General features: G+C 43.4%; 1 long non-coding RNA gene across 1 annotated transcript; it reads right to left on the minus strand.

The window, feature by feature from the left end:
* Positions 1 to 5594: 5594 nt before the first annotated feature.
* Positions 5595 to 44521, minus strand: LOC149870583 (uncharacterized). Its single transcript, XR_016440463.1, has 3 exons — positions 44420 to 44521; positions 40188 to 40331; positions 5595 to 7528 (listed from the first exon to the last, which is right to left on the minus strand). It is a non-coding gene; the product is annotated as an uncharacterized LOC149870583 (long non-coding RNA).
* Positions 44522 to 72089: the final 27568 nt, after the last annotated feature.

Below are 72089 nucleotides of genomic sequence, written 5' to 3' on the forward strand. Positions count from 1 at the left end.
CATGAAGGACTGGGGATATCATGGCTTGCAGCAGAGGCATAAAAGGAGAGGTCTGTACCATAGCAGCAGTAGCATAGCTAGCACACAACTGTACTACGTGGCAGCAACAGCACAGCTGGTAGGAAGCTATGGCAGTCTGCTATATTTGCCTAACAGTGGCACTTACTTCACATGGTCACCTCCTTTTGGCATTCCCTCCTTGTATTAGTTGGTGTTCAGAAGGAAGAGACTTAACTACTCTTCTTATTCATTTCATGAAGACCTGTCTATAAGCTCTGCATTGCTTCCAGCCAACCTAGTACTTCTCTCTTGTGCTCAAAAACACAAGCAAATGCATTAGCAAATAACATAAGCTGGGTAGTCCTTATGAGAAAGTCCTTAGTCTTCTCTTTCACAACCCCTGAAGACCTGTGCACAAAGAGCTATAATATGCCCCTAATTTAGGAACTTCTCCCATGAACACAGCTTGGTGACACTGGGAGAAAAATAAAATGTAATATCCAGATGTAGTATATAGACAGAAATGTTGGATCTTTGGCAGATTAAATAGATATTGTGGGTAGATTGATGGGAACATAGATTTTTTGAAGAACAACAACAATCATAAAAAATGCCAAAGACATTTCTTCATACAGCATTATATGTGGGATGAATACCTCATAGAAGCTTGAGCAAAATAACTTCAAAAGTTCCCATGTTTGCACATATCAAGACCTGATGTGTTTCCCTAGGAGGGTGTTTTTCAATTTATAGCACTTCTGTGCATGATGGCTCTGCACCTGGAGGATTATTGATTGGAAATGTATGAGTTACAATAATGGCTCTTACAGTGAAACTGCAAGTACCCTTTGGAATATGCAGGAATAAAGGGAGAAAAGAATGTGTGGGATTGGAATGTCCAGAGGTATGGGGCAAATCCTGGCTCGACAGATATTTTGAGCATGTAGGATCGTGAAGCTCTGCAGAGCAGCGTGAACCCATGACTGTGAAGCAGAAAGGAGTCAGAAGACAGGTTCTTCTTCAGGGTTGTAGCATGTCAATTAGGGGTGTGTGAAGCAGGATCTATTCGATTCAGATTCGGATTTAGCCCGAATGAAGGACAGTGATTTAATTAGTTGAATTCAGATTCACTGTCCCCAGTTCAATTTGGCTGCATCTGAAGATTCCATGCAGATTTGGTGAATCAGTGATTTGACATAGACACAGCTTTAAAAGCTTTTTTCTATATAGCTTGAGGTAGCAGATGTGGCTTGTGATCGCTATTGGGGCACATTGAATATCCCACAGGAGTGTGGGGGCAGCTTCCATGTGCTCAGTGACAAACTCAGAAGTGGACTGGAAGTGTTCTGGTCCACTTCCAGGTCTGCCAGGGAGCACACTGGGCTCCCCAGCTTGGCAATTGGCCTCAGACCCAGGAAGCACCAGTTGTTGGGCTCGGGGGTGTGGCCCCCCCCATGTGCTCCCTGGCGGACCCAGAAGTGGACTGGAAGTGCTTCTGATCCACTTCTGGGTCTGCTGCTGAGTGCACTGAGGAGCCCCCTGTGCTTCTGTGGGAGACTCCATGCACCCCAGCATCTCAGCATTCATGAGCTGCCTGCTACCTAAAGGTTGTAGAAAAAACATTTGAAGCTGTCTCTATATCCTAATCTCCGAATCTTTCTGAATCTCTCCGAATTGATTTGGAGGGTTCCGATTCTATTTGGAGAGATTAAAGGGTCCACTGATTAGATTCGGATCTGGAGATTCAGCCACCGAATCAGGCTGAATCTTCACTGAATCGAATTAGGGACTGAAGCTTCGCACAGTCCTAATATTTATGCAAAAACTTGATTCTGTCACTCTGCCTACTTGGCCTTTTGCAGGCAATATGAGGGAGGATGTGAAACAGTCCAGAGCTCTGTTTTCTTCTGAAAGGTGGAGAAAGTGCCTGCAGCTGAAAGTGAGTTAGCTGTGATGAATATTAAAGAACTACTAACTGCCTGAAATTGAATTTTCAACCAGGTTGTAGATCTCTTCTTGGAAAATAGAAAAACAGAGAATCAGACAGGCGCTGCTGGGCATATACAAACATTTTCCTCTCATCTGCAAGGAGTAGGGAGGGTCACATTGATGGAAGAGTGGTTGCAGATGGAAAACACTTCTGTATTTACTTGCACAATTATTGCAGCAGCAAACTGAGCCCTTACCATGAAACCTCTTGTTTCTACATTTGTTTGGCATTGCTCGAAGCAGTCTGGACAATAGTCTGGACCAATGATATACAAGGTCATTATTTTACCCACTATACATAAATCCTTATTTAACTTATGGCACATATATTTGGAGACATGGATCTCCATGTCTCTCCCACTATACAGAAATGCAAAGGTTACACTGACATTATAGAAAGCTGTGTATATTCCACTCTACAACTCAATGTAACCAGATGTGTTTAAGATGTGTTTGTATTGGGGTTGGGGACATGTTCCCAATTTAGTTCAGTTTCTATATTAATGCTCTCTTGACTGAATCTAAAGGTAACATGTGAAAGCATACTGGGGGAGATGATGAAGAGTAGTGGAGGGAGTATGGTATGTTAATCAATCAGCCAGGTTAGCATTACTGGGGGGAAATGCAAGAGATTGCATTGGATCTGTGGTGTCTTGAATCCAGTTTTTCTGGTCTATACTCTGCAGGTTTCCTTGCTCTTTTGCATTTTTTCTATCCTCGTGTTCAAGAAGTTAAGATGTTACATGAATATAATCACCTAACAAGATTTTCAGTAAGTATACACTGCTTGAGAACTGAACATGTAGTAGGCTATTAACTTTTATTCTGCAAGGCCCTTACTGTAGGACACAAAGAGATAATTGGATGTCATTGTCTTTTTTATTTTCAACTGAGAGGAACAGAACAGACATGAAGACAAATGAGGTAAAACTAGACTGTCAGTCTCTATTTCAAAAACTATAGCAATTAGTATACTAAAGATACAGGGCCAAATATCTACTGGTATAACTCCATATACTTCAATGGATTTTAACCACATAAAAATTGGTCCATAATGTTCTATCCTAATGTAGCAAACCCCCCAGTTTTTCTTTTTTTAACTTTAGAAATACATTCACTCCCCTTCCCCTAACCATTTCTGACTTTCTCTTTGCCCTCTCTATCCTTTATAAGTGATTGCAAGTAGTACTAGGTAAGCTATGTTCTTGTATGCTATTATTGTAATAAGCCCCTTTTATATTGTAAAGAGCGTTCTGTTATGTTTGTATAGTTTTTTACTGTTTTATATTGTATTATATTGTATTCCTATCATTTGTGCATGGATTTTTATAGTTTCACATTAACATTGTATGATTTAGGCCTGCAATGTGGGTTGGCATGAGTGATGTCAAGTATTTATTTTGTGTGTCAGGTTCTCATCTTGTTCCCATCTTGCCCCCATGCCCTGTTGTGCAAGTATGTTGTAACCTATGACTCATACCTACTCTTCCTATGTAAACTGGTTCCTGGCAGTAGGTCTAAAAATAGCTCCCTCTGAATGACCGAACCATCAACTCAACAACCCGACCATCAGCCTGCATTGACACTCCCTGGCTTAAGATTTGGAAGACAAACACTGCTGCAGAAATCAGTCAACTCACCATTACAGACACCTGAAACTGCATGTCCTTACCTAGGAGTGCACATGCTCAGTACACTTGGGGTTTCCTCTTGCCTGGGCATGCCCCTGCCACTAGGGTCTTAGGAGGTCTGCCCCTATAAAAGGAGACAGTGAAGACAGACCCAGTGGGACACCCTTTCCATCTGGACCAGCACCATGCCACACCTCCTATCCAACCAGAGGCTCTGCCAGCGACCCCCTCTGGACAACACCTGCTGGACAAAGACCCTGACTGGCCATTGAGGACACCCTTCCAGCCTGGATAGGTAGCTGTCACCCCTACCCTCTCTTCAACCAAGGACTTGGGCTCTGTTTCTCTTCCTTACCTGGACTCCAACCCTTCCACTGAGTCTCTTTCTCCTGCTACCACTGTGAGTGTGAGTGTGTGTGTGTAGGAACCAATAACATCATGGGGCTGTGTACTGCATTGTCTGTTTAATAAACCTGTTATTCTGAAACCCCAGTTTGGGATTTGTCTGTTTCTTCACTGTTTCCTCCTTGCCAACATTTATCTGCCCCCTGATCTCCCAGCTTTCTGCCTCTCTCTTTCCTAGCTGTCTCCTCCTTGCCACTGGGCTTTTTCCCTTGTTTCCACCCCAGCACCAGTGACCTAGACTAACCCTGGGGCCGCTTGACCTTAAGTAACCCCAAGCCTCAGTTCCTCTGCCCAGCGTCTCTCTAGTCTACCATCTCTAATCCCAGTCCCAGCAACTTTCAGTTCCTACACTTTAACTCTCTCACCTTAACCTTCCCCGCAGGTATCCCAAGTACCCCAAGCACAGACATATACACACTGTATCATCCAAGTTAGGAACTCACCTAAGTGTATGTGTAGGTGGGTGGTATGTGTGTGAACTGGTGAATATATATGCCATTATGTGCGTGATATATGAATTAGTGATCCGTGTATGTGTACTGAGTGTTTGGGTATTGACAATTGGTTGTTGGTTGTCTAATTTTTGGTGTGTATAGTGTGTATGAGCTTGAATTGGTAATACGTATGTATGTGCCTAGGCTGGTAATTTTGGATGTGTGTATGTGCCTGAGTCGGTAGCTGGGGGGTGTATGTAGCTAGTGTGTGTATGCATCTAATTGATTTTTGAGTGTGTGCACGTGCAATTGTACACCATGGCCTCCTAACAGAGCAATATTGAGATCCTGAGCATTGGCCTGACCCCACAGGGCAACACTAATATGATTTTCCAGATAAGTGGTGACTTTAGTCTCCATAACTTTGTCTCACAAGTCCCTGAACCCCTTTCTCTGCAAAGAGCTAGGCAGGTATATGATGCGAACATACAAGACTATAGGAGTATAGCAACAGACAGACCCATGTGAGGAGCTGGGAACTTCAAAAAGGATCCTCTGTCTCTTGAGAAGATACCTTCCCCTACACCAGAAAGTTTTCACACATACTTAGTTCAGAATTGCTGCTGCCAGGCACAACTAAACTTTAGAATTGCAGTTGTAACCTAGTTCGCTTCCTTGAATTTTTTTGAGCAGTGTAATGTTCAGGCCCACTCAAAATTTAATTCATGTTTGTAATTTCAGTTCCAAAATTTAATCTAGGACAGATGTTGTCACTATTTCTAGGTTGTTTTTTGGCCTTTTTTTACTGTTCCCGCCCCCCCCCCTCCCCCCCCACAAAAGGCTTTTGGATTTAATCCACTTTAGCTTCAGTGTTATTGTTAACTAGATAATGGAGCCTATGATATGGAAAAGACAATCAGCATTGCTACTACAAATCAGTATTCTTTATTCATTTTCAGACTGAAATAATCCCAATAGATTTATTTTATAAACTAGGCCTAGTCTGTAATAACACAATTCTCTTCTGTATTTAATTATTTTATTCTATGAATTGCAATTACAAGATACTCTATAGAAGTTTGTAAGAACATTTTCTTCAGTTTGTGTTACATCAGTTTACATCCTTTGTATTTTGTAGTTTTAGAATCAAGTTTGACTGAAATAACATTCTGAAAGAAAAAGTAAGTTAAATCCATTTTGCTTTATATAGTTTAGATACAAAACCATCAACTCATTTTACAGCTGGGGAGGACATGTTGTTTAACTGAGTCTTTTAAAATCATTGGTGGCAGTAGTGGCAAACCCTTGATTCAAAGATGGTATCACCACAACTCACTGATAGGTCTCAAGGTGACGTAAGAGTCCAGCCCTTAAGCCAAAGATCCATCCACAGAAGTTACAGGTATTTCCACAGGGAACAATAGGATGTACGCTGCGATTCCTCTCCTTTTCCTTACTCTATTTTAACTTCCCTGTTTAGAAGGAAAGATCCTTTACCTCAAAATGGGATGACACTAGGCTGAAGTTGCAGTGCCATTGGAGTCTGTTAGCAGCCAGCTCCTCTGAGCTCTTGATGTCTGCATCCATGTTCTTGAGCTATGCCTTCAATGTGCTCTTGTACCATTTCCTCTGGATGCAGTAAGATCTCAGACCACAACTAAACTGGGAGCAGAGCACTTGTTTTGGGAGTTAAGAGTTAGAAATCTGTACACAACGTCTAGTCCAGCAAAGTTGGTACATGAGGATCAGTGACTCAATGCTTTTAGCACTGGCTTCAGCAACAATGCTGGCAGGTGTGTAGCAATCTTCCCATTTGATGCAGAGGATTTTCTGCAGACATCACCAGTGATACTTCTCCAGGCTCTTGAATTGATGAAAGTAGGTCAGTCACATTTCACATCTGTAGAGGATAGTGAGGAGGATGACTGCATTATACACCTGGATCTTTGTGTCTACCTCCAGGATCTTTCAGGGCTAATTTGAGAAGTGTGTGTGTGTGGGGGGGGGGGTCACGCTCATGGCCCACAGCAAGCTGATAGGGCACTTAAGTCTTCTTGATGTTGAAACAGAAGCCCATAGTTCAGTAGGGTTCTCAAAGATATCCAGTGTAGCCTGGAAGTTTTCCTCAGTGTGCAAAAGGATGACGCTGTTATTCACGTATTGAAGTTCAAGGATGGTTGTTTTGAATACTTTGGTCTTCAAGCAGAAAAAGGTCCCAGATTGAAAGGCCCTCTGTCCATTCAGTGTTCAGTGTCATTTCTGGAAGGAAGACAGTCAGTCCTTAATGACAACGGCAAATAAATGGAGAACACAGCTGTAGTGAAGATGCTTCCTTGCTTGACCCCAGTTCAGATGACAAATGGATGACAAATGGATCAGTCTCTGATCCACTACATAGAATGGTTGCAGTACATAGAATGGTTGCAGTCATTTGGTCATGGAGAAGCCTCAGGACCTTGATGTACTTTTCAGGACATCCAAATCTGGCTGGTACTTTGCATAGGGCTTCACAATGGATGGAATCAAAGACCTTACGCAAGATCAATGAAGGACATATATAGGTCCTGATATTTTGACAAAGACCATGTCAATTGCCCCACAGAACTTCTGGCAGGACTTCCTTAGCAAGAGATAGAAGATGGTTCATGAGGATGTAAGCAAGGATTTTTCCTGTTCTAGAAAGGAGGGTGATACCTTGATAGTTCCCACACAGACTTATATCCTTCCTTGAAGATAGTCATGATGTTGGTATTCCTCAGGTATGAAGGCATCTCTTCATTGCTCCAAATTTGCTCAAAAAATTCATGGAGACTTAGTTCCAGTTCATCAGCACCAGGCTTGTAATTCCAGCAGGTATGCTATCTGGCTCAGTAGTCTTGTTACACGTGGTTTCCATGATTTCACTCCAGACTCCTTCTAGGATAGGGCTGGCAACGGATTCCTTTTTGGTTTGTTGGGGGCAGACTCAAAGGTGATATCACAGTCAACTCAATGGTTCAGGAGTGCCTCGAAGTGCTCTTTCCATCTAGAATGGGTAGATTCGTTGTCTTTGAGGAGCGTTGAGCCATCCTGCAATTGCAGGAAAGTAGGATTGTGGCAGTACCATGTATGGCAATAGACATATAGCGTATACAGAGATACACAGAATATTGGTTTCAATGGGCTATTAATTTAGGATGATAGCTTTAATTAAAGGACCCCTTTGGAGTTGTATGCCTATAGCTTTTTTATGAAGAGAGGTAGCTTAAACCATAACAGAGAAAGTGTTCCTTGCTATAGTGTGGCATGTAGTAATAGAACATTTTTACTAAACAAAGCAGCTTCTGGCATATTAAAGAAAAGTACTTTAATACAGAGTGACACTGAAAACTCCAACTTAATTTACATGGACAAAAATCAGCAATGATAACTGAACACAACTGATTTGCATCTGACCAATAGTAGTTGAGGATGGCAGTTTTTCAGATGGTGATGACCACTTTTGAACCACTACTGGTACACTACCTCTGCCCCTGTGGGCTAATTTCCATGCAGATCTCCTGAAGTCCTGTAGCCACTGCACTGATCACTCCAAATATGCAGCCCAAACCTCTTCTATAAATCCACATTTTTCTCAGGCCTAGAAAAAATACTGCATCAGGAAGGTATTCCAAGGAAAGTCTTCCTCAACTATCATCTTGATCCTATTTATCCTATTCCACTTTCTTGTTGCTCTCTAGTTCCAGCTGTAGCAGGGAAGGTCAAAAATGTAAACTGCTCATGTTTATACATATGCTTTACTGTGCAGTAGACTAAGTTGCTGTTCAATAAAGCATCACCATCTACATATGCACAGCAATTGGGCCAATGTAGACTATTGTACAGTATCATTGAATAGTCCTGTCAAACACAGGTACTATTCAACGGCACAGTAAATTACTGTGGTTAAATGCATGTGCAGATTATGATGTCAGGATTAGTTTACTCTGGCTTAAATTGCACCAGAGTTTATTCAGTAACATTACTTGCAAATATAGAGGAGCCCCCTGAAGCCATAATTGTTGGCACAGCATAAACTGCAACTGAAACTGCTGGCTAGTACAATTGTTGGTTTCCAAGACTTTAGCCATCTGATAATGGGAGACCAAGTACATCCTCACAAGCTTGGATTCCTGACTTAGTTTTCCATACTGTAAGACATCTCATCTATGAAATTTCTCTAGTTTGAAAATGGCACTGGCTTCCATAAAAAGGCTGATCATTAGATAAAGAAAGAGGAATAATGGATTTTTAGAGATTGATAGCTCTGAGATGTGGAACAGAGCAACTTCTTGAAGCCAACTAGTACATCTTGCACTATACACTACAAGAATAATCCAACATTACATTAGGTACAGAAAGGAACAAATGATGCCCATCCAGAGAGCTGACTGTGTACTTTAGGGGAAGTCCATTACTTCCTGCAGTGGAAGCAAATGGTAAATTGCCCGTACATTTAAGTATATGTCACTGTAGCAGTTGCATCAAAACCTTTGTTGAACTGCCTTTTACTCTGTGGTAAATATATTCAAGTTACCCTTTGTAATGTGTGCTTATGTATGATTTAATATCAACCTTAGAAGTGTAGCAAAGAAGCTGTCTTTGGGATTTTTATTTCTTTTCAAACAACATTTTCCTGGTGCAAATAGCTGTCTTTAGCCTCATTAAGTATTTTTACTCCCCTTATTGTTTCCTTCCTCTCTTTTAAAAGCCCAGTGAGGTTGGTGCAATAAAAATAATTGCAGAGGATGTCAGTACAGGCACATCTTAATTTGCATCTCCTTTTTCTGACTTGCACTGCAGGATTTGGTAACCACGTTCTAGTGGGCCCATTTTCAACCTGATTGAATATAACAGATATGGCCTCAGGAAAGAAACATGTATTGTGACATCAAAATGAAATTGAGATACTGAATTCTTGCCTATAGTAACTCCACTGACTTAAGTGGAACTACAATGGGAATATATTCTACCCATTGATACCGTGTCCTCATATGAAATATTATTTAGAATGAAAGCTAGAAATGTTACTGCAAATGGTAAAACTTTTGAAAAGAAAAATATGCCTGCCAGACTGTTTTATATTAGGGAACTCAGCTGTGTTCCACAGACCTTGGCATGCAAAAAAGAAATTCCATAAAATATAATAGCAATGCAGTGCAGTTTTCCCTCAGAGGGGTTCCTGGCAGTTGGTATCAAACTGCACTATGGGAATGTGTATATGTGTTGGTTCACCACCTTGCACTTAATTTATCTCCCCTTCTGTTGTTATTTATTCTGCCCTACAATGAGATCTGAAGCATTCATTAATTTTTGTATGGGATTTTTCAATTTTACCCATTTAATGACAATAAAACTGCTCATGGAAATACTTCTGTGCAACTGATAATTCAGAATTTGTCTTTAATAATATATGTAGCCAGCTGATGTTTCAGCAACAATGTAGCTATTTACCAGTTAAACTAATTATGAGATTTAAATTTATTCCAGAGTTGAGGAATCTTAGTATAAATTAGGGCCAAAGATAATATCTCAGTACCTTGCATTGTCCCTGAACACTGCACAGGGTCTCCAAATGTTTTGGAAGGATGAAGAAAAAGTTTTGGAGGTTGTGGATTATTCCTGTTCCTGTCAAAATCTCCTCTAGGGTACATTTCCTTTTCCCTAGAGCCCCCCACTCTGACATGGAACCCCTATTCAAAGATGAGAAGGAGATGGTAGGTAGTGATAATCATCCCTCCTGTTACTCTGAGGAGGGTATATATGGCATATATTTCCCAAGACTAACTGCCAAACACACGTAAGAATAGACCCTGCTATTCATCTACTCCTTGTTCCTCCATTTGTCTTCTATACACCTGCATGGGAAAGGGATTTAGGAGCTATTTGGAACCAGCATTCCCTTCTTCTGTAGGCAATCAGTAAAGGAACATTGATCTGGCAAGGACATGCACTTAGTAAGTAGCCAGTGGGAGAAATCCTAAGAATTTGATACAAATGGAATTTTAGTGACAGAAATTTGAAGAGAAAAGGAGTAGGATCTGCTCCCCGAGATTGGTGCAGAACTCATACATTAGAGAGGCTGGATTAGTGGAGTTAGGAGTGGGGAGATATTTCATTCTGCTCACCAGGCTCAGTAGAAGAATCTGGGAACTTCACCATAGGAATCTTAGAGGCTGTCCCTTTCCGGCCCCTTTCCCATGCTGTTTCCCATGGGAAAGGGAATAATCTGGCTAAAAGATTGCCTGACATTTGTTCTATTTTTCATTAGACCCTCACTGATAATAAAATGTGCCTAATAAAAGGTTGCTAACATCCCTTCTCAGAAATTATTTTATTTGTCAAGGGGGAAAAAAAAGAAGAAAGTTGAAGGGGGGATAGGAGGTGGCAGGGGGAGTTCTGTAATGAAAACAGGCTGTCTCCATATAGGGATAAGCAGCTTATATTTAATAGCTTGCAAAGGGCCCACTTGCTTTCAACAAGCAATGGTATGACATTCCTTTACTGCAGAGAGAAAGCAAGCAAGCAAATACATACTACAGCAAATATATAATCCCTTGTTGCATATGAATCACTGCTCAGACTATTGTCCATTATGAATTTTTGGAGTAAACTGTAACTTTAATTAAAAGATTAAAGATGTGAAATTAAAGAATAAGGGAAAAAGAAAGGAGAAAGGATTCTTTTTCTATTCTTCAGTGTAAGGGTGGATGCTATTGAGAGAACAGTGCTGCATGCCAGATGCTGCTCTCTGAAAACAAATGGGAGTAAGTGGAACTGTGATTCTCTGCACCCTTCGTTACTAGCCAATACAACTGGATATATGTTGCATTACCAAAAGAGGGGTTATTAAGTTTCTTTTAAATTGTGTCCTCCAACAAAACTGGGATCCCCCAGGGGCATTGTACTTTATGGCTGTCGCTCTGAGACACAATACTTCCTGTTGTTTTCCACAGATATTTTGCTTATGTTCTGATTCTTGCTAAGGACTCCTTCCCTTGGCATTACAAAATTAATTTAAATTTAAAAAAAAATGTAAATGTCTGACATAAAAGTCCTACACTGAAATTGGACAAACACCTGGCTGGGGTCATCTGACCTCAGCACTCTTTCCTGCACAGGGCAGGGAGTCGGACTTGGTGATCTAATAGGTCCCTTCTGACCCTAAAATCTATGAAATCTATGAATTATTGCACATTCAGTAAAAGGTTAAACTTAAGTAAAACTCCCTTCTATAAAGGGATGGGATCAGAGCATGCCATATTTTCTCACATAAGACATGCTCTGGGATGAGACACTTTCTTTCAGAAACAAAGAAGAAAACAAGATCTTTCCTTCTAGTAAGTACCAGACTAGCAGCAGCTAGGGATCTCAGCCTGCTCATTGCTCTGCTCATGTGGATCACATCTTCCCCTTTTGAGTAAAAACTGTATTTACTATATTTCTTGCATATAATTTGCACTCCAATTTCCAGACGCTGATTTTGGGGGAACAAAATTCATTTTTGTTGAGCAGAAAATTACTTGAAAAACTCATATTGGTTAAAACAAATATTCTAATATGTGTATAATACAATCAAAATAATTCCAAAATGATGATACATGAGAGAAATCTCTTTTGGCATATACATCAAAATGACACAATTAAAATGGTGCTGTTCCTAGATCTGACTTGCTTTCCTTCCAGAGCTACGAATACATTGCACAGGAATAACCTAACAAAAATGGATGCAAGCAAGTATATAAATACCGACTCAAACGATTGCCTAACTTGAACTAAAACTAAAGCCTGATAAAATAACAAGCCCTATTTTTAGACATTCTTAGTATTCATTGTATAATGCTTTACTATGTTGTTAGGGGATTGGGAAAAATTGATAATATTCATATTTTGTGACTTTGCAATCTAAAGACATGATTTTATCTATTATATTATAATGGCTAGTTTAACGTCTGTTGCAATCCATTTGTGGTAACTGTGGTGGATGATAGCAAGCTTTTCATGCCCTTTTTAGGTATATAGAGAATCAGTTTTGAGAACCACAAGTGTGTTTATAAGCTTTTTATAAAGACTGTTTGTAATTGGCTTTTATTGTGTGTATGTTTTAGGAGGCAATATATTGCAGTTTCAGATAATTTAAGCTATAATGAGAGAAAATGTGTGTCAGTATTATTGCAGCTGCTCTCACTCCCTTCCTCCTTCTCTCTGCGATTGGTAAACATCTCTTTCATTAACTTTAGTTCACATAAACTGTTTATTTCATTGCACTGTTTTATCTTTTCAGAGGATTTAATTCTAGTTTTACCCTGACTGTAAAACCCAATAATCTATAAGTGGGAACGTGGCCAGATTTCTTCATCCATGTCAGCCAATTGCCATGCATAGGTCTGGGCTACAATATGTGTATTTGTTTTTCAATCATAGTGATATCTGAATAACTCAGGACCCAGTCTTGTCCTATTCAGTCAGGGGGAGTTCTGTTTTTTATTTCAGTGGAAGCCATATAGGACTTTCGTAGAAGCAGACTATGTCCCCAGTTCTGAAACTTTTGCAGAATTATATTATCCTTCAGTTCAGCTGAGCCCTAGTATAAGCAGGTCATGTCAGGATATTTTCATGCTTGGAACCAGATGGAAAATGTCTTTTACAATCAACAAAGGGCTTGCATTGTTGACATTTCAAAATATTTTTCTACAAGTGTAACTAATTTGCTTTCTACAAACTTCAACGGTGCCCAAAAATGATTACAGATATTTTGCAATGTGATTGGTTTCATGGTTCACAGAATATGCAGTGTCACAAAAATCCACTTTATACTAGCATGCTCAAAATCAACTTGAACTGAATCCTGGGAGCAGGGTAGCTTAGTTGATATATCATTCAGCTTCAATCTGGGAGTAATGTTATGGTTGGTTGCTATACTAATGAACTCATCTGCAAATCATAATCATTTAGTGATTGCTGGATTGCTTTCACTGAGTCTTCTCTTCTTTAAATGTACTTACCAGAGTTTAATCTGTGCATTCGAATGTGCATGGGGGTGTTGTGGAAATTTCACAATGTTTTGAACTCTAAAGTAACTCCTGTATTCTAGAGACACAACTATACCCAAGTTAAAATTCAACACATTTGCTACACATTCATTAAGTTGTTGTAGTTACTGAGCATTTAGTTTTGTACTTCCTTAATGAAGTATTAACTGAATGTGCAGTAACTACATTACTGCACAGTAGCACTGGTGCAGTTTTTTGTGATGGTTACCATGCACTAGCCTAATAATACTGTGCAGTAGCTTATTAGCATGGTTTTGACTGGCACGCTACTGTGCAGTGTTATTAGGCTACTGCATAATAAGTGTCTCTTGTAGACATGCCCACTGGGGAGTCTGAGTGATCTAGTGACTAAGACACTCAACTGGAAGTCAAGAAGTTTGGATTCTTTAGCCTTCCTGGAGAGTGACTTCCTCTGTGACACTGGCAAGTCACTGCACTTGTCTATGCCTTGGAAATACTCTGCATCTTAATCTTTCTTGCCTGTTTAGATTGTAAAAGCTCCAGAGAAGTGATTATTTTATCACTCCCCATCTTGAATGAAAATCTCTGCTTCACATGAATAAAAGTACCTTCCAGAGGAAGCTTGAAGACCTTTGGCAAGATCTAGGAACACAACAGTTTGGATTTAGTGTATACAGTTCCTCCAGTATCAGTTAGATCAGTGGCCAGAAACTTTTACAAGCCACAGGCCAGAACAATCTGGCTTCAGCTTGACATGGGATGGGGGACTATGGCTGTATACCAGCAGAAAGGGGTTTTCCTGCACCTGTGCTGAGGCTAGGCAGCTGGGAGTTGTGTCTGCACCACCACTTGTTTCAGTCCCCCACACCAGTCTTGTCTGTGCAGCTCCCAGCCTGTGGGGAGCTGAGCCAGGGCTGGGCAGCTGGAAGTTGTGCTCCTAATGAGATGATGCTGCACCTCTTTGCCTGTACCTGGGAGGCTGCAGTACAGGCAGAGCTGGACACTGCACTTCCCACTAGCTGGAAGCCAGGAACAAGAGAGGAGGGGTTAAGAGAGGTGATGGTGGTGAAAGCACAGATGGAAGCTGCCCAGCCCTGGTGTAGGCAAAGCTCCACAGGATGGGCTCACTGGCTCTGTGGGTTGGATGTTGCCAACCCCTGAATTAGATAAACAGATATAGTCCTCTAAATGATCAGAAGGCAGGATCAACATTGAATCATATAAATCTAAGGAGCTTCCTGGTGGAGATCCCATCACCTTGGACTGGTAGAGACCAGGAAGAGGAAAAAAAAGTACCCACTTTGTGTAATTCAGAAGATATCATACATACTAATCCAAGGTTTGTGAATTGCTTTGAATTAAGAAGTGCAATGTAATGTGCTGTTACTGAAGATTGTGGGGTTGGGGTGGCATGGGTGCTAAGGCACATGGTTGACAGTCCAGAGGTCACCAGCTTGAGGCCACAGCTAAAGCTCTTATACCCTGGCCCTGTCATATTCCAACAAATGTGTAAATTCTGCTAAATACCTTGTCACAAGGAGATAGGGAAGGAAAGGCTGAAGATGATAACAATATCATACTCAAGTTGATTATTACTGATTTATTTTCCAGGCACAGTGGAAGACAACACTGATGAGTTGTTTTCATGATTTTTGTTCCTCAAGTAGAATTTTTAAAATGTAAAATAACAGTGGCTTCTCGAAACAGCTCAGTTTCATTGTAAAAGAAATGTTCTTTGGCAGCCTTACATAGGAGGTCTTACAAAACTTTCCACCACCAGTGCTCTACATCAACATCATTCTTTTCCCTATGCGACCTTTAATTTATGGCCTTAATATAAGTTTTCAGATGACTAATCACATTTTTTGTGGTTGTGTAATCAAGATTACCCATGTCATCTTCCTTTGTAAGCAGCTGCCCACTTAATAAAATATGAAGAATGCATTCTCTCAAGCACGTATGCAACATCTGGGTCATTCCCAACATTTTTGCATTTTCAGTTGGGGTTCTTACTCAGCTACTTGTCCATGCTTGTGCCCTTATTCTTTAACATTTGGTTATACTGACTATAGGAGTTTTTAACAAGCAATAATAATAATAATAAAAAAAGATAAATTCAATTTTAAGAAAAACATATATAACATTATTTCCTGCCTACATCCTAAGTCATAACCCAAACCCTGCTATCATAATGAAGTTAAAACTGCCAGCCCACATTACAAGAGGGATTTGTACATTAACAGTAATTATAATGGCAAAGGATCATTATATATCAATTCTTTTTAACATTATGTAGTAATCACTAACAGGAGGTTCTAAAATCAAGGAATTCATGAAAGATTGTTCCTTAGTTCAAATCAACTCAGTGATAATACCAGTATTGATTGCTATCTTGGTTAGAAATTAATCCTTGTAAGTCCTTTTTTAATTACTGCTACTTCTTTTGACAGCAGTATTTGTCATAAACAGTAAATGGCCATAACAAGATAGCATACACAGCAGACAAATATTTTAGCTCGTTGGTCCATTTCTATTAAAGTTGGGGTATCTAAAATTGTTTGAGTAAATAAGACACCATATGAAGTTTTAAGATCTTGAACCCAGCCCATTATGAAAGATAAAAAAGCCCACTTGACATTTTTAAATTGTATATGCATGCAATACTTATTCAACCTAGTCATACATAATCTGTGTGTTACTCTAACCGTTTATTCTGCACACACACACACACACACACACACACACACACAAGCTGTTCCTCTAAACAGTCTTCATTCTGCTTAAAATGCAAATTGGGTACTTGCTTTATTTATTATATGGGTTACATTGTGCACAATATCCTGAGCAAAGAAATAATACCTAGCGACACCTTCCCAAATTCAGATGTTTCATGGGCACTGGAGTAGCTGAAAGCTTGTGTGGCTGGTATTCACCATAAAGGACTATTTTCTATACCTTATTGACATTTGAGCTTGTTCTATCTTATAGTCTCCAACAAGTCTACATATATGTGCTGATACTGCTGATTCCAAAGCTTGGGAAATACTGCATTTGAATCAGGATTTCAAACTCCTTAATTATAGAATATTGCTTTGAGGCTCTAATTTGTGTCCATTTCTACTTTAATGATGGAACTGTTCTGAAAAAGAGAATTATCAATATATCTTTTGTCTTTGCTAATTACTACTGATATGAAACAGAATTTTTCTTATCGGGTCTGGGCAATATTTTCACACTTTTACTTTTTATTTCTTTCCTTAAAACATGTAACACTAAATATATATATATAAAAACACAAACATACTAAAAATAATAATGCTATACATATAAGACTATATTTACACCATAATATTTATTTAAATTATACTAAAATAACACTTTAGAAATACTAAATACTTAATACTAACATATATTAAAGAAATTCACAAATATTAAAGAAAATTATTTGAAATGAATGACACTGTATTATTGCATTGTAAGACAGTTCTGAACTGTCTAGTTTCTACAAAAGAGGGTATTTAAATTGTGTATACCAACCATGCTTTTCATAATACAAACAAACACTCATGTGTTTAATCATTTGCTCTATGCATGTGGATTTAGGTTCATGGGTTGGACAAGACTGTTACTCATCTGCTGCACTTGTATGGGATGGCCCAGGGCACAACACACTTGCTGACTACCCTGAGTAGTCCATTTGGATTTTAAGTAATAGCACAAAGCAAAATCACCACTCCCCATCTCACATGGAGGGAAGGTAAGCACACAAGAGTTAGCAATAAGCAGAATGTTGTGTCCAATATGTTCTTTCTAAATATGTTCAATGCTTCAACTGAACCATAGTGTAATCTATACTTGGTAAAGGGCTGGCATAATATTCTTTACCATGGAAAAAAGGAGAGTCATGGAACAAGCTGTGATTTAATTTCCACTAGGTCTCTTCTGGGACACCCACTCTACATCCTCCCTCAGGACAGACTATGATGCTAGTATCTAGTCTTTTAATAACTTGGCCCCAAATGCTGTTGTTAATTCTTATCTCAGGATAATATTAGCTCCAAAGTACCATATTTTTTCACATACAACATGCACCTTCTGTTTTTGAAAGATAATGAAGAAAAAAATAGATCTTTCTTCATAGTAAGTAACTGGGTGCATTTACATGTGCACTTTACTGTGAAGGGGTGTGGTCATGCGGTATGTTGCACTATAAACACGTATGTAGGACCACACAGTGGATATCCAGGGCTCAAAAAAACCCATGGGGGAAGAAAGGGGAGCTGGGTTCTCACTGTTGCTAGGCTACACATGGCAGGATCACGGTGGCTGCAGCACTTGAAGGCTCCCAGGATCCCATATAAGGCTGCTGGGGCCAGCATAGTGCTGCTCCCAGCTTCCCCTACTGCCTCTGGGGTAACTTGCCAAGTGCCAAAGAGCACATGGCACAGGCATTCCTTGGGGACAAGTAGCTGTGGCACAAGGTACACTGCTGCTACTTGTTCCTGGGGAACCAAAGGTCTGCACTCATCTGGATGCACCCACGGTGACCAATTTGCTCTGCAGTAAAGTGTCACTGGTTATACAAGTGCTGGTAAATTGCCTAACTATCCCATAAGCTAGTACTGTCAAGGACAGTAGTATCTTATGGTAGAGTTATTAACTGCTGTGAAATGCACATGTAAACACTGACCTAGGCATAAATTGTCAGCCAAGGGAATGGGGCCAGACCCCAGCCTCCCGCCTAGCCTTGCAGATCCACACTTTGGGTGCTCTCGTGCTCTAGTCAGCCCCTTTGCTACCTGGAGCCTGGGGCTGACCCCCAAGCCTAAAGCCAGACTGGACCTACTCCACCCCAACTTAGAGTGCTGCTGTCCTGGGTGCAAGTATAGATGCTGAGCTGACTTTTAAAAGAAAAGTGCATGTTGTTTGAGAGAAAATATGGTATTATTTACTGAGTGGATATTTATTCTTTTAATTTCTTATGAGGCCTACACACATTTTACCATTGGTCTTTGGATCTAATGGTTATTGTATTTTACTTACATTTACATAGATATTTACATGAAGGGATGTGGTGAAGGGAGGTTTCTTTTGAAAGATACCTTTATGTATTACTGGTATTTAATTGTGTTAATTTCCTACTTCTGAGATAAAAGGAACTGAGGAAATGGAAGATTATTTTCAGAGGTTAGTGAGATGATTACTCTAAGTCCCTGTGTTATGTGTCATGCAGCAGCATTACATTTTGCTTCCATCCTTGCTCAATAATTTGGAGTATCAGAGGGAGCTGTTCCTTCTGTGAAAAGTGTCTGGATGGGCTTGGGAGTTAGTTGCACCAATGAAAACACAGCAATGAATGATTTATATTCTTTTTTTCCCCTTTAAACTCTGTTTATGCCCAAGGATTTTAATTCAGACTCCCCCACACATAGGACTCAATATAGCCCTGAAAAAAGACTATCTCCTATTTGAAATGTAATGGCATTATACAGTCTGTAAACAGGAGACTTATCTGAAGGAGAATGCCTCAAGTTATAAGGGATGGGTGGGCTTTTAGCTCTTTAATCAAGAGGAAAAACACCTCAGCTGTCCTCATAAATTTATTCTAGGAGAAAAAATGAGCATATTTGTTTGCTGCAAAGACTACTAGATGGCTCCCTAGATAGCCTGTGAAATATTCATATATCAGGATGTTACTTTTTTGTGGTGATAAACTTTCTCCCTCTGTTTTAGCTATAGTCTACCTGTAAATAAAACAGCTGATCTACAATAGCTGAGGCAGCACTGTTTTCTCAACAAACTGTATCAGAAGAATGGATTGATTTATTCAATGTTTCTTTCTTATTGCAACCTTTATTAGGACAGAACAAATAATGGAGTTTACCATTTACTGCCTAGATCAAAATATTGGAGAAAATGTTATTGTGGGTCAAACTGAATGAAACCTATTTTACTGATGAAATAAAAACAAAGACAATTCATTTTTAGAACAAATAAAAGACTTCATTGAACCCCAAGCAATGTTTTATCAAGAAGTTCCCTGACTATGGGTCATAATGCTTATTCTTAGATTAATAGATTCCTAGATTGTAAGGCCGGAAGGGATCTTGGAAGATTATCAGGCTCAGTCCCCTGAACCAAGCTCAAGCAACCCCAGCAAGGTGACTATCTAGTCTCCTAGTCTCTAGTTATAAGACTAGTCTCTAGTCTTATAAGTGGGTTGCGAGTCCCACAGACATTCAGTTATCCCAAAGGGCTTGGCCCCTGAGTGGTATCATGTACTGCTGCAAACTGACCAGAACTTCAGGGAGAAACCTATATGGTTTGTTAATCTAAATTTGGAAAGTAAACACAAATTTTAAAAACAAAAAGGTTTTAATACTTGTGTAAGTGTTGAAGTACTGAGATCTACATACCCATATCTTCTTTTTTCCATTTAAAACTCCTTGCTAGATGAAACCTGACTTTGTGACTTTCTTGGTCACCCTGAGCTTTTCTCAGAAAATCAACTTTTCATCTGAAAAAAATTCTTCCAGCTCTAAACTATCATAAGTAAACTTCTAAACAGAGTTTTAGCAGGAAAAAAAATACACATTTTTTTAAAGAATCCATTTAAAACAATTTGAAAAAGAGGATTTAGTGAACTGAAAATAAATATTGAACAAACTCAGATATCAGGGATTATTGACTTTGTATAGATGAATTTTAGACAAGGTAGTGAAAAAAGTACAGTCCTTGGTGATGTCACCTAAAGAAGGAACAAATATATTATTTTACTTTTATCTGCATTTACCTAAAAGGCAAGTAGAGGGGAGCATCTCATAATTTAACTGGTTAATTAATTGGTTAGTTAATTTATAAGGTGCACCTCTACCTTGCCTTCTGCTTGACCTCAGACTGACATGGCTAACTACTTCTCTCTGAATTTACCTAAACAGACTTGCATCACAGATTAATGGAAAATGTATAGGTGTTATTGTGAAATACAATGCTATTTAATTTACCTATTTAAAAGCAAAGCATACATTTATATAAATATCAACTTTTCAGTTATTTTGTTCACAGAAAACATTTTGGATCAGAAAACTGAACTCAGGCAATGGAAACTCAGGTTCAGCCTTCTACCCTATTCTGGCTTTTTGATGAAGGTTCATTTTTTAATAACAAGACTCTTCCACCTATAATAACTTAAGAAAATACAGGTGTGTCTGGAAAGGTTAACACTATCTATAATGGAAAAATACTGAAAAAAGTTAAACAACTTGGTTTCACCAGTGAACTCTGGGTCTAACTACCTACTTGGTTTATGATTTTTAGATATGCTGGACAGACCTTGAATTATCATGGCCTTCAAGTAAGCTGCTTGAGAGAAGAAGAAGTGTAGGGAAAAGGAGGGGAACTAAAATTGTTCTTCAGTCTGCCTCCATATACTGGTGTCGCCTTCAAATAATGCTGGATCTTTTCCAAAAACAAAACAGTACGACAGCTGGTCCCAATTATCCTAACTACAGTGTGACTACATGCACAAATGGCCAGCTTTTCTATTTGGCTTTGTGGTTTAACGAATTAGTTATTTAATAATTTGACAGGACTGCTTTTGTTGTGTTTAGCCATTTGCTTCTGTTTAATCTTTGGAATTGTGTTCATACACTCTTGCAATGATCATTGAGTATTACTATAGTTTATTTACATGAGCAGAAAAAAACACATTAGCAAAGCATAGCGGGCAATTTTGTTTCGTCAAAGAGAAATAGAAACCTATATTTGGATACATGGCTTTTTTTCCCTAGCAACTTCATATTCACTGTACAATACTGTCAGTCAACAGGACAGTTTGACAATTTTTTTACATACCAAAGATTAGATTCAAAAGGTTATTATTATCTGAAAGACGTGCTTAACCTACTATGTACTCCTGAATACCTATTAACTTAAAGGGACACTTTTCAGAGGAAAGGCCTGTGTTTGGCTGCATTAAAACTACCTCCACACGTTCAGAGAGGCATGTAATTATTGAAAGGAAGAGGAAGGTACAGTCAGCACACTGGCACAAATATTTGTGTGTGTACAAACTGGTGTGAGAGCAAACATTGTACATTTGTAACCTGATGAATATTAGCCCCAACGTCTTATAAAAGGAATCAGAATATTCACCACTTTCCCATCAGCACTTGGTGCCTAATAAATTACCAAGAGGATTTTGTTACCAAGCAACGAAGACCTGCTAATTTATTTTGCAAGGTTGTGAATTCCAGCTGACTGTTAAGGGTGAATAGCAGTCAAATGTCGCAGTTCTGAAAAATGGAAGGAACTGTGTTGCCATTAGATTTGTATGATTTGGAGCCATATTATCCTGTAAAACAAAATAGTTATAGTTTAGTGTTCCAATCATTCTGAGCTACAAAGGCACTGCTGTTGAACTGGAAAATGACTCTCTTCTAACAAAAGGAGGTCTATATGTACTCCATGCACACCACAAAACCAATACTGACATCACTAACATTATACTTACAAAAGATGTTCTTATGTGTTGCCAAATACATTCATGAAGCTGGCCAAACCTAGTTAAAGTGTTTCTGGGCTAATTCTAGAACACCTAAAGTGCTGAAACTAGCCTGAAAATCCAACAGAGAGATGAAGAAGCTGCCTTCAATTAAATTATACTCTGTGGCCACATCCACACAAGTAGGGGCATGCATTTACTGCAACACAAATAATAGTGGCACAAATAGTAGCACTACTATATGCCACACTGCTTATCCCTGCCCATGCACTGTGCAGTGGGATGATTTGTCCTGCTGCTTCATGTGCTGCAGAGGGGGCTGGCTAGGGCACAGAGTACTTCAGCACAAGGCTAGTTGGCAGGCAGACAGCTGGGGAGCAGCATGTGGCAATGGCAGAGAAGGTAACCCTGGGCTGGCTGTTCTTCTGTCTCCACATGCTTCAGTGCAGGGACTCTGCTTCAGAGCCCCTATGTTGAGGTACCCTGTGCCTCAGCCAGCTGCTCCATGATTGGCTGGGTCACCCTGTGTCTCAGTGCAGGGCTCCGAAGTGGATACCCGATGCTGAGGCATGCAGAGACAGTGGGGCAGCGAGCTGAGGGCTGCATGCTCCCCTGTCTTGAGGCACACGGTACCCCAGCCAGTCAGAAAGTGGCTGGCTGGGGTGCAAGATGTGTTAGCATGGGGGCTCCACAACTCATCCAGATCGGGGAGCAGGTAGCTCTGGGCTGCCTACTCCCCCATCTCTGTGTTTGTCCTCGCTCACACCACTTTGGCATGCTTTAGGCTGCTTTTTACTTCAGGTTTATTTTTTGTTTTTTTGCCACCAGGAAATCCTGATAACAAATTTTGTCCCAGTGCTGCAAATTAGCAGTGCGATACATGTGTAATGTGCAACATGTGTAGTTTGTGGTGCCGCAAAGAGGTTCATGGCACCACAAACCACATGTGCCTGCATATCTGGTTGTAGCCTTGTGTAAAGAAATCCAGCTCTTTTGGTTTCAATGTAGATATGCTGTATGGGCTTGGACCCATCTGAGTACAGTGGGTACTATGGGGGGGCAGAGGGAGGAGATTTCAAGGGAAATCAGGAATTCACTAAATGAACATTATGTTTAATTATACTACAGTACTATGTAAACAGATTATTGTTTGAAGTCTATCTCCATAATTTAGTTGACCAGAATACAACATTTGCCCAATCATCTTTGTTATTTCAGTATTGCATTCATTAGTACATTGTTTTCCATATATAGTATAATCAAGCATTCAGGTCAAAGAAGAACAAATGGTATCAGTGGGAGGCCAGCATACTACTCAGAATACTGGTTCAAGGCTCTAAAATCATTTGACAGCTTGGAAGAGGCACTTGCTATAACAAGAAGCCTGGGCACTTAAAAGGACAGCCAGGGAGGGACATGGGAACTGCTCCAGGTAGTTAAGTCTGGTGTGGTAGAAGATACTGGGTGTGTCTACATGTTCATTAATGTGCAGTGGTTACTGTGCATTTAATTTGCATAATCGAGTACTAAATAAATGCTCAGTAATCAGAGTTACTGCACAGTAGTGCCTGTGAACACCTTGTTAGTGATGCCACTTTGCAGTAGCCTAATAATACTGTGCAATAGCATTGTAGCACTGTCTGTCCTGTGATGTGCTACTAAACAGTGTTTATTAGGCTACTACACAGCTAGTGTCTTGTGTAGAAACACCCACTGAAAAGTAGAATCCTTAAAGCTAGGCTCAAGGGGTAGGGCATGCAGGTAGTCTTTTCCCTGTTGCTTCCAGCTGCAAGCCGGAACGATGCATTGAAGAAGTGAACTGACAACTCAGGTTCAACTGATGAGAGTGCTTTGGTTTCTTCAACCACAGTGCACACTTCAGGGAGACAGGACTCCTGGGAAGGGATGGTATTTACCTCACCGGAAGGGTTCCCTGTTCTCAGCCAGGATGGCTGATCTTCTAGATAGGGCTTTAAACGAAGATCATTGGGGGCCAGGGAAACACTGATTGGAGCATGCCCAGGGACCGGTGCACAAGTAAGCTCTGAAGTCAGAGACACTAAGAGAGTCACTCTTGCAAGATCTGAGGGAATAGTTCTCCCTCAGCATGACAGAAAATTGAGGGTCTCAATTGGAGGACTCACGTGCCTGTACACCAGTATACTAATGCCAGGAGCATGGGGTACAAGTAGGAGCTAGCCCTCCTACTCTCCAGTTAGCATTATGATCTAGTAGGGAATTATGGAGACATGGTGGGACTCCTCACATGTTTGGAACATAGTCAAAGAGGGACACACCCTGCATAGAAGGGATTGAGGAGGGAAGAAAGATGGAGGTATAGCTCTCTATGCGAGGGAGAAGCATAGTATCATGGTTTCTAGGGTCAGAAGGGACCTGAACAGATCAACTCTGATTCCCTGCCCTGGGTAGGAATGAGTGATGGGATACCCTAGCTAGATATCTATCCAACTTCCTCTTAAAGCCCCCCTCAAGGTAGGGGAGAGCACCACCTCTCTTGGGAGCCCATTCCAGAGCCTGGCAGCCCTAACTGTAAAGTAATGGCTCCTGATATCAAGCCTGAGCCTACTCTCAATCAATTTGTGGCTGTTATTCCTCGTTATCCAAGGTGGTGACCGGGGGAACAGAGCCTCACCTATTTTCCACTTGTCCCCCCTAGTGAGTTTATAGACAGTCACCAGATCCCCTCTCAATCTTCTCTTGTGAAGGCCGAATAGATTCAGGCCCTTTAGTTTATCTTCGTAGGGCCTGCCCTGCTGCCCCCTGACCATGTGAATGGCCCTCCTCTGGACCCTCTCAAGGTTAGCCACATCCCTCTTGAAGTGAGGTGCCCAGAACTGGACACAGTATTCCAACTCCAGCCTGACCAGCACTGCATAGAGGGGAAGGATCACTTCCCTGGACCTGCTTGTGATGCATCTGTAGATGCATGACAAGGTGTGGTTAGCCTTACCGACCACTTCCTCACAATGGCTGCTCATGTCCATCAAAAATGACTCCAAGATCCCTTTCAGCCACTGTGTTGTTGAGAAGGGTGTTCACCAGCCTAAAGGTATGGTGCAGGTTCCTTCTCCCTAGATGCAGCACCTTGCAGTTGTCTGCGTTGAATTCCATTCTATTTTCATCCACCCACCTCTGTAACTTGTCTAGATCTAGTTGGATTCTGTCCCTCCCCTCTAGCGTGCCCACTTCTTCCCACATCTTTGTATCATCAGCAAATTTGGACAGTGTGCTTTCCATGCCTACCTCCAAGTTGCTGATAAAGATGTTGAATAGCACAGGCCTGAGGACCAAGCCCTGGGGAACTCCAATTCCCATATCCTTCCAGGTCAAAAATGACCCATCCACACCACTTTCTGGGTGCGACCATCAAGTCTATTTGCCACCCATCTGACTGTGTAGGCATCAATGCCACAGTCACCTAGTTTTTTTTATGAGAATGGGGTGAGAAACAGTGTCAGAAGGGTGGGGTTCAGAATGGGCATGGTGGAAATGACTGCCTTTTTACTGCTGACACTCCCAGTTCAATTTCCCAGTTCCCAGTTTGATCTCCCAGCTCCCAATCATTCCCCCAGCTCCTTGATCATTCCCTCCAGCTCCCCACACCTTCTCCCAGGGCTGCCAGCACTGTCTGCCTTGCCCCAGCTGCAGGGAGAGGGAGCAGCTAGGGAAGCAGCTGGACAAGCCATGGCTTCTCCTGGGGCCTCTGTCTCAAGCCAGGGCTCATCCAGCTGCTCCCCCAGCTGATCTCACTAGCACTGCCTGCCTGTATAGTCTATGGCCAAATAAGATTCAGTGCCAAATATCTTCCGATTTGAATTCAAATCAGGACAGTGACTCAAATCACCGAATTGAATCACTGTCCCCCCAAAACACTGAATCCGAATCCAAAGCAAATACTTTCCACTTTGCACAGGCCTAGTGCCTATGTAGTTCTTGGGCCATATTTAGGTGAAATTACATGTATGGCTGAGTTACAAATGAAAACATGAATTTAGCTTCTATTTCTACCAGAAGCAAATATGGCAAAATATGGTACAACGTGGGAGTCTGACTGTACAGTAAGGAGAGGTAAACTATAAAGAAGAAGCATGGAAATCTGAGCAAGATGTAGTCACAGAGCTTACAAAATAGCATTTCAGTACAAAATAACTGAAAGTGTTTTTGGTGATGAGAAAACAAATATTTTAATCAGGAAAAAGGCTTCTGTTTCTCTAAAACTAAAGAAAATAATTCAACACATTTCTCCTATCTGTGCCAAAAGTATATTCAAAGCCATTTGGTCAGCTATAAAAAATGAGTAAGTGTTCTGATAACAAACTTTAGACAGGTTTTTGTATATTTCCAGCCTTAGCAATAAATGACATCTGTAAGCCAAATGTGCTTAATGTAAAAGTCACTTTACTTCCTTTATTACTTGGCACAAAATACATACTGATCTTTTTGACCTGAGAACAACTATAGCTCTAGTGTCTGGAAATTACATTCTTTTTCAGAATATTTATATATAAAGCAATGCTAGTTTCTTTTTTCCTTCTGTTCCCAAGTAACTTTTGTTCGAAACTTCATGGCAGGATTGGCAATTGTCAACACTAGTTACATGAAGCACAAGAAATGCCAAGGGAAAACTACATTACTTTACTGATGACCTGTCAAAGATACCTAGTGTTACCATAGAAGCAGGGATCCTGGCAGGGTTAAAAAGGAATTACGGGTTGTAATGCAATCTCTTGAGCAACAAAAATAACTGCATTCTGCACATCAAGTTCCTCTTTACAGGTTGAAATGGATATTTTTTAAAGGAGAATCTTAGTTCTGATTTTAAGGAGGAAAAATGATCAAATATTTCTCATGTTGATTGTAGCAATTAATGGGTAACTGCAACTGAAAAGCAAGTGGCAGTCACATAAATAGAGAGTTCCTGAATTTGTTTTTATTGCATAGAAAACTTATCAGGTATCTTTTCTGATTTCTTTATGAGATCACATCGCTAGGAATACATGTAAACTCTTTATCTTCCACCATATCCACCATAATAATATTAATTGTCAGAGTTACCTTTGTGTGTAAAATTAATCTGATTTATAATTACATATACATATAATTTATCAAAATACTGCAAATAATATTAGGTCCAATTCTATACAAACTTTGTGTGTGATTATGTAAGCCACAGAGAAACTCAGAAAAAGTGGGATAGAGTTATACCAAATCAAAATAGTTGGCCTCAAATATGTGAAAAAAAGCTGCAAAATAATAATAAGCTCAGTTGTGTGCTTCTCACCGGGCAACACAGCAATGAATGCAATAACCTTTAAGCAAGACTGCATGTAAAGCTCACTGAAGTCATTAGGAGTACTGCTTGTCAGAAATATTCTGAAAAAATATTTATTCTCTTTTGAAAAAGGACAAATTTATCCAAAGCTGAAGAGTCTCTTTAAATGCATCACTTAGGTGAAAGTTGTCATTGGGCAGAAAAAGGGAATTATGGTTTAAACATTCTGTCAAAACATGATGTTTCAGAGAAGTCATTTGAAATTTTTCCAGTACAAAATATTTGAAACTTTTGTAAATGAATGGAATGAAATTTCTGAAGAATGTTTTTATTTGAAATATAATTTCATGGAAAAATGCAGAAAATTTGTTTTTGTCTTACAGCTGAATAAGGGGATAAAATGAACAGGTCATTTTCCCACAGAAATAGAAAATGTAGTTCCTGTTACTTTTTTCATTGACTTAAAAAAAAAGTTTGCTTTGTGAAGAATCTTGTTCACTATATATGCAAAGAAATTAATTGCTCATTTTTGTTAAATATTTTTTGTGTAAATCTACAATAACTGTGACGATTACTTCATGTACAGCCATTCCTTACAAGTTTTCCTAACACTTGTTTAGGTAGATATTAAATAACACTGACTGTACGGGAATTTTGATGTAATTAAGTATTACATGCTCATGAATAGTAGGCAACATAATTATGATTACCTGAATCAGCAATATAAATTCACCTATTATCACTATAATACAATTCAAAACAGCCAGTTTTCTTTGAAAAGAATTCAAGATACAATGTGTCCTACTCTACCATGGATATTAACATATTTTCAGTGTCCAGTATATATTGTGAGCTGCAGTACAAAATTTTAAGACTACATCTTATGATGTATTTACACAGACTGCCTACATGTTAGCTTTAAAAAGTAAAAAATGTTCCAGAATTGTTAAAAATTACAGTATACACTTCAGGCAAAATCCAGCTCCACCCGCTATGCATTTCCAATTTAAATTTTGATCTGCTTAAAAACACAAAATAAGGTGATGGGCCCTAAGAAGGTGATTCAAAGGAATGAAGTTAGGCAGCTGGGCTCATCAGAATAGGGAGTCATCTAAAGCTAGGCAACATGAACAACTAAGCATATGAGTGTCTCTGAACTCCTGCCCCTCTCCAGAACTTGGCCCTCTAACTCAGAAGTGGCACATTAGGCAGCTCCATTCAGTCAACATTTAGATCTTGAGAGCCTCGTCTGAGGGTAGATGCCTAAAGATGGAAGAGGTAGTGCTCATACTTCTGCCCATGTGTATCTTAGTAGTTAGGGTACTTGACCAGGAAAGGCCTTCTTAGCAAAAAGGCATTCAAACCATAACTCTCATTTGCCAGAAGAGTTCTCTAGACCCCAAAATATAGACTGCTCTGGGTGGATGTATCCTCCACCACTCCTGCTGAAGACAAACTACCATGCAGGCAAGAGTAAAATAGCCATAGGGGCAAAAGGGGAACAAGCAGGAGGAAACCAATCTCAGTAAGTTACTGGATAGACCAGTAAGATATGCAAATGGGTGGGAATGGCTTCTACTTAGTGTTGATTCTTCTCTTCTATTGCTGTTCCTTTCTTTATGTGTATAAGACATAATATGTACAGACAATGCTGCAAGTTTACTAAAGATCAGAAGTCAAAATAGGATGAATAACCTATTTTAGTCTTGGGCATTTGGGTATTTCTCTATTTGGTATTATATCCTGGGATTATTTTGTTACGTTGATGCTTTGGAAGCAAAAAACTGACTTGTTTAAGATCCTGAACTTCTATTTGACTTTTCTATTATTTCTAATTTTTTCTCTCTACCCATACTGGAGCTTCCCTGGAACAACGTGTCTATTACTCAGTAAAGAAAAGCACTTTATTACTTGCTTAAAGTAAACAAAAGTACTGGAAACGTAAAGGGCTGGTAAAATGTTATATATACTCAGGACAGCTTATCTGAGATGCAACATCTTATTACAGTGACTTATACCTTTCCTTCCAATTTTACAGATACTAACTGATGACTCAAGCATCAGGGGAGTAACAGAATTGACCCAGGTCACTCAATGAAGCAATGTTTTCTGCTAGGATTGCAGTATTGGATAAAAGTTCTAGACACTTGCAAGTTTTGAATCAATTGTATTTTACAGGCAGAATGACTTTTTCTAAAACAAACTATTTCACAGAAAATGTAAATGTTTGCTGCCCCTTCTCCTGACACTAGTGTCCTGATCTGACATCAGCACTTCTCCACTGCTCCTGGCTTTGCAGATTGGCTTCCCAGCAAATCTATAGGGTGTGGGTAAATTTCAAGTGCTACTTGTTTTGTTTACTAATAAACCAGCAGTCCAGGGAAGCATTAGTAAAAAAAAACAGCAGCCAATACCCTTCTTTTAGGAATTTCTTCCAATACCAACATTTGGTTCCCAGGAAACAACTCTACCTTAAGAACCACAGATACCAAGGCTGAGAACACAGTCTTCTGGGGCTCCCCACAAACCCACTCCTAAATATCATGGCCTCTATGCACAACCTTGCATAATATAATTGCACATATTCTGATTGTCCCTATCATAAGCTATTTCTTGAAATCTTTGCCACAGTATTATCTGATGCTGCTTGACACAGGGACATAAACTAAGCATTCACAGCAGTTACTGAAAGACAAAAAACTAGACTTCCATAAATAATCAATATTAGAATTACATTCATTTACAAATCTCTGCATGTGAAAACATAAACTTTCAAGAACTCAGTCAAAGGTATAATTTGACCATTTCTCTAGCAAGCACTGTCTGTGGGGGAACGGTGATACTGCAGTCTGAAACAGATACTTGTTCTGATACAGGTAATTATTGGAATTTGTTTATTGGAATTTAAGGGTGGAAACACTTGGGAAGAAGTTTTCAACTTATATCACATACTTTTTTTTTAATGGAAGTATATCATATCAAGTAAAACTAAACAAGGAGAGGCAACTTCTTAGTTGAGTTCAATTCTCAGGGATAGGTGACCATTACAAATGCCACGTGTTTATTGGCATCCTTCATGGGAGGGAGAAAGTTATCTTAATTTATGATAAGTAATTTATGATAAGTTAGTACTTAGTAGTATATAGTACTTGAGAACCCCACAATCTTCCTTCCTTCCTTGTACTTTGTCACTGCCTGGTGACTTGCATGATACTGTATAAAGATGATCTTCCTCTAGGATTTACCCCACCTAATCCTCCTAGTGTCACTTTGCAGTAGGCTTCCAGGGAAAACAGTCTTCAGAAATTTTCCCCTTACCTTCCTTGCTGCTCAAATTCCCAGCAAATAGGCAGATGATGAAGCCAGTCAGTGTGCCTAAAGTGATTCTCCTGGCTGTATACAATATCTTCTCTGTATGTTTTGCTACAATTGGTTTTACTTACTATATTTTCGTCTGCCCCTAGTTTATAAAACATTCACCCTTTTTTCCTGTGAACTTCCAAAACACACATCCTACAACCCTATTCTGTTTACAAGATAGCTAAGCCAATGCAGCAGCTTGCCCACACATTTGCGTCTCAACTCAGGACAGTCTCTAGATCTCACCTTGATCTATATGGGAACCTTAGGTCACTTCAAGTAACCAATGAGGTGCCCACAGGAAGCCCACAGTAGAAAATGCTAGACACAGAAGTGCGTGTCAACTCCTGCCCTTCAGGAATCTGATCTGAGGCTGCACATTATGGGCCTCTATTATCTTGTGATCCAAATCTCCCAGAAGAAAGGCACTTAGGAGGGAAAGAAGGACCTTCTTATCTTTTAAACAATACTCTATCTTTTGCTTAGGGCAATGGTGCTCAACCTTTTTTGCCCTACAGACTGGATAGCTGGTGCCTAGTCCATCTATGAGCCATATCCAGCTGGTGGGTCCTACCTGGTTGTGCAGGGGCAAGGGGGCATGGGTGGGGGGGGTCATAATCCTACCCCAGTCTTATGGATAGAGAGAAGGGGGCTGGCCCAGCACTGATCCAGCTGTGCAGAGCTGGGGGATTTGGCAGCAGCAGAGGGGTGGCAGTAATAATTGCTACCACTCCCCAACTGCCAAATTTCCCAACTGGTAGGGAGCTCTGCGGACCAGATGCTATGGCTCTTTGGGCTGGATTTGGATGAGCACCCCTGGCTTAGGGCATCTGTACAGTAACTCGGATATTTGGGTTCTGAGCCCTGTCTAGCAGAGGTTATATATATCTTATTTCCCAAGAAAAATACCAGGTTATGGGCCAGTCAGGGCTGCAGGTATCTTCCATCCTTCTTTCCATTAGCTGACTGAAAATGAATGCAAAGTCACTGAAGCCAAATGGAAATCAGGCAAGAAAGGCCAACCTCTATCGTCAACTTCTTTGTGAGAGAAGGAAACTTCTGGGTTTCTGTTTCCTATTAACAATGTTATTTATGTATCATGAATTAAATAGTTATTAGTTAAAATGTAAGTGCCTTAGTCATTAGACTACAAGTCAAAAGATAGCTTCTCTTCAACTCCATTCCTGCATTTGGTTTCTAAGGCCATGTGTATACAATAAGCATATTAACCTTGGAGTGGTGCTCTTAAGCTCACTGGGCTGTCTTATGCTGCCTACTAAACCAGAAGTAATGTGACCTGGCCTGCATAGGCTTCTGGGCAGGGTGTTTAGCACATCTCAGTTTCAATAAGCCAGGATATAGCTGAACTACTTCTTGTATAGGAGGCAGCTTATCTAGAGCAGCATGGAATACTTGAAGATGCTGCTCCTGGACTCAGTCAATTTATTATGCAAATATGCCTTAGGCACTTAAGACTAAGATAAAAGTATGTTAATGACTTCTCAATAGATTAATTAGGATCATATTTAGACACCTACATACCTTAAAGATTCCTGTATGACACAGACATACCCAAATACTAGATGGCTATATTTGTATTGTTCTATTTTGACTTATGCAATAAAGCTGTCTCAGGTGATTAAAAGTCCCCTTATTGTACCATCCCAAGTATGTCACAATCTTGTAAAATGTATTCTTCTCACAATATACTGGTGAAGTAGTCTGTTTTCCATTAAGCCCATTCTACAGATGGGGAGCTAAGGCACAGGAAACTAAGGACGGAGGCCTAGATCCATATTGTCTCTATATAGACATTTGTGTAGGACCTAGGTAGGATTTAGGCACTTAGGGTGCCTATAAACATGCTCCTTGACATCCTAATGAGAATGCATTGCACAGACTTGATTAATCGATGCTGCTCCATGTTCTAATTGGAATGCTCCAGTGTTGCTGCAGTGTCATGTATGTTAAGCCCCTGCGCATTTTGAAATGGCTGCAGGGCACTTTATCTAAACTTTATCAAATGAGGTTAGATAAAGTGTCCTGTGGCCATTTTTATGTGGGGGCTTAATACATGCAACATTGGCATTTTAATTAAAGTAGTTGCCTGGGAACCACTCTGATTAAAAGTGCCCCCCCCCAAGCACATGTATAGGCAGCCCTAAGTTCCAAAGAGAGACTGAGACTGGCCCACCACACAACCTACAAAAGTCAGTGAGTGCCAAAGTTCAGGTGACAACTCTGTTTTGAACTGTAAAAATGTTTTGGTGCCTAGACTTTGGCTTTGGTACATGCTCCAAACTGATCCTGTCTATCACCTAACTCCCACTGAGATCCAGATTGATATCCAGGAGACACCTAAATCTCTAGAATGAACCAATTTTGGGGGCACACTTTGAGAATTCCTCAATCACAGCAACAGCACTGAGTTTAACTTGAGGAATAACAGTGATACTATGCAATTTTTTATAATAGCTTAGTGGATGGTGGTGATCCCTCATGGTTGAGGATGATCACTCCTACAGGTCCAGTAAAGAGTTGTAAATGAGCCTGTTGATGGCTAAGAAAGCCAATCCTACAGCTGTAGACTGTCTGGCAAAAGCCACAGGTGATAATTAGAGGGAGGGTTGGTAGCTAAGTAGTGAAAGTGTGTATGCAGGCAGTGGGAGGATGATGGGGATTCAAACCTACATCTCCCATGCCCCTAGAATTTATCCTATCAGGCTATAGAATAACTTGGATGGACCCAGGCCACTGGTACTGAGCCACTGTGCAGGCATGAATAAAAAGTCATGTGCCAGAGGAAGAACAAACAGGAAGGAACAGAGCTTGTTAGCCTAGTGATGAGAGTACTTTCTTGGGAGGGGATGATCCTGGACCCTTGTTCCCAGGATCTTTTATGTTATTTATTAATTAAAAACCAGAAATACTGGAAGTAAAATGAGATCTCAAATCTCTGCCATCCAGAGGAGTATCCTAACCACTAATTGCCTAGGCACATTCTTGCTTGCTCTCTTTCTGAAACCCTCACTCTGCTGCACAATAGCTCAGCTTGTCTCTGATGAAGAAGGCAACTAAGGACTGTTCTTTCACATCTCAAGCAAACACACTGATATCTCCTGTGTGCGGTTTTTAGCACTGCAGATCCCTGTCTTTCCTAGCACTTAGATTTTGTGATATGATCATTTCTTTCGAAAACAACAAAATCAGTAAGACTTAAGGAGAGAAATAATCTTCAGTTTGAATTCAAAGAACATATGCCTGAAGACATTTTGATTTGTCCTAATTCATGTTCAGAGAAATCTCATTTGAGGAACAAGGATGAGTACTCTAATTTAAGCTTATTACAAAGCTTAGTAGCCCTAAGCACTGTACCAGACTTCCTGAAATTTGAACAGTATGTGTTGTGAGCTTCTGGTTTGAGCCTAGCTATGATAATGGAGATTTAAAAAAACAGCTGGCAATGGGTCATCATTAATTTTTAAAATGCCTCTTCTCCACCACCCACTTCTTACCGTTTACCTCATCAGCCTCCCAGATGCAGCACTGGTACTACATCTCTCTTTTTCTGCTGACATTTTCCCATTATATGTTATTCATGCTCACTGTTTATTGGAAAACAAAGTGTGGTACCCTGTATGCAATATGTTGAAACAAGACGCAGATTTAATCATGTCCTTTGCAGAGCAACTATACTGAAGAAAAGATGGTGGCAGGAATGAGGAGAGGTAATGATTCCTAAGGTGACAATATATTTTATCAGTTGCTTTTTTGTAGGTTTTTTCAAAGAGTGAAATAAAATGTATCTGTTCTATGTAGATCTATCATCAATTCCAGCTGAGTGTTCCTACATGATAGAAAAGCATTTGCCTCTCAAAATAATTTCCAGGTAGAATTCTATTCTTCTGTGTGGGGAAAAATAAATTAGGTTCTGTCAGTACTCTAGCAGCATCCCAGGTTTTATGAAGATGATTAGTGTACTAGATTTAAAAAAATGCCACATGCACATTGCTGGGTTATTAGTGATAGTTGTGTCAGCAGCAGCATTGCTGCAGTCAATGGTGCTTCATTTCTCTCCACAAAATTGGACAAAAAAGATTGCACAGCATTTTCCTCTGTAATTCTTCTAAATGTGCAGGTGTGAGCATCCTGTTATTCTGCAAAATATGCTCGACTCAAAACACAGCTTCATCTACTGAACAGTATGGGGCAGAAACTCAGCTGGTAAGAACTGTCATGTCTCCACTGACTTCAATGAAGCTATGCCAATTTACACCTGCTGGGCACCTGCCATCTCCCCTCTGTTTTGTTTTGTTTTGTTTTTTTTGCTTTCCTCTCTCTATATTTTTGCTTTACACAGCATCTCTGACAAGTATCAAGGCACTGAAATGACCTGCCACATAGCCTGTTTTTTTCCATTCACTAATATAAAATGTCAAGTCCTACTACTTTTAAAACTTCTTTTTCTCCATAATGTCTCATGTACCACCTGGAACATATTAATGACATTTCAGAAATATCTCCCTGTCTAGCTGTAGTGGGAATCATTCAAGAGTCTGACACTGCATAACCTTCCCATGCAGTACTTCTAGTTAAATATACACCATGTCAAGAGCAATTGGAATTCTCTAGGCTCAAGCAATGAGTTCCTGTGATTTGGAGAAACAAAACTATCAAAGTGAATCTCCAGTTCTTTCTCAATGTTATCCTTTTTTTTTTTCTGGCAAAGAATGCTGGAAATCCATATTAATATAAACTAGTAATTAAGAGGATCATGTTCTTTGACTCTTCTGTAACAGATATTTGAAGGAAGGAGATCTAAAAACCCCTACTACTATCTAATTTGGAAGCAATTCTTAGATAAACAAGTCAAAATCATTTTTACTAGCCTTCTCTTCCTTCTTCCCTCCCCCTTAAAAAAATTCTGTCTTCCTCTGTGCATGTGTGTCTGATAAGTGTCAAAGGAACACAGTACATTTTAGTGGATGAGAGAATGGCAAAGCATTTTTAGGTGAAACAATGTGAATGCTTGTTGTGCATGATCTGAAGCTGGTAAGCTGTGTATTTGCAATAATTAGGAATAAACCTACATTTCTTTTTCATTGCCTGGACTAAGTTTAGACATGCCTTGCTTACATATGCTTTCTTATATCCTTCACTAACTATTTCAGGGCCGACTAAGTATATGTCCAAAAGACAGGGACTTGTGAGAGTTCTGCTTTACTTTAACTCTGCTGTCAGAAGAATTTCAGTGTTCCTTCCCCTGGATACATATGGCAATCTTGTTCTTGGAAATTACATTGAAGAATTCATTGACCATATCTGTAAGGATCAATGGGCTTCTCTTTGGCTGACTGATCATCACTCAGCCAAAGAACTGTGTTAAAGGGACTGGCACCTAAATTTATTAAGCTGTTTCAGATAATCTGATACAGGAATTGCAGGAGCTATTGGATGCGTCTACACAAGATGCTTACTGTGCAGTAGATTAGTCTACTGCACAATAAATCATCACCATCTACATGTGCTCACATTTACTGCACAGTAAATTAGTCTACTGCATAATTAGTTACTACCTATAAATACAGGTAGTAAAGTAACTGTGCAGTAGATACAGAGGTGGCAGGCAGGCATGCAACATGCCACCTTACACTTGTTTTAGCCTGCAGCAGCCCCAAAGACTTGGGAGAGCAGAGGTGGGGGGAGGCATTTTCCCAGATGTTTTGAATTTCCTTATGGTCAGACTATATATACACCTCAGTTGCTTCCTGTTACTTTGGATAGTCTCACATTCCTTCTCAATTTAAATGCCATTGCTATCCTATAAGCCTTGTCCTCTCTTACTTTTACTTATTCTAATATTCTAACACTAAGCATACTTCATTAATACAATTCATACATCTATAACAATGAAAAATAACCACTGTTCAAACCTTTCTAATCAGTCTGTATGAAAATATGCACCCCAGTGAGTTTGGGTTTCAGGGCTGTCTTAACCAATACTGAAGGGAAATTCTGAAAGGGTTCAGATTTTGTTCAAAGGAACAGGTTACTCCTCCCAACAGAATACAATCCTTTGCCATTAAAAGAAAAAAAGAACTTGCTGATATCCATGCACATTTTGAAACAAATTTGTTTTGGTCTTGTTCATGCCTGTTCCCCCTTCCTGCATTTTGTTTTCACTTTTGAATGACCATTTAGGATTTTGCTATACCTTACACTGTGAGCCGCAGAAATATTGATTAGTTTAGTGCTAGCTTGCAGCTTGAAGCAGTCACATCTTAAGGCTAAAAACATTCTCTGTTTCCTACCTGCACAGCTGAGACTTGCCAGTAGTGGCCTGGTGAGCAGGGCTGGTGATCCAGGACAGGTTCTTATCCCTGCTTTATGGGCAGGGATGTGAGCGATGGGTTGGGAGGAGGGGGAAGAGCATGCAACTGTTAATGTTACTTGCCTCTCCTGGAGCTCAGCATGGGCACTGGCAGCATGCTGGTGGCTTGCTGCAAAGAGACAGCACCTTCCCTTTTTCTTCCTCCTGCCCTGCCACTGCTGCTGTTGCTGGGGCTGCTAAATGTTCCCATGACATGGTGCTACAGGAGGAAACCAGCAGGGCAGTGCAGTGTGGTGTACGGGTCCCAGGTCAGGCAGTGATAGAGCCATCATCGACCTGAGGCAGCAGAGCCAGTGCCAGAACCCCTCTCATAGTTTCATAGTTTCTAGGGTCGGAAGGGACCTGAGCAGATCATCTAGTCCGACCCCCTGCCATGGCAGGAAAGAATACTGGGGTCAAACGACCCCAGCAAGATGTTCATCTAACCTCCTCTTAACCCCCAGGGTAGGAGCCTGCACCACTTCTCTTGGAAGTTGGTTCCAGACCCTAGCCGCCCTGACCATTAAGTAGTGCTTCCTGATATCTAACCTAAAACTACCCTCTGCCAGCTTATGACTGTTATTCCTGGTCACTCCTGGCGGTGCTCAGGGGAACAGTGACTCCCCCAATGCCTGCTGATCCCCCCTGACTAGTTTATAACAGGCCACAAGATCCCCCCTCAGCCTTCTCTTGTGGAGGCTGAACAGGTTCATGGACCCTCTCCATGCAGTCGACATCCCTCTTGAAGTGTGGTGCCCAGAACTGGATGCAATACTCCAGCTGCGGCCTGACCAGTGCCGCATAGAGGGGGAGGATCACCTCCTTGGATCTGCTTGAGATGCATCTGTGGATGCATGCCAAGGTGCAGTTGGCCTTCCTAACTGCCTCCCCACACTGCTGGCCCATGTTCATCTTGGAGTCAATGATGAATCCAAGATCCTTTTCCACCTCCATGCTGACAAGAGGGGAGTTCCCTAACCTGTAGGTATGGTGCCGGTTGTTCCTCCCGAGGTGCATCACCTTGCACTTGTCTGTGTTGAAACCCATCCTATTCTCATCTGCCCAACCTTGTAACCTCTCTAGGTCTGATTGTAGCCTGTTGCATCCTTCCAGTGTGCCCACGTCCCCCCACATCTCAGTGTCATCAGCAAATTTGCACAGGGTGCTTTTTACCCCCTCGTCCAAATCACTGATGAAGATGTTGAACAGCGCGGGCCTGAGGACCGAGCCCTGCGGAACCCCACTGCCCGCGTCCTTCCAGGTTGAGAAGGACCCATCCACTACCACCCTCTGGGTGAAGCCCACCAGCCAGTTGGCGACCCATTTGACTGTGTGGGTGTCTATACCACAGCCCCCCAGTTTCTTAATGATAACGGGGTGAGAGACAGTGTCAAAAGCCTTCCGGAAGTCCAGGAAGACTATATCGACTGCTACCCCTGCATCTAATGATCTGGTGATCTGATCGTAAGAGGCCACCAGGTTGGTCTGACAGGATCTGCCACTGATGAACCCGTGTTGGTTGCCCCTAAGCATGCAGCCCCTGTTGGCCCCTCCTGGATGTGTGCCAGCATAATTTTCTTGAACAGCTTGCCTAGGATCGAGGTAAGACTAACCGGCCTAGGTTCCCGGGTCCTCCTTCCTGCCTTTTCTGAAGATGGAAACCACATTGGCCCTCTTCCAGTCCTCCGGTACCTCACCAGAGCACCACAAGTGCTCGTAAAGCTGTGCCGGGGACTTGCAATGACCTCAGCCAGTTCCTTTAGAACTCTAGGTTGGAGATCATCCAGGCCGGCTGACTTGAATACGTCCAACCCCTCCAGAAGCTCCCGAACTAAATCCTCGCTAACCCGTGGCCCAGGTGTGCCTCCCCCGGGGCCCGAGCGGGGTCCAGCAGGGAGGTGGCTGTTCTGGTGCCTACTTAGGAAGATGGAGGCAAAGAAATCATTAAACATGTTAGCTTTGCCGTCTGGTGTGACGACCAAATTTCCCAACGTGTTATGCAAGGGCCCCACATTACCCGGGACCTTCATTTTACCCCCTATGTATTTAAAAAAGGACTTCTTATTGCCCTTAATTTGGGAAGCTAGCCCAGTTCCATCTCTGCCTTGGCCTTCCTAACTACCCCCCTACATCCCTGAGCAACTACAGAATAGCCCTCCCTGGTGATGACCCCTTCTTTCCATTGGGTGTAAGCCTCCTTTTTAGCAAGGAGACATTCCTGAATGCCTTTGAGCCATGGAGGCTTGCGCGCTCTCCTGCTCCCTTTGATCCTTGTTGGGATTACCTTCCTTTGGGCTTGGAGGATAGTCTCCTTAAGGAGGGACCACTGTCCTTGGACACCTGGCTCCCCTCCCCTCTGGGACCTCAGCGCTTCTCCAACTATCCTCCTTAGCTCCTTGAAGTCTGCCCTCCTAAAATCTAGGGCCGCTGCCTTACTGCATGCCTTTGCCACCTTGCGCTGGATGGTGAATTCCAGCAGGTGATGACCACTGTCGCCCAGGTGGTCAAGCACCCGTAGCCCCCTCACCAGGTCATCACCTGTGGCCAGCACTAGGTCCAACAAGGCATCTCCCCTGGTGGGGCTGTGCACCTCCTGGGTTAGATGGAGGTCCTGCACTCTGGCCAAGAACCTACCTGAGCGTTCAGACTTGGCTGAGTGCTCTTCCCAGCAGATGTCTGGGAAGTTCAGGTCCCCCATGACTACCACATCCTTAGCCTTCACTACCTCTGTGAGCTGACCCAAGAATTCCTGGTCAAGCTCTTCTCCCTGGTTGGGAGGTCTGTAGTAGACTCCCACCGTTAAGTCTCTTTCCCCTCGACTGCCTTGTACTCTAACACAAAGCACTTCAGAGTGCCCCTCCCATGACTCCTTGCTAATTGACGAGGATGTGTATTCCTTCTTAATATAGTGCCACACCCCCACCTCTCTTTCCTATCCTGTCCCTCCTGTACAGCCTGTAGCCCTTGACATTCACCGCCCAATCATGCATTGCATCCCACCACATTTCCATAATCCCCACTATGTCCAGGCTGGTGTCAGCCAGCAGGAGGGTGAGTTCCTCCTGCTTGTTACCCATACTACGACTGTTTGTGTAGAGGCATTTGAGGCCTCCTGTGGATGTGTGTACTGACCCCCAAGTCCCAGCGTTACCCTGGCCCCTATCTCTTACCTGTTTATTCGCTTTGCTCGTTGGGCTGGGCTGGGCTGTAGTTGTGGGTGCTGTTTGGTCTGGCAGTCTGATGTTTCCTCCACCCTCATCTTCCCCTTCCCCTGATGAGCCTAGTTTAAAGCCCACCGGAGGAGGTCCACCAACCTAGAAGAGAACACACGCTTACCTTTAGGGGAAAGGTGGAGCCCATCCCATCCCAGCATGTCTTTCATTGTGATGTGCCGGTCATGGCTGAGGAAGCCAAAGCCCTCCTCGAAGCACCATTCCTGCAGCCGCCAGTTGGTCTCCACCACTCACAGTGCCATCCACATCCCTCTTGCTGCCCCAGGTAGCTTACTCTTTCTATTGTGCTGGGCCACGTTCTGTGCACCCTGTAGCAGAATCCTGGAGCACTGCTCCGGCTTTCCATTCCTTACCTCACCCCTCATTCCCCATCAATCCTGACCCACCATAAGCTGTTGCCATCTTCATCTGCACATAGAAACACCATATGAAGGAGGGGCCACTGCATCCAGGGATACTGAAGGACTTCAATTGGGTCAGCACAGATGTGGGGAGTGGCCACACTGGGAACAGGAGCAAGGCAGAGATAATCCTGCCCTGGAGTGGCATAACTCTGAGCTGCATAGAAAGTGCTTTAAGCCACTTAAAGGTATTTACATGCAGCCAATCCAGGGGGTCTTTTGTACACATGCTTGCGCTGCACTGCCGGGAACTTTTAAAAGTTCCTGGTGCTGTGGCACATGTAGTTGTATAAGCGGCAACATGCACATCAGCACTGGAAAAATGGCAGCAGCATGCTTTTGAACTAAAACATATTGGAGGTGTTTTAATTCAAAAGCACACTGCCACCATTATCTGCATGCTGACACGCATTTCACCACTTACACAACTGCATACGGCATAGTGCAGCGCGTGTCAGCTTGTGTGCAGACTCATTTAATTGAGTCTGCTCCAACCCACCGGATCTCCAGTACATTGTGGGACAAAAAGGAATGTGTATAAATGCCTGAGTTTAAGAACTCTAGGAGCTACCTAAAATTGTCATAAAACAAAGACCTTACAAAGTTTTACTCACTCAAATATTCACAGAATGTAAGTTTTCAGACTATATGCTAGGATATTTACCGCCCCCACCATATCAAGCATGTTACATGAGATGTGACACAGTCTAACAGCCCTCCAAAACGCTCATGCACAGAAAAAAAATTAAGTAACCCAGGCAAGAAAATGACAGCATCTATTATAAGTAAGACTGCACACTGTCACACAGTTATTTTGTGAGAATGTAATCAGAGAAAAGTAAATTTAAATTCCACACAGCCTGTTTTCTTTTTCTAGGAACAACTCATTTGGCGAGACCTGTATGGCAGAGTTTCAAAGGCCAAGTTGCTTCTTTAAACCTTCCTGAGATTATACATTTCTCAGCCAGTTAGGAAACAGAAATAAATTCCAAGTAATTTAAATGACCAATAGACTCTAAAATATATAGTTCTGATACTAAATATTGACCAGTGAACACTTTTTAATAAATATATAGATTAAAAAACACTTACAACTTCCTCAAATACATTTCCTTGAATGTGGTTAGTGATTTAATTGTAAAGAGCATGTAAAAATTTCATTAACAATATTTTCTTGCATTTGCTGAGATTTCCTATATAGCTACATTTTCATGGAACACTGTTAGCTGTTCCCAAGCATAACACACCTGCAAGATGTGGATTTTGGTGGTCCAAATCATCATGTAAATTGTCTTTAGCCACATTGTGTACAGCATGCATAGAACTTTTCAACTGTGTACACCCTGGTTTTAATCTATCGAGATACAAAATTCACTTTATAAATAGCAATGTTAATGAGAATGCCTTTTAATTAATTTGCCAAGATCCTCAGGTTTATTCTACTCTTTCTTCCTTTTGTTTGTCAGCTAAAGTTATGAGGAATAACTCCCTTCCTGCTCTGCTTAATATCAAAGCTGCTGTGGGGGAAAAAAGATGTTTATAACATTAACCACATTCTGTCACTGGAAGATGGCAATTAACACTGGCTCTGGAGTCAGAAAACTTCAAAATGTCTTTCATTATAACCTGTCTGGGTGGCAAAGAGGAAATGAAATGGAGTTTTCTATTCTTGTCACATCAAGCTGCAGGATTTACCAGAACTGGACCTTGTTCCAGTTAGACGAAGTAAGATTATACCAAAAGCTGCTGATCTGTTTTCAGAAAAACTGTTACAATCCTTGAGAGAAATAGCTTGGAGTAATAGAATTTTAACAGAAATGAATCTGTTACTAGCCAAGAAAAAATTGCTACAGCTACACAGACCTGAGGTGCCATACTTGCAATTTCGACCGTGTTATATCAAATTATGACTAAGAAGAGGGAAAATATGTATTGGAAAAAAGTTCCTTTAATCCAAAACTTAAACCCCCTGTGATTTGCCCCATTTCTGTCTTTTGCTGATAGTTCCCATCAAGCAGTTATTAGACCAGGCAATGAACCTCTCTTTCAAGTCACTTCACACTAAGGCCTCACTCTAGCTCAGCTAATCCAAGCAATGAGAAGGAAGTTAGTTATTTCATGCTATTCTGCTACACTTTGCAGAAAGCATTTTGCCCTCCATGACCAAACCTGGAGATTGAGGCATTGTGGAGAATACAAAAGGACCCAAGCCATGTACCTGAATGGGATCTTCATTCCAAATATTATCAGTTAATGTTAAGGTTGCTTGGTTCTTGACCTTAATACACTTTGTCTGTTTGGATTCACAGATTACTTCTGTCCAAAACTTTGTTATAAAAAAATATAGTTCTACGCTAGAAAGCATGACACGGATCCCTTCCCCTAAGCCCCATTTTTTTTGCTAATTTTGAAAATATGTGGCTTCCAGTAGAATATATCTGTACACACACACAGACGTGCACACAGATGCACATGCACATGCAAATACATTGGTCTCATTGTGATCAATTGAGATTTTAAGTATTAGATAAGAATACTTCTACACCAAATTTTCAAAAGGATTTCACTGTTCGCAAACTCATAAGCTACAGTGACAATGTATGAGAAAGCATAAGGTGGGTCAATAGATTGTCTTGTAGTGATCTAGAAAGGTCTCTTTAAAATAAACTAATTTTTTTCAAACCCACACTTTTGTATACACCATGAATTGTAGGTCATTCTGGTCACCAGAGTAGAGGGGAAAGCAAATTGTACTTTGCATGCTCTGGAAAAGAGATTCCCTCAAATGTTCTAGTTTCCTGGCCCATAGAGTAATAAAATAGGCTTGCACCCAAGAAATCGTAAATCCAGCAAAAGTCAGGTGTGGCTAAGGAGCAAAACAAGACATGGCTACAAGCTAAATCACAGGTGAGTTCACTATGATGAGTATAGAAATTCTAAAGTCAGTGGCTTGTGGCAAAGGTGTAGCAAGTACATCTAGCACCCGGGATGCGGGTTGGGAAGACAATGAGAGGGATGGAAATCTTATTGAAGGTGGCTGCTATGGCTTCCAGTGCTGCTGTTGTAGCAGTTTTGGATCAGACAATGGCAACCCCGATGCCCCATTTATTCCTCCACCCCAGATATGCTATTAGGCACCAGGCTGCACCTGATGTGGCAAAAATTCTTTGGGGGTCACCATTCTGCTCCCCACCCCAGATCTACCCATTTCCTGTGGCTGGTAGGCACAAGACTTCCAGGGATCACTCTGGTGCCCCCAAATAGTCAATGCTTAGGGCTGGGCCCCATTTTCTCTCTTCCCTTCCTTCCACACTCTCCCCCTCCCCCAAACCAGTTATGCAACTGCTCTGTGGGTCACAGGTACAGAAAGGAGTGCATGCTGATTAAAAAAAAGACATGCGTAAAGTGCCAGAAGCTGAATTAGAAATATGGCCCAGTACTGTGCATTCAGGAACTCACATCCATACAAACTGGATAGGAATTCAACTACTGACACAACAAAATAGACTTACAGAAGTGAAGACCAGCCAGGATGGGCAGCACATTGTAACACAGTTTCAGAGGCTGCATATGACAAGAGCAGCACAACAGCACAAATCAAGGGACAAGTCACAGCTGAGCAAGCTTTTGCCACATCTATGTAAAGAAGCACTGGTGGAGGGCACAGTATGAAACCAGGTCATGGTCATCACATGACAGGAGAGGGAATTTAATCCCACTATTCATGTGACAGAGATCATAAATCACATAGAGCTCTGACATACTTACACCCTATAGTCAAACAATGTCATATTGTCCAGGTTTCCCAATATATGCATCACACACGTGGTCTTGGTAGCCTCTGTTTAGGAGAGCCCCTGGACGAGATCTATAAAGATGTTACAGATTAAGACTGAAATAAATTGAGAAAGCAACTAGTTGCACTAGGTCAAATTCTGATTTAATTTGGGCTGCATAATTGAGAGTAGCTCCACTGAAATAAAACTAAATTACTACACACTTATTCCAGTCTCACTGAGATGGATTATGCTCACATTGTAGAACTATTTAATAGTCTTTGTTCAAGAGAAGCCAAGACAGCAGGGGGGTTTCAATTTTAGGACAGAAATTTACTAAAAAAATGGCAGAGCTCTGTCGAAATCTATACATATCTTTCAGATAGAAAGATCTTAAAATAAAAGATATATATAGCTAAATAAAACGTCAAACCTCTTGGTTTTAAAGATATGTATAAAGTGTGCTAGAACAGTACCCCCCCTCACACACATATATATCAATATCTATCTTGGCATTTTACACATGGACTGACTATAGCTTGACCTTAGAGTGACTATAAACTGATCTTCTAAAATAGTAGAAAGAGAAACTGTGCTGGATGCTATAGTTAAATAATCCCTGAATGTATGCATGTTATGAATATGAAAGATAAGAAAGACAAAGGCTTTTGGACACCAAAGCTGCAGTCCACTGCTCTGGACCTGATAAAGTGCCCATATCCTGTTGAGTGGACATAGGCCATGTAAACAGATGTTTCTGAAGAGAAAGGGAAATGGTGAATAGCTGAATTGTTTTGTTGCAGCTCAGCTAAAATTAACAGTTGAAGGTTTAAAGAGCGGTTGCCATGACCAATAAGTACTGCCACTCTTATAAGCTCAGCTAAATCCAAAAGAAACACTGAGCTTTTCATTTTTGCCCTTGAGACTATTTGAATTCAATAGTTATGTTCTGGGTTCCTGGGGTTTAGATACAACTGCAGGTACAGATGTTGACAGAACTTTTGGTGTGTGACGCACTGGAATGGATTCACATGCCTTTTGTATTTACTTTAATAAAGTTTATTATTGTTATTTTTTAAGTGGCATAGGACTTGTAAGAAATCTAACTGCCTTTAAAATACAGCTTAATTGTTTCTTTGATTTCTACTGATCTAAACGTCAGCCTCCTTTTGAGATGCACCGAATAAAATGGCATGCTGCATAATCATACAAACATTACCACACTTTTCTTCATCTATAAAACTGTGTAATAAGATAAGATATAAATATTACAAACCTCAGAACAATATCTTGGTTTTCTCCCCAAATTAGGTAATGTTATAAATTAAAAATAGTAATTTATTTTTTCTCCCCCCCCCCATTTTTGAGACTAGCACTTCAGAAAAACAGTATAACATATTGAAATCAAAAGCATTTAAGGTTTAAGCACTAAGAAATACAGAAAATCTGGTTACAGCTAGCTCTTAAAGATACCACAGTGGAATATATTGCAAAGTAGCAGTATCACACAGTACCGCAATAAACATAAGCATTTTGGACCATTACTGTAAAATATTGACATACCTCTTTTAACAAAGGGAAACCTAAGTAAATCTCTGATTCTGAGACGCAATGATTACTATGGCGGTGTTTAAAAGCTGTAAGATCCCCGGGGGGGGAGGAGGGGAAGGACAATTGTTAAATTGCATTTCTTGCATGAATACTGAGGATGTTGCTAGCTTTTTAAAATTGTTGTGTTTCATCTGTTCATGAGTTAAGAATTAAGGAGATGAACTGGGACAGCTGAAAAACTGATTACAGTGTCTTACTGCCTTTTTCTCTTTGCAGTTCACGCAGCCAAGCTGCTAAACCACAGCTGACACAGCTTCTGTTGAAATACTTCAATCTCGTGATACATGTATCAAAAACGAATAGATAAGATGGTCGATCTTGTGCCTTTCTTGTTTTGCCACACGCTTTTACTTCCAACCACATGTCATTAATCGAGCTAATGGGATTTTGGCATGGTACCAAAGGGGAGGGAAGGAAGGGCGGGGGAGGAGGGTGAAGAGGGAGACGGACGGATGGGAGCGAGATGAACCACTGAGAGAACTGCTGCCTTTCTTTACTCTAAAGTGATGTCAAGTCTATCAGCTTTCTCTTTAGTCCTTCCTGACAGGGCTGGAGGCAGTTCTCTATACATGAATGTGTCTCATGCATTCATGAGCCTCTTTGACACTACTGCATCTTTTGTTAAGAGCTGAAAATGCAGATCATTGCCCTAGTCTTCTCTCAGCTGCCATATGGCATTGTGGAAAGGGGCCCACAAAGGAAGGAGAGGAGAAAAAAAAAAACAAACCCTAGAAATCAAACTACCAGCAGATGAAATTGATTTATTTTCACCATTAGAGAGTGGGGGTGGAAGTCTTTTGGAACATAAAACCTCTCATAGAGCAGGGAAGTAGGCTGCTCATATGACAGCTCTGGTCTATGTTAAAACATAACATGGCAGAAAATAGAAGCACCATTGTTTTGCTTAACTACTGTATCAAATGTATCTGAAATGGAATGCTTCGTCTAAAGTGAACCAACAGCAGAGTTTGATTTTTTTTTTCCGTTTGCAAAGGTGAAAGCCATAGAACAAATTATCATAGGAGCAACAGTTTGGCTGAATATTTTTTCTAGCATTGCTACAACCGTATTTGGCTTATACACCATTTTTGCTGAGCTAAACATTCACTACATTAGACATGAGTTAAAACACTTTACGCAATTGCTTTAAAAACAAAGCAAAAATATATCTGAGGAAATGAAGCTGGAAATCCCATTTTTGTTTTGTTTTGGTTTGGTTTTCTTATGGCTGGTTTCAGTATGAAACATGAGATAAAGTCTTAAAAAGAAAAAGATCCTGCAAGATAAAAAAGGGTATATTTTATATATTAGCATATAGCCCTGTAGTATATGTTCTATATATTAGCATATTATATAATACCCCATGATGCACATTGCCAGAATGTTATTCATTGCTCCCATGAGCAAATACAACTTCTTTGGTTTCAACATTCTTTTAAAAATCATTATAAAACTGAAAAAAAAAGTGCATAAAATATAATATTTAAGCAGACCTATGCTGAGGAGTATTTTCTCTCATTCCCCATTCATTCTTCAATTTAACATGAAATTCGGTGGGAAAAAAAAAAACCCTCTAACTGCCTGAGTCCTAGGAGGAGGTTGTCTTAAGTATATCTCCAGGACTGTTATTCAGGGAGATACTTAAGCACATACCTAATTTGCAGTGGATAGTTTGTTCCTTTGACTTGAGTCACAAACTCAACATGAGAAACATGTTTTATGAAGAATAAAGTGTATATTTTATATGGATCTTAAGGTAAGCTAGCTATCAGTGAACCCTATGAGCACTAAATTTAAAAGCTGAACTAAACTCAGACTTTGTCTTCAAAAATAGCTGAATTAATAGTTATATTTTCTACACATCATACTATTACATTGTTCGGCCAAAATGCAACAGGGAAGTTGTTTCTCTAGCATTCCAAAACCTGAGGAAGTCAGGAAGTGCTGAAAGTATTGCCTTTCAATCCAAAATCTAAACAGCATTTTGGTTCAATATTTTGGTTTGTGTTTTATTTTACTTGGTAATTCTGACTGTTTGAGTGAATTGGATGTTATTCTTAAGAACACCTGAAGAAAACTTTTCCTTACATTAACTTATTTTTGTATACAAACATACACATTTCTGTCAGAACAGGAATGTTCATTATTCACTATTCAATATTTTCTAAGTTTAAAAATTGCAGCTGCCAATGCAAAGATCAGAAATAAACTCATTTAAACTAAGCAACTAACTACAAACTACAAGAAGTGGACACCTGAACTGAACGGTTGATGACCTTGCAATTCATATTGGTTTGCATAACCAGTTTATTGAACAATTATGTATAACAGAAGAAATGTACAGTATTTTGGAGACTGCTAGCTCAGTTTTGAGCAGGAAGATAAACCCATTTTTGAGCCATGTGGGAAGTCTGGGATGAGGTTTGTTAAAATGTCATAGGCTTGACTTAAGTTTGGGTGAGTTTGAAGAGGGAAGCTGCTAGGGTACTAACCTAGAAAATTGGGGTTCAATTACAACCTATGCTACAGGCATCTTTTCTGTCTGTGCTCGTTTCACAGCTGTAAAATGGAATCAGTAGTACTTCCCAACCCTATCCTAAAGAGGTATTGGGAAGTTAAATATATGTAGCCTGGGTGTACGTAGGGTATGTACTCCCCTTTTGGATTGAAGGGGATTGGCACAGGCAGGGGTGCTGTGGGAGGGAACTGCAAACTGAGCACAGCCTCCCCATTCCCTATAGAGCCAGGCCAGGACAATATTAAACTATATAAAAACCTATTACTATTTACAGGGAACCTTAAAAGATAACTGTTACTATAACCATGATACAAATATTTACATATAATATAGGACTAATAACCTTATTCTCTACAATGGATAACCACCACTGGGGCTCAGGTAAGTTACAAACAAACACAGGTAAGTATTGGGGAAGGATCTGTAACAGGCAGCCTTCTTGGGACTGATTTGTCTTTGGCCCACCCGCCTGTTTCTGGGCCAACTGCCCACCTTCTTATCTGCCTCACCTTGTTGTTATCCAATTAATGATCTTAATTAGGCAGGAGGCTGCCCATTTCTTGCCCCGATACCAGGGGGTGCTATCTGTGGCTCCATTTCTTCCCTACGCTGCAGTCCAAGCTGCACAGATGGCAGCCACTGATGTTAACCTCACCAGCCACACACTGGGCCCCAGAATACTCCAATCCAGACCCCTCCGAGATCTTTCTTCTCAGGCAGCCTACTCCGCCTTCATACTGGGCTGCCTAACTCTCTGAGCTGTTCTCCCTTATGGGTGTGGTCCCTCCAGGACCTTTGGCTACACTGGCCCTGGCCTCATTTCCAGGCCAGTTGGAATCCCAGGTCCTCAGCTCTGGGTATCCCTCACAGTGGGCCATTGGCCCTTTGACCCTTCTGGTCCTGGCCCCAGGATTGGCCAGTTGGGCAATTTCAAGACAGGTTTCTGAGTCTGTAGCCCCACTCTGACTCTGGGGTCCACCTTCCAGACCTTACAGGAGGGTAATCCACCCAGTTGTGGGACCTAGAGTTATTAAGGGTTATTCTGAGAGAATTATCCTGGCACATGTCCACAAGGGGCCAGCAGGGGAGATTATGCTTAGGGGCAACCAACACGGGTTTATTAGAGGCAGGTCTTGTCAGACCAAGCTGATGGCCTTTTATGACCAGGTCACCAAATACTTAGATGCAGCAGTAGCAGTGGACATAGTCTTTCTGGACTTTTGGAAGGCCTTCAACACTGTCTGTCACCCCATTCTCATTAAGAAACTGGGGGACTGTGGTGTCAACACCTACACAGTCAAATGGGTCGCCAACTGGCTGAGGGCCGCATCCATAGAGTGACGTCATTTTCAGCCTGGGGGATGTGCGCAGTGGGGTTCTACAGGGCTCGGTCCTTGGGCCTGCACTGTTCAACATCTTCATCAGTGACTTGGACGGGGGGGACGTAAAAAGCACCCTGTTCAAATTTGCTGATGACACTAAGATGTGGGGGGGATGTGGGCACTCTAGAAGGGAGCAATAGGCTGCAATCAGACCTAGACAGGTTACGAGGGTGGGTGGATGAGAATAGGATGGGATTCAACACCAACAAGTGCAAGGTGTTGCACCTGGGGAGGAAGAACCAGCAGCATACTTACAGTCTAAGGAACTCCCTTCTCGTCAATACAGAGGCAAAAAAGAATATTGGAGTCATCATTGATGCCAAGATGAACATGGGCTGGCAGTGTGGGGATGCAGTCAGGAAGGCCAACCACACCTTGTCATGCATCCACGGATGCACCTCAAGCAGGTCAAAGGAGGTGATCCTCCTCCTCTATGTGGCACTGGTCAGGCTGCAGCTAGAGTACTGTGTCCAGTTCTGGGTGCCGCACTTCAATAGGGATGTGGACAGCATGGAGAGGGTCCAAGGGAGGGCCACTCACATGATCGGGGGCAGCAGGGAAGGCCCTATGAGGAGAGGCTACAGGACCCAAACTTATTCAGCCTCCAGAAGAGAAGGCTGAGGGGGGATCTAGTGGCCTGTTACAAACTAGTTAGGGGGGACCAGCAGGCACTGGGGAAGTCCCTGTTCCCCCAAGCACTACCAGGAGTTACTAGGAATAACAGTCACAAGCTGGCAGAGGGTAGATTTAGGCTAGACATCAGGAGGCACTACTTCACTATCAGGGAAGCTAGGATCTTGAACCAACTTCCAAGCAAAGTGGTGCAGGCTCCTACCCTGGGGGTCTTTAAGAGGAGGCTAGATGAACACCTTGCAGGGGTCACTGGACTTCTTTTCCTTGCAGGGGGTCAGACTTGATGATCTGCTCAGGTCCATTCCAACCCTACTATGAAACTATAAGGTGCTCTGACATGCCTTTCACCAGGGTGGTAACTGGCCTGGTATTTTGGGGGGCTCCTGCACCACTGAGAGCCCTACTAGGACACCCACTCCCAACAGGGTACAGTTTTAGTTCATGACCAGGAGCCTCCTAGCCATCCCCTAAAGCTTCTCCCTTACCTCCAGGATGTTCCAAGCAGCCTTTCAACCAGGCAATGTTACTGCCTCACCTGCCAGCAGCAAAACTGCTCTGTTTATATAAGTGGCCAAAGATCTAAAATGACTGCCACAATCAAGCACCTGCTGGCTGCTTGGCTCAGGTCTTAAAGTGTCAGGCACCAACAGTGCCCTGCCACAGGTCCTAGCAGGACCTCAATATGGATCATACACTCTTAAGTTCTATAATGTTCATTTTCTTACTGATATAGGAGCACACAATTCACAGGACACAATATCACAAAATATAAGGTACAATATCACAAAATATAAGGTACATAAGCATAGAAGTAACCTAAATTATTAAAGCATCCCCAAGGCCCTGCCACATTCCTGTGGCCTGGACTAAGCTCTAGTGACCTGTGAGGGAAGACCTTGATGCCCCTTGGGCCTCACAGCAAACCTTCAGGGAAGCTCACAAACTCAGAAGAGACCCTCCCCATACCTCCTTTCCAGGAGCCCCTTTCTAACCAAGAAGGACTTCCCCTCCTTTGTGGGAACCCTATTCCCCAGCAACTCATGAATCCGGTGCCTAGGTGGGTGGTCCTTGTCCCCTCATGTAAGCAGCTCCTTGTTTAGACAAGCCTCCAAGACCTCTGGCTCCTCCTGGACTGCTCCCTGGTTGAAGCCTTGAGCACCATCACATGCTCTTGGGAGGTTTAGGCTTCTGCTAAGGGTTGGAGGCCCAGACCACCTTGCGTGACTCTGGGGCTTGGTCTGCTCCTGGACCCTCTGTGCACTGTCTCCTGCACTGGATTCCCAGCCACGTACCAGGAGTTGTAACCTTGAGCTGTCGTGGATGGCTCCCAGAGTCTCACTGGCTCCACATACTGGCCTGTGCACTGGGAGCCCTGGCTGCACACCAGTGGTTGCAGACCAGAGTCTCTTCCTACCAGGGTTTGGCTCTATGCACCATATTGTGCACCAGGAGCCCTGGCTGCATATCAGGGGTTGCAGACCTGAGCCTCTTGGTCTCAGGGTCTGGCTCCGTACACCATGAGGCATCTTGGGGTCTCTTATAGGCACTAGCTCTGTTCACTGGGCAGCTCTCCACAGCTCTTCTTCTGCCCTGCTCTCTTCTCCATTCCTAGATGCATCTTCTCCCCGTGTTGGGCATGCAGCTGCTTTTATTTTCTCTGAAGGCTCCACCTTAGAGTGCTACCAGACCAGCAAATGCAGGCATCAATCAGGTCCATGGCTCCTTGCCACCCCCACCCCCAGGTGCTGGGACAGGGTAGGCCCCTCCCAGCCATTACCTGATTGGTGGACATGCTCCACCAATCACCCTGAAGATTCTATGAGCCCAGGTGTGCTGGTCCATATTGGTAGGTCTACCACATATATAAAAGAAGCCAAGATGCTCAGCAACTCTGGTGATGTGTAAAGGTACTCTGGTGATGGGTATAGACAGATAAGCTGTATCACCTTTAAAGGTTCAAGAGGAAGACATCTTTTCCCTTGCCTAAACATTTCATAGAAACATAGAAAATTAGGGTTGGAAGGGACCTCAGGAAGTCATCTAGTCCAACCCCCTGCACAAAGCAGGGCCATACCCAAGTAGATCATCCTAGCCAAGGCTTTGTGTAGCCAGGTCTTAAGAACTTCCAAAGATGGAAATTACATAATCTCTCTGGGTAACCTGTTTCAGAGCTTTATTACCCTCCTAGTTAGAAATTTTTTCTTAATATCTTACCTAAATTTCCCTTGCAGCAACTTGAGACCATTGGCTCCTTGTTCTGTCATCTGCTACCACTAAGGATAGTCTTGCTCCATCCTCTTTGGAACCACCCTTCAGGTAGTTGAAGCCTGCTGTTTCCTACCACTTGTTAATGGTGCTGCTTCAGTGTGGTTGTATTTGTGAAGTGTCTAAAAATTTTGATGGAGAAAGGATCCTTTCCAGATTTCTGGTTAAGTGAATGGTCTCAAAGACAGGTTCACTTACCTTTTAATTGAGATGACAGCTGCAAGCATTATAAGTACAGTTTAGTGTCTCAAATAGAGATTGGATTGCTTTGAAGCATGCAGCCATATTATTCATAATTCACAAGGATTCATTCAGCTGCCAAATATTCATTAATATTTTCATTTATTGTAAAAGATCCATGGATCTCAGCACAAATGATTATTTGTTTAAAATTTCAGACCAGAAGTGGGTTATCCACTATTCATTATTCTCTCAAATTGCTTCAGCCATTCAATCAGAGATCCAAAACTGTACCACATGCCCAATAAAAATAGCCAATAGCCAAAATAAACACTATACAAATAATCCATAGCCTGGAAATTATTCATCCAAATTATTCAGAACTCCTTACAAATAAGGAAGTGATTCAAAGAAAATCAGAATCCATTCATGCATGAAGGGGCTAATTTGATTGCAAATATTATTCATAACAATAATAGGTCTATTGATAATAGGACTTACAAGTTTTCAAAGAGCAACCATAAACAGAAGATAATTAGTTCTGTATATACTCCTCATCTAATCATCATTTTCTTTGGTATTGCTCACATTTATATGGGAGGCACATGAAGGGTAAGATTTCAAATTCTGGGAAAGGGAAGACTAAATGGTCCCAGCACTCAAGAAACTACCGTGATCTCCATGGTAAATCTTTTAGCAGGGGAAAAATAGAAATTCTGATGCCCTGGGTGATGCCTGGGTGTTTGGAGGGGTGAGGAAAGGAAAGGGAATGCTCACTTCCTCTCACCGGGGCTACCACAGTTGTGGTGGCAGCACAGGCCACAGTGGCACTGCTGTTGTGCACTGGCAGCAAGAGATACCTGAAGGCTGCCATTCTCAATCTCCTTCTGAATCAGTGCTTATCTTGCTGTAAGGCCCGCCTCCTCCCAAGTTACTATTATTCTCTGGACAGCTACTTTCTTCATAAACTATGAAGCTGATAGTCTGAAGGGTGAGATTCATGACAGTAGAAGACAAATTTCTTGGCACCTTGTTCAAGGCCACTGAACTCATTTCTAAAGGAAGCAAAAATGCTCACAGACCTCACTTTCACAATAGAGTATACAGCTCATGTCTTTAACTTTCCTTTCCCATAGACACTATAATACAATCAAAGTAGAAAACAGAACAGGAGGAGGAGAAGAACAATATTGTTTCTGGCCAGGGAGGGAAAGTAAGGAGACTCTAGACCCATCTATAGTGTGGTACTGATTGTATGTAATCACTTTGATAGAAATTAGGCACTTAAGCCTCAAATCTTCCTTACTCACCTGCTGTGTGACCCTGGAGGCACTTAAACTTTGCAGTCATCTTAATTTTGACCTTAGCATCTTCAGAATGCAAAAACTGCCTTTTCATGTATATCCAGAAATGCCTCATTCTTAACAAGGCGTAGTTCCTAGATCACATCTGCAAGCTGCAAATGAAGGATTACGCCACTTGTTTCACAAGAGGTCTTGATCCTGCAGGCATGATGCTCAGGCCAGACTTACTGGATTGTATGCAACACAAAATGCAAGGAAGCTACCGATTTTCCTATTTTTGCAGCTGCACCCGCCAGGCCTCGATCTTACGGTCCCTCGCCGCCCGGCCCTGGGACTTGATGATAACTTTTCGCTCCATCCCTTAAGGGTATGGGGCCACGCTCTCCTGTCTCAGGTGGTCTTCTCCCCTCCTTATCCCACCTGTCACAACTTTGATGATATCTCAGCGGTGGAGGGGTCCGACTGTCTGAGTCCGGCTGCCCCAAGGCCGAGGCGTGGTGTTCTTCGCGAGGCTCCAACCTCCCCTGTACCTCGCCCTATACCCAGCCTCAACAGTGTGCTATCATTGTTGTCAGCGGCCAACCCTCTCTCTGTGCGGGTTCCTCCTGGTTCCTGCTGGATCCTGGAGTTGGGCTAAGTAAACCCAGGGCCCCTTTTGACGCTTATGCCCTTAGTAGCCCTGTCTCACTCTAACTCCAGTGTTCAAAAAAAGAAACAACAATAATAATAATAATTAACCCACCTAAAGGATACAGGCACCACAACTGTATGCCCCTTCCCTAGAAGATCCCTACTTAGGAGTGCCAAGTAGTACCGTGCTCCCCCTTTTCCAACTACCCACCCCCCTTAGGGCTGCCTTCCTTAGCCCATGGGGTATTCTCATGCGTGTGTACCCTCCATGTCCTTCAGCAAAGGATCCATCCCTCAACAGGCTCCCACCTGGGTCCTCTGTCCTGGATGTGAGGGTCTTAGCTAGCCCCTTGCTTGGATATCTCTTTTCTTGTAGATCTGCTGACTTTCACCTTGGTTACTGAGGTCCCTCTCTTTGCAGCCTGAGGGTTATATATATCCGGGATACTTGGGTCTTTGTCAGCCCGATGGCAGCGTCTCTACCTGGGCACAACTCCGGATCTTTTTCCGATCTATGAGCCGTGTTCCCCGGCTCCTCCACCTTCTTGGTGAGTCCAGGAGCTCTCCTTTCAATGCTCTCTCGCCACCTCTCCTGCCTCACTGCCTTGTTGTTCCCCTTTCTTATACTTCCGGGTTGGTTCTCCTCCCACTCTTTCCCAGCTGCTTCCCCTTTAAAAAAACCATGGCTAATGAGCCACGTGGGTCTCGCCGCTGCTTCCAGCTCCGCTGCGGTTCCTGCAGCTGGTAAGAGGTTTTTATTCATTTCTTTTTCCTTTTTACTCTCCCTGGGGTGTACTGACCCCCAAGGTCCTCCTTTAGCCCTTTGGGGTTCATATCTTCCCCTTGCCCCAGGACAGCAGCTTATGTTGGTACCACTCTCACCTGTTTTTTTACATGACTTAGTGGTTAGAGCACTCCCACCAAGCAGGGAAGTGCCCTAACCATCAGGGTATTGGCTATCCTACAATGATAAAACACAAACAAACAAACAACCAAAAAACCCCTCTTGACCCTTCAACAGTGAAGCGTGCATAAAGGAATTAAAAATTTATCAGGCCAGAAACTGCAAACATGGAGAAATGAAGATGACCATCTAGCCTAGGGTTTACAACAATCTCCAAAAAGGGAGACAGCCCTATATTCCAGTTCCTACCCAAGGATTGTTCATAAATTTTACATTAAACAATCAATGATAAAATACATAACTATGCATTGGAAGAAGGATAGGAACCAAGGACACGTTTTTCTTCTAGATAAGGTCCTTATTCACTTGGGGCTCTTCCATATATGCAGTTAAAGATACATTGAGATCTAGTGCATGAGCCACACAATTGCACCTGGAACAGGGATAAAGCTCTGCTGTCCCTGCTCCAGCCAGCCCCTGCTCACCAGCCCTTTCACTTTTATCTTACAAGCCGGCATGCTGGTTAGTGGAGCATGCCAGCTTGTAAGATGCCGGCTAACAGAACTTGTATTATATTAACCTTTAACATATGATTGCTTGCAACACATTCTAACTTTAACACTGCTTAACACTTGCCTGATTGAGTATGACCTAGGTATAATGTGCAACTTCATCCTAGCTGAGGGCTATTGATTCATCAGAGGGGCTGGGAGTTTAAAAATTATGTATTGCTTTGTGCCGCATTGTGACAGCTGAGTCTCTTTATTGAATCCAAGCCTTAGAAGCTGTTGTGATAAGTGAAGTATTCATATGTAGACAAAGAGGATGGAAAAAGGATGACTAGTATGAGGTGAGATGAAATCTGTGGTTTCAGTTTATCAACCTGTGACAATCAAACAGTCTCTGTTGTAAGATGGAGCCTTTCAAAGAGTCTATATCTTAACATATTGCAGGAAGTATTGATGGCATGGCAAAGCAGCTAAAAGGTATGGGCTGTACCCTACTGTCAGGCAATATTTGACACCATGCCATATGTCAGAAGACATGCATTTGAACCTGTTGCCTGTGGCTCTTCCTTGTCAAAGACAACTTGTTTATGCCTGGCTTTATTGAGTGAAGAACTGCAGCACAAATGCAGCATGTTCTTGAATCAAGCCATAGCCCCTAACTCAGGCTATGAACAGAACTCTTGGCAAATAAAACATGATAATTTAGGTCAGTTCAAATGAGAGGGGTCTGTAAGGAGCTTCCAAAGCAAGAGCAAGTCAACAGCATATTTGCTATATATGCATTTGATATATGCACATTTGAAGGAATTATGTGAGAACTCATATGCATGTGAATATTTAAGTAAATGAAAACCAGTGAGGAAAATGTGCATGGGTTGGCTTAAGGCATATGTTTAATCATCGTAGGGTAGAAGTCAAGACATAAAGAAAAGCTGAAATGATTAAAGATTGCTAGACAACAGCAGGGATGGGTTGCTGATTTTATGAGGAATAGAAAAATGCACGCCTGAGAAAGTGGTAGCTCCACTTATCTCAATATACAGATTTTTCCAGTAAGGAGAGGAAACATAGTTGACTAGGAAGGAAGGACTTTTAAAACTTTTTAACTACTTTATTCAGGGGTTTGGGGATACAAAAAGGTTGGCCACTTACAAAGCAGAAACAAACAAATTATAATCAAACCAAAAACACCATCTCATTGCATTCGTTACATCACACCATGACAGACACCTTCATCACATTCCACATTGCGTCTTGCAGCTATTATGCAGTCAGAATGCCGGCCACATGGTGGTATCTATAAATAAACAATTCCTACCCTGTTCTGTCTAATTATACACGTGACAACACCTTCAACTTCCCACACAAAAAAGAAAGCAAAAAAGCAGCCTGGTGTGGGCTCAGGGCGTGGCACAGGCTGGAAGTCATAGTCCAACACCAAGCCTGCCCAGTCATCCAGACCGGTCATGACAACAGAATGCATATTTGAAATGGCTGTCCTCCACATGGCACAGCGATCCCTCAAGGGCCCAGTGTGTCTCAAAGGTGGGCACTGTCTGCCAGAGCACAGTGTACTCAAACTCCAGCGAGAGGTGCGCATGCACCAGGAGGCAGAAAAGCCACAGGGCATCATCTGAGCTGGTCCTGGCAATCTGGTTTTAGTGGATCTTGAGAACGGCCATCTTGGCCTGACCCAGTGAAAAGTTGGCCAGGTAGACGAAGCCCTTCTCAGCCACCCGGTAGGGGTAGGAGTAAACGTAGGTGGTCTTCGAGAGGCTCCTGCCCAGCGCTCGCAGTAGCAGCATGAGCATGGCAAAAAGCAGCTGCATGTGGGAACAGTCAAAGAAGACATGAAAAAGGATCTCCTCAAGGGCAGCAGGGGCAAGCCATTGAGGTGGCTGGATCAAAGTGGGACACAAATGTGCCAGTGGCTAGGATGCCATGCAGCAACTGCCACTGCAGGTCACCAGTCTTCTTGGCAGTTGGTGGCTTATACTATGTGCACCAACCGGGTGGGCCAGTGGGGAATCTGGCAGCCCCAGGTGCCATCACCACAGTGTATTATTGCAAGCACCTGGGCATGGCAGACATGAACCACCCAGGCATATGGGCTTCTATGGGACAGAAAAGCAGAGAGGCAACCCATGTCACTGTTCGGAGACACAGGGAGCATTAGCAGGGTGCTGGGTCTGCCAGCCAGCTCACCGGCCATGGCTGGGGTGACTGGCAGTACAGGAAAAACCTTGCTCATAGCATTCTGCGGTGCAGGACACCTGGCCGGCCTGGAGATGGTCATCCAGGGTGACTGCTGCCTCCAATGAGAGGGCATCCTGGATGTCACACAGCAGACGGCCCATGCTGTGGATGGAGTGCATGCCCAGCCGGGTGGTCAAGGCCTCGGGTGAGAGCCAGGCTGACGAAGCAGGGTCAAAGAGATGGCTTGAGTGGAGGACACATGCCTGGATGAGAATGGCTGTGAGGCTGACAGAGGCCAGGCTCGGCACAGGGTGCCTCAAAGCTGGGTTGTGCACCAGGTGTTCCCTCAGCAACTGTGGGAACTGCAGATGATGGGCCTGGGGTTACCTGTCAGGTTTGTACTACACTGAGGTAGAAAGCTGGAAGCACCACCCATTTCAGGAGTGCAAGGTCCAACAGGAAGAGCTCTAGGTCAAAGCTGAGGGCCCCCACCCTCTGCAGGAACCGGCATGCCAGTTGTTGCCAAGGTAGGCATTCCTCGCCATACAGGAGTCATTGAAGGGCTTGCAGGCAGAAGGCGGCCACCTTGCTCTCAAGATCAACCAAACTCTGGTCCCCCTCAGCTACAGGTAGGTAAAGAACAGCTTGTGGGAGCCAGTGGTGCCCATCCCAGAAAAAATCAACCGGGAGGCACTGGAGTCTCGCGAGTAGGTCCTGTGGTGGATTGAGTATGGTGCACCAGTGCCACAAGGTCACTGCCACCAGGTTATTTGTGATAAGGACATGTCCATGATAGGAAAGGCTTGGTTGGTGCCAGTGCCACCATTGTAGGCGGGCCTCTTCCCCTTCCTCAAGGCCGTCCCAGTTGTACGCCATGAAGGTTAATGGCCCTAGGAACACGCCATCAGTGCAGAGGTTCTGGGTTCTGGGGCCCTGCACCTCTAGCTGCTGACAGGCAAAGTTCATTCCATGGGTGCTTGCACAACTGACTGTCTCTGTCTTGGGCGTGGGAGCCTACTGCAAGCCTGGCTGCTAAGCTACTGTGTTACCAGTGATGCAGGGCCCCAGAACCCGGCTGCACCGATCCTCTTAACAGCTGACAGGCTTCATGGATGCAGCAGGGGCTACCATCCCAGCAGCTTTCACCCTGCTGTGCCTTAACACACACAATGTCACTCATGTAATGAGTTTTGCTTGTCTGCAGCTTGAGGTGCAGTTCCCCCCAAACCTCTGCACCGATCTTCTTGAAACTTGTCAGGCTTCATGCTCTCAGCAGAGGCTACCATTCTTGCAAATTTCAAGGGAATGAAGAAAAAGGTGTGTATATTAGCTACAAAGATAAGTGTCTGGGAATGTGGCCAAAGACGACAAAAATAAAAATTTAAGTGTCGGGGGGGGGGGAGGGGAAAAATGAAAGAGTCATGGAGGGGCTTATGGCAGTTAGGAAAAAAGCTGAAACAGAAAAAAAGAAAAGGGGAGAGGATTGCGAGCACCCCTGAAAAGGCAAGCTATAGAAAAAGATAACTCCCCGTAACAAGCAAGAAGAAAAGAAAGAAAGAAAGACTTTGACTTTTAAGAAACGTTTATTCTGGAGAAGGTGAAAAATGGGGGGCAGTAGAAGTCATGTACTTGGCCCGAGGATCTAGGCCTTGAGGAGAAGGCCTGGGCGCATGGCCTGCAAGGCCTGCCCATACACTGTAGACAAAAAACCAGAAAACCCACAAAGAACAAAACAAGTATGTACATATATACATAAATACAATTCTTGTCAGTGGGGACACCCAAGGGAGCCTCAGGATATCAGGGGTTGGCCCACATGGACAAAACCTGAGGCCTCGGCTCACTTGATGTGCCTCTGCACCCTGAGCAGCTAGTGGCATCACAGGATGAGGAGCAGGCATTCTGCCTCGACTCAGCACTGTGTCCCCTCAATGTTTCAGCGTTCCTTAAAGGTGGACACCACCTGCCGGAGGACCGCATGCTTGAATTCAAGTGAGAGGCAGGCCCGCACCAGCAGGTGGAAGAGCTGCAGGGCGTCATCCATCCTGGTCAAGGTGAGTGAGTTTTGCGGGCTCTTCAGGGTGGCCATCTTGGCCTGGCCCACCAGGAAGCTGGCCAGGCTGACTGCGGCCCACTCGGCCGCCTGGTATGGGAAGGAATAGATGTCCTCTGAGAAGTCCCAGCCCAATGCCTGAAGCAGGAAAACAGCAGCTGCAGCCGGGGGAAGTCAAGAAAGAAATGGAAAACATCCTCTTCCAGCACCCCCAGGCAGCAGGGTCAGGTCGCCGAGGCCACCAGGTCCAGATGGTACGCAAAGGTTCCAGTGGCCAGGATGCTGTGCACCAATCTCCACTGGAGATCCCTGGTCTTCTTGGTGGAGGACACCTTGTGCAGTGTGTGTCAAGCTGGGCTCCCAGGCCACACCAGGCGCTGCCACCACACAGTGTCGGGGCGGCTGACCAGCACCTGGGCATGCCGGGTATGCACCACCCACATGTAGAGTAGCTTCCAAGGCAGTGTGCCAAAAGGGCAGCCCATATTGGTTCTGGGAGCCTAAGCAGTGTGTTGGGGCGGTCAGCCAGGTCACTGTCCACTGCTGGGATGACCGGCAGTGATGGGAAGGCATCACCCACAGCATCCACGGTGGGGAGGGCCTGGTGAGCCTGGAAGTAGCTTTCTAGGGCGGTTGCTGCTTCCATTGGGAGGATGGCCCTAACTGGCCTGTGGTGCGAACAGAGTGCAGTGTCAGCTGGGGAGCCAGGGCTTCAGCTTACAGCCAGCCTGACTGAGCAGGGTCTGGGAGGTACCCCATGTAGGTGGTGTGTGCCTTGATGAGAGCAGCCACGAGGCTGGTGGAGGCCAGACTCAGCACGACATGCTGCAGGGCCAGGTTGTGGACCAGGGGCTCCTGAAGCAGTTGTGGGAAATGCACATGCCTGGCTTGAGGCAAAGATGGAAGGCAGCCCACAAAGCTCACACCATACTGCAGTAGAACGGGGGAAGGACCACCCCATTCAGGAAGGTGAGGTCTAACATAAACAGCTCCAGGTCAAAGCCAAGGCTCCCCACTCGGTGCAGCAACCAGCACACCAGCTACCACCACAAGAGGTGGCCCTCGGCATACAGGAGCCACTGGAAGGGTTGCAGGTGGTAGGCAGCAACCCTGTTGGCCAGGTCAATCAGGCCCTGGCCCCCCTTGGTGGTGGACAGGTAAAGGGCAGCTCACGGGAGCCAGTGGAGTCCATCCCTGGGGAGGTCTACTAGGAGCAATTGTAGTCTCTCAAATAGCTCTGGTGGAGGGTCCAGCACAGCGCAGCACAGCAGTGCAACAGGGTCACCACCAGCAGGTTGTTGGTGAGGAGGACCCTGCCATGGTAGGAGAGGGTGGGCAAGCACCACCGCCAGCGCTGCAAGTGGGCCTCCACTCCCTCCGTCAGGTCCTCCCAGTTATGGGCTGCAAAGGCCGGCAGCCCCAGGAACACTTTCAGGGCTTTGAAGCCCTCCCTGTGCCAGGCAAGGCCCCCTGACAGGTCTGGAGGTGCTTTGCCAGCCTGTGTCCTGAGCAGGAGAGTGTCACTCTTGCCTCAGTTGATGCGGGCTAATATGGCGAGCTTGTAGGTGTGTTGGCAGTCCACTAGGGCCCGCACATACTCCTGGCTACCCAGGAAGACTGTCATGTCATTCACATATGCTGTTAGCTGGATCAGGGGCCTGGTGGTTGGGCCCGGTGCTGGTGGCAGGGCTTAGCCGGTCAGGCAACATTGCAGAGCGTGCAGCAGTGGTTAGATGGCCAGTGCGTACAGCATGCCTGAAAGGGGGCAGCACTGGCGTATGCCACTATGCACTGGGAATGGGGAGCACAGCACGCTGTTCACCTTGAGCAGGCTGAAGGCATCGTGGTACAGGACTCAGAGTGCCATGATGAAAAGAGGCCCAAAGCCAAAAGCCTTGAGGGTGTCGAGCAGGTACCAGTGATCAACGCGATCGAAGGCCTTCTCCTGGTCCAGGGAGACCAAGCCAATGTCCAGGATAAAGGACTCCACAGCCATGAGCAGGTCACACAGCAGAAACAGATTGTCCTGGATGGTCCTGCCTGGGACACAGTTGCTCTGCTCAGGCCCGATGACGGAGCCATGATGGTGTGGAGACAGTTCACCAGTGCCTTCACCAGGATCTTATAGTCAGTGCACAGCAGGGCCACCAGTTCTTAAGGCAGCCAAAGTCCCTCTTCTTGGGCAGCAAGATGAGCACTGCCTGGCAGCAGCTGGTCAGCAGGGTCCCGTCAGCGAGGCTGCCATGGAGGACACGGAGGAGGCTGGGCCCAAGAAGGGGCTAGAAGGCTTTGTAAAATTCCCTGGGCAGTCTGTCAAGGCCTGGGACCTGGCCCAAGGCAAGTCCCCCCACAGCAGCCTTGAGCTCTGCCAGGGAGAGTTCACACTCCAGGGCCTTGACCTATGAAGCGCCGAAGTGTGGCACGTCCTTATGCAGCTGCTGAGCAGCTTCTGGACAAATGGGGTCAGCTGCAAACATGTCCCAATAGAAGGCAACGGCATGCCCCACACTTCACCTGGGTCCATAAGCAGCTCTCCCTCTGGGGTCTTGAGATGGTCCAATGTTTATGCCACAGCCTGCTGCCTCTCCAGGCAGAAGAAGAAGCTGGTCAGGGCATCAGCCTCTGCCAGCTCCTGGCAGCGGGCACATACCCTCGCACTGTGGGCTGCACCCTCCACCAGCTCCCACAGGCATTTTTGCAGGATGGGAGGCTCTCGAGGAGCGCTGCGTTATTGCCTGCACAGAGCACGTCTGCCTTAAGCTCTGCCATGTCCTCCTCCAGCTCCTGGGCATGGTAGCGGATGTCTCTGACTGTCAGCTGGGAATACTGCTGGAAAAATGCCCGAATCTGGATCTTCCCCATGTCCCACCACAGCCACCAGGAGGAGTAGTCTGCTTGTGCAGCCTCTCAGCTCCTCCGGAGGTGGGCGAAGCAGTCCCTGAAGTGGGTGTCCTGTAGCAGGCTGATTTTGAGGCACCACTAAGGGGCCCATGTGAGTGCTCTGCCAGGCAGGCTCAGTTCACAGCAGATCTGAGTGTGGTCCGAGAGGCCTGACGGGATGATGCGGCTGCTGCACAGTAACAGCAGATGGTGCTGAGTGATGTAGAGGTAGTCAAGGCGGGCCATGGCAATCCCACTGGCACTCATCTTTGTCCATTTATATTGGTGCACATCAGCATGGAGCACCCACCAGGCATCGAGGAGATCTGCTGCCACCAGCATGGTCCGCACCTTGTGGACCAAAGGCAGGTGTAGTTCTGGCCCCATCTGCTCTAAGAGGTCAAGGAGGCCTCTGTAGCTGGGGTCACCTGGGGGGGCACTGGATGTTGCTGACCGAGAACTGAGCCCCACACCTCCCTCACATCGGTCACCAGCTTCTCAAGCTGGAAGGCATACTGACACATGCCCAGGTCCCAGTGCATGAGCCTTGCTGCATCAATGGCGGCATGGACAAACTGCAAGGGGTCCAGGCACCATTGCCAGATACTGTCTGCCATATTCCTCTGGTCCTTGGTCTGCTCTAAGAGGTCAAGGAGGCCTCCATAGCTGGGGGTCACCCGGGAGGTGGTTCTCCAGCAGGAGCTGGATATTGCTGACTGAGAACTGGTGGGGCTGTACTCTTGGAGGGGACCTACCAGTGAGACCGGTGAAAGTGCCCTCAATGGCCAGGCTTCCTAGCAGGGCCCCCTCAGTATCTGGGTTGAGGACCATCTCCGGGATTTCATAGTTTCATACTTTGTAGGGTCGGAAGGGACCTGAGCAGATCATCGAGTCTGACCCCCTGCCATGGCAGGAAAGAGTACTGGGGTCAAGCGAATCCAGCAAGGTGTACACCTAGCCTCCTCTTAAAGACCCCCAGGGTAGGAGCCAGCACCACTTCTCTTGGAAGTTGATTCCAGATCCTAGGTGCCCTGACAGTGAAGTACTGCCTCCTGATGTCAAGCCTAAATCTACCCTCTGCCAGCTTGTGACCGTTATTCCTGGTCACTCCTGGTAGTGCTTGGGGGAACAGGGACTTCCCCAGTGCCTGCTGGTCCCCCCTAACTAGTTTGTAACAGGCCACTAGATCCCCCCTCAGCCTTCTCTTCTGGAGGCTGAACAGGTTCAGGTCCTGTAGCTGTCCTAATAGGGCCTTCCCTGCCACCCCCGATCATGTAAGTGGCCGTCCCTTGGACCCTCTCCATGCTGTCCACATCCCTATTGAAGTGCGGCACCCAGAACTGGACACAGTACTCCAGCTGCGGCCTGACCAGTGCCTCATAGAGGGGGAGAATCACCTCCTTGGACCTGCTTGAGATGCATCTGTGGATGCATGACAAGGTGTGGTTGGCCTTCCTGACTGTATCCCCACACTGCCGGCCCATGTTCATCTTGGCATCAATGATGACTCCAATATTCTTTTTTGCCTCTGTACTGATGAGAAGGGAGTTCCCCAGACTGTTGGTATGCTGCTGGTTCTTCCTCCCCAGGTGCAGTACCTTGCACTTGTTGGTGTTGAATCCCATCCTATTCTCATCTGCCCACCCTTGTAACCTGTCTAGGTCTGATTGCAGCCTATTGCTCCCTTCTAGTGTGCCCACATCCCCCCACATCTTAGTGTTATCAGCAAATTTGAACAGGGTGCTTTTTACCCCCTCGTCCAAGTCACTGATGAAGATGTTGAACAGTGTGGGCCTGAGGACCAAGCCCTGCAGAACCCCACTGCCCATATCCCTCCAGGTCAAAAATGACCTATCCACTACCACTCTCCCTCCAGTCAGTTGACTGTGTGGGTGTCGACACCACAGTCCCCCAGTTTCTTAATGAGAATGGGGTGAAAGACAGTGTTGAAGGCCTTCCGAAAGTCCGGGAAGACTATGTCCACTGCTACCCCTGCATCTAAGGATTTGGTGACCTGGTCGTAGAAGGCCACCAGCTTGGTCTGACAGGACCTGCCTCTAATAAACCGGTGTTGGTTGCCTGTAAGCATAATCTCCCCTGCTGACCCCTCATGGACATATGGCAGAGTAATTCTCTCAAAAAGCTAGCCCAGGATTGAGGTAAAACTAACTGGCCTATAGTTTCCTGGGTCTTCCTTCCTCCCCTTTTTGAAGATGGGAACCACATTGGCCCTCTTCCAGTCTTCTGGCACCACACCAGAGCACCACGAGTGCTCGTACAGCCATGTCAGGGGTCCCGCAATGACCTCAGCTAATTCCCTCTGTTATCTAGGGTGGAGATCATCCACACCAGATTATTTGAATACATCCAGTCCCTCCAGAAGTTCCCTAACTAGTTCCTCACTAACCCTTGACCTAGGTGCACCTCCCCTGCGGTCTAAGGGGGGCCAAGCGGAGGGGTGGCTGTTCCGGTCCCTGCTCAGGAAAATGGAGGCAAAGAAATTGTTAAATATGTTAGCTTTGTTGTCTGTTGTGATGACCAAATTTCTTAGCATGTCCTGCAGGGGCCCCACGTTACCTGGAACCTTCTTTTCCCCCCCTATGTATTTAAAAATGGACTTCTTGTTGTCCTTGATCTGGGAAGCTAGTCCCTGTTCCATCTCTGCCTTGGCCTTCCTGACTGCCCCCCTGCATCCCCAAGCAACCTCAATATAATCCTCCCTGGTGATGGCCCCTCCCTTCCATTGGGTGTGCACCTCCCTTTTAGCTAGGAGACATTCCTGGATGCTTTTGGTGAGCCATGGGGGCTTTTGTGCCCTCCTGCTCCCTTTGATCCATGTTGGGATTACCTCCCTTTGGGCTTGGAGGATCGTCTCCTTAAGGAGTGACCACTCTTCTTGGATACCTGGCTCCCCTCTCCCCCCTGGGACCTCAGTGCTTCCCCAACTATTCTCCTTAGCTCATTGAAGACCGTCTTTGCCACCTTGCGTCTGGATGGTGAATTCCAGCAGGCGATGACCACTGTTGCTCAGGTGGTCAAGCACCTGCAGCCCCCTCACCAAGTCATTGCCAGTGGCCAACACCAGGTCCAACAAGGCGTCTCCTTTGGTGGAGCTGTGCACCTCTTGGGTTAGATGGGGGTTCTGAATTCTGGCTAGGAACCTACATAAGCAGTCAGACCTGGCTGACTGCTTTTCCCAGGAGAAGTCTGGAAGGTTCAGGTCACCCATGATTATCACGTCCTTTGACCTCACTACCTCCATGAGCTGACTTAAGAATTCCTGGTCCACCCTGATGTGGAGAGAGGTGTGCATCCGCAGGCCATGGCTGAGGGGAAGGTCCGCAGAGACGTCCCAGTGCCATGGGCAGGAGAGGGTTAACTCTCCCACGGGGACTGCTACAGGTAAAATAAAAAAAAAAGCCTCAGACTGAAGCTGGGAGGAGGCTGAAACAACCCCATAATTGGCCTGGGGGAGGCAGAGGAACCTTGTAGGGGCTGAAGGCAAGCCCTAAGGCAGGAGGAAATGGCAGAGACCAAGGGAAGGGGCTCTGGAGGAGGGAGGCAGCAGGAATCAAAGGGAGAGCACAGGCAGGGGTGGGGGAGGGGCAGAGGCAAGTGAGAATGTCAGAGCCCAGGGGGAAAGGCCCAGAAAGTGGGGGAAAGGGGCAGAGAGGAGGTCCCCAAGCACAGGCTGGGGAGAGGCAAGGTTTGGGGGATGGGGAGAGGAACGGTGGGGCAGGGAGTGGGGGGGAACGTGCAGTAGGGACCTGAGCTGCAGGACGTCAGAAGGGCTTTACCTGTCGGTGGCCCTTTTGAAAGAAAGAAAGAAAGAAAGAGAAAAAATTGATTAAACGGTGATGACATCAAAGGGATTCCTCCATAATAATTCTGTAGAACAAATACTTACAATGGACAAACAGAAGAAAAAACAGTGAAAATGCAAGAAAACAGTCAGAAAGGGACATAAACAGAAGCCAGAGACCTTTAAACAGCTGGGAGTCAGAAAAGAAAAGAGATAGGAAGCCAGGGAGTCTTACACTCAGGATCGCCCCACTCAGCTACAAGTGAGCCTGGTCTGAAGTGCCTGAAACGGAAGGAGGAAGGAAGGAAACAGCTACTGTGTTTCTAAACTTGTGGGCCTTGCTTGGATGTAAGATGGTTTGGTAACTCATCTTCCCTCATCCTTTCTGTTTTTCCTTTTGAATAATGGCACAAAAATAATGTTTATGATGCGGAGACTGGGTACAGAGCTTCTGTGGGGGGAAAAAGGTTCACAAGCGTTTTTTATGCAGAATTCTTCCCTCCTCTCTGCCACATTTTTAATACATTTTACTCATAAGTGCTGGATATGCACTGAGATTCCTGTACAAGTTTTTGGTACCTGCTGTGTTATACACATGTGTGAAGGCACAATTTCAGTTTCGCAGAGACCAGTGTCCCAAGTCACTCAGAAAAGCCTTATTGTATTTGAAGCCACTAGGGTTTCATATGGCAGGCTGATGTTAGGTCCCTGTAAAATACACACAAACTCAAGTTGAAAGAAGAAATAAATAGCATGGAGGAGGATTTATCATGAGGAAGCTAAGATAAGGGTCAAAATATTGACTCTTCTCCAAAATTAATTTCCCCATATGTGGTTAATATTTTTTACTCTGAATGAATTTTATTTGCATCTGTTTCAATAAAAAAAAGAAAACTTCCTAAACTCAAGATTGGAGGGCAGGGGTTACCTGAGCAACTGATACACATGGACAGCTGAAAGATTGCCTATTAGCAACAGGAAACAAAAAAGTGATTTGTCCTTCATGTCTGATGCAACTGTCAAATAAAAAGATTAACTATAAATGGACCAGTCATTCTAAACATGTTTTTGAATTAGCCATGAATTTATCCCCCATCTTTTAACTTCAGTGAAAAGGGGATTTGTGGTCATAACTGAAACCTGCTTTAAGAGTCTTGGCTTTTAATCTTTTGAGAATTCTGAAGTCTAATGGACCTGGAAAAATTGACTCAATGGAAGAGGATAATAGATCCCATACTGACTAAACCTTTCAGAGGTATTAGAGTTCTTAATACTTCCATTGCTTTCTGATCTTTCTCACTTGCCTTGTGTGTTCTGAGAATGTCCTGGAGAGGAAGGTAATACCAGGAAGCGACAGAGAGACAATAAAATGTATGATAAAAGTGTAGACAGTTTTAGTAAATGGAAAAGTCACACAAGGAAGTTTAAAGAACTCCTCACCCTCTGCGTTAAGAAAGTTTGTACCGTTAAGCACCTTAAGATTTAAAAGCTTAGAATTCTACCATTTGAAATAAAGGAATAACACCAATAACTGAAAGCTATAGTCAACTGATTTGTTCTCTTATACATACAACACCAGTGGTTTTTGCTAGGCATCCATGAGAAGCCTAATAGTCTTCATTTATTATCTATACTCCAATTAGAAAATACCTTGCCTGATTCTTTTGTCATACTATTGACTATTAACTATATTATGAAGTTGTTGGGATACTTGCACTATTAAGATTGTTTATAGGACACCTGTTATTGAGCCTATACCTTATATCTAGTACTTTATCACAGATATCATTCCTATAGTACTAAAATATTTACAGCAATACCATCAGTATAGGAGGAATAAGATGAAACTTTATCAGACAAGTCCTCAAACTCTTGACTTACCTTCTGGTATGTTATATGTAAATTTGAAACAGGCCTCCTGTCTTCTTTTGGTCATGCCACTTCAGTAGGTTTATTATGTTGTTCATGACACATAAGTCATATGCCAGCACATTTACAATTTCCCTATGGCCTAAAAATGTATGTGGGGAGACATGTTGCATTCAAAGTGAGGAACTGTTTTGAATTTCAAAGGATCTATTACTTCATAGTGGTCTAAAAGGAGTAACATATACCACCATTTTTTAAAATGATATAATTCTATATATTAAAGAAGTGTACGCACACTCCCCCTTTAATAGTTTCATGCCATATCACAAACTACATAAGCATTTTATTGTTGATGGAAATAAACCATTGCCAACAGGGCACATTTTAAGAGTGGATGCCCTACATACCAATAAACACAAATTTGTAATTGCATACCTAAATTTCTATTTACAATTGCACTAGCAGTTTCTACACTTGTTTACTAAAAGGGTAGTTGGGCTCCTTTGAAAGTGCAGTAGCATGATTGAAAATGCATTGACACATTACCTGAATACTTCAGCCACACTAGCTCTCAAAAGTGAAAAATATAAGAAAACCTAAAGAACCCTCAGGAAGTGTTTTTTTATGTTTTTCTGTAGATAATGGTCCTCTTTCTGAGTTTATATCAAACTACTGCTCCAAAAATGGCACTATGTTCTTTGATGGACTGTCTTTTGAATGTGCTTGCCATCTATTGCTCTTCCAAATATGATGTATTTGGTCTGATTTCTCTATCCCACCCCTAGCCCAGCTTTAAGCTATGGGTATTAATATGCAAGCATGATTTTGTAGCAAAAAGAGAACAAAATAAGGCCCACAACATTATAAGTTCATGATTTATGCAGCCTGAGAAAAAATCCAGTAGTCTAAAGAATTTCACTTTTAAAACTAACCGTGCTGATGCATGTTAATAGTGGTATTATTGCAAGCCTGCTGCAAGGTCTTGTGAGAAATCATGTGGGATAATACAACAGCCATGAAATTAAAATGGACTACTTCTGTATGGGAGACCATTATTAGGGTGTCTTATTTCTCAGAGGGCCCATTATCTCTTCATCATCAGTGCAAAGGCTGATTTTTGTGTGAAGAAGTACCACAGACTGAGCCAGGGACAAGAAAAACAGCTAAAGAAAAGGCTGTAGGAGGAGAATGTACTGGTGTCACATCCCTGCAGTTTATTTAGAGATCAGAATTTTGAAATTCAGCGATGATTTTTTAATCACTTCATCCATAATTGCCAGACATGATAGAAGATGTAAGGAGAGAACCTGTTTACATTTAAAAACACGCTCTGGATGTATTTTGCTTTTCAGCTCAGTTCATTTTAATCCTTCAATGGTAATGATTCATTTGGAAAAAAATATGACTAAAAATAGTTAAGTGCTGCTTTCTGAGAGTCTGGCCCGGCATGACACATCCTTCACACCTGAAATGTTTAATGACAATTTGGTGGGTGTACATTTTTTTTCTTAAGAGAAGAACTACATATAGGCAAAAGAGTACTAACTCTTTTGTTCCTTGTTCCTGTTTATACTTATGATTTCAAAAGTTTATTTTCAACTCTAAAATATTTCCAGATCACAATAACATTGCTTAATAGTAGTGAGTAGGGCTGTGTGAAGCTTTGGTCCCTGATTTGATTTAGTGGAGATTCAGCCTGATTTGGCAGCCAAATCTCCAAATCCAAATCAAGTCAGGAGACCATTTAATCTCTCGTCAATGCTGCGATGCTGGGGCAGATCAAGCATCCCACAGGAGCGTGGGGGGCTCCCCAGCATGCTGGGCAGCAGACCCGGAAGTAGACCAGAAGCACTTCTGGTCCACTTTTGGGTCCACCGGGAAGCACACAGGGGGGCCCCCCTGCACTTCCCCAGCTCAGCAACTGGTGCCTCCTGGGTTTGAGGGGACACCTGGGGTCCCCTTGAGACTGACTGCTGAGCTGGGGGGAGTGCAGGGCCCCCTCAGTGTGCTCCCCCAGTGGACCCAGAAGTGGACCAGAAGTACTTCTGGTCCACTTCCAGGTTCACCACTGAGCACGTGGCAGGGGTGTGCACTTTTGTGGGATGCTCCATCTACCCAAGCATCACAGCATTCATGAGCTGCACCTGGTACCTTGAGGTATGTAGAAAAAACATTTAAAGCTCACTTGGATGAATCAAATCAGGGATAAAGGTCCGAATCAACAAATGGAATCATTGTCCCCAATTCAGGCTGAATCTGAATTAAATATGGCCCGTTTCACATACCCCTAGTAGTCAGACCCTTCAAAACACATAGTGTAACAGGATAGCTATATTTTAACAGCCTAAAAGTTAGTAACAAAAATCCTACCGATAGTTTTAACTATATTGCATATAGTGGGTTAACTTTTCTGCAGGTGTTCAGCTAGAATGTCACTGTTGCCAGCAGTCCTTCAATTTGAGGATGATCTCTATCACAATTTATTGATGGGTCTTGAGTTGACTTAAAAGTCCAATCCTTGAGATATAGGCCCAGTTGAAGAAATTGAACATCTTTTCACACAGGAAAATAGAATCCCAGCCTGCAGCATTTCCTTTTTCCTTCCTCTGTTCTCTCCTCTCTGCTTCATGGACTTGATGCTTCAACTTGAAACAGGCTGCTGCTTGGTTGAGGATGTGATGCCACTGAAGTTGGCTGGCATCCAGCACCTCCCAACTCTAGATGCCAGCATCTGTTATCTTCAGCGTGTCCTTACAGTGTTTCTTCTGATCACCGCAAGATCTTAAGCTTCTCCTAAGCTGCAAATAAAGCAGATGTTTTTGGAGTCAAGAATTCAGCATCCACACACAAGGTCCAATACAGGAAAGATGGTGCTTGGAGATCTCTGACTTAATGGAAGTCAACAAGGATGTTGCCATTTGTGTGT

Source organism: Crocodylus siamensis, chromosome 2 (genome assembly GCF_052110815.1).
Source record: "Crocodylus siamensis isolate JL-2025a chromosome 2, ASM5211081v1, whole genome shotgun sequence".
In the NCBI taxonomy this organism is placed as follows: Eukaryota; Metazoa; Chordata; order Crocodylia; family Crocodylidae; genus Crocodylus; species Crocodylus siamensis.